This window comes from Anopheles ziemanni, chromosome 2, assembly GCF_943734765.1.
Source record: "Anopheles ziemanni chromosome 2, idAnoZiCoDA_A2_x.2, whole genome shotgun sequence".
Taxonomy (NCBI): Eukaryota; Metazoa; Arthropoda; class Insecta; order Diptera; family Culicidae; genus Anopheles; species Anopheles ziemanni.
In genome coordinates, this window is record NC_080705.1 from 50,998,447 (window position 1) to 51,070,535 (window position 72,089).

General features: G+C 43.7%; 1 protein-coding gene across 1 annotated transcript; it reads left to right on the top strand.

The window, feature by feature from the left end:
- The first annotated feature begins 38,153 nt into the window (after nucleotides 1-38,153).
- On the top strand, nucleotides 38,154-39,092 carry LOC131293798 (uncharacterized). Its single transcript, XM_058321856.1, has one exon. The coding sequence runs from the start codon at nucleotides 38,154-38,156 to the stop codon at nucleotides 39,090-39,092; it is 939 nt and encodes a 312-aa protein (XP_058177839.1).
- Nucleotides 39,093-72,089: the final 32,997 nt, after the last annotated feature.

A 72,089-nucleotide genomic window follows, 5' to 3' on the forward strand; every position in this document is an offset into this window, starting at 1 on the left:
ATCCACATAGAAGTAGCCTATTCGCTCTCCACCGACGCCTGTATTCTCGCGATCAGGAATTTCATTGTGCGCAAGGGCACTCCGATCGAAATATTTAGCGATCAGGGTACTAATTTCGTCGGAGCAAATAGGGAGCTGATCGAGGCTATGAAGAAAGTGGATAAGGAGAGGTTGATGGAAGAACTTGATATCCCGAACATGAAATGGTCGTTCAACCCGCCGTCGGCACCTCACTTCGGCGGGGCCTGGGAGAGGATGATACAAACAGTGAAGAAAACACTCGAGGGCATGCCCTTTCATCATCTACCTACCGACCCGATACTGAAGGGAATGCTGGTCGAAGCAGAGGGAATAATCAATGCCCGTCCCCTCACCCACGTACCCGTTGATCGCCAGGAAGAGGCACCACTCACACCAAATCACTTCCTTCTGGGTTCGTCGTCCGGGACAAAGCCCCTCCTTCCGCTGGATGACTCACCAATAGCCCTAAAAAACAATTGGAAGGCTACACAAATCTATGCGGATGTCCTGTGGAAACGATGGGTGAAGAGCTATCTACCGACGCTTACGCGAAGAACAAAGTGGTTTGAGCCAGTCGAGCCCATGAAGGTGGGCGACGCCGTTCTCATCGTGGACGAGAGCCTTCCGCGAAACTGCTGGCCACGCGGAATTGTAGAGAAGTTAACGATCTCACGAGACGGTGTGGTTAGAAAGGCAGTAGTGCTGACGGCGAAGGGAACGAGACTGGAGCGGCCGGCGGTCAAACTCGCCAAAATACAGATCGAACGAGAGGAGAGTACGTTGGAGGCAACGCACGGAGGGGAGTGTCAATAATTTGCTGACAGATTATCGGTCAGCAAATTAATGACGTTCGATCGAGTGCAGTCGATGCCCGACGATCTGCTGACAAACGAGCATCAACTAAATGTAGAGGGCGTTGGCATGTCGAAGGAGAATAAAGTAACGAAGGAGAATAAAGTAACGAAAATTAGTCATTCGCGAACCGACACTTGCGGCAAGCAGACTAAATTTTTAGCCTTCCTAAAGTGCTTAAAAAATATCGACCGTGTCGCCTATTCCTTGTGCGAAATCCGAAACGCGAATCGACAACAGCCTTGATGCTCCTCTCCTCCTATCGTCCTTACCCTTCTACATCCCTTCGCGTCATCTTCGCGATAGACCTTTTTTCCTACTTCCCACTCGTCGTACTACTTATGGCCAGAATGACCCGTTACTTCGCTCGCTATCGGCCTTCCATGCAATGAGTGGCCTATTTTGATATCAAAGCAATCTAGAAAGCTGTCTATAAAAGAAGCACACCCCGAACATATCAGTTAGTCTTTGAGCAACCAGTCAATCTGAAGGATATACACTGGGCCCAAAGTTAATCCGGACGCTCAAAAAATGAGCATGCGTCCGACTTTGTGGTCGATTTTAGAGTATTTAGAATTGATAACAATGATTTTTGTTCATTGCATCTTCTTGGTGCACCTTCCTACGAAGTACGTGCAAAAAGAACGGTGAAAAAAATCGTACCCAAGCGGCGCAATAAACAATAGAGTAGAAAAAGTCAGAATTTTGACGGCCAATCGCAAAGTCGGACAGTTATATTTCATCATATTTTTGTTAGCAAAAGTGGTGTGAAAGTTAGTTTCGACACTTGATATTTGTTATTATCGATGCAGACGACTCTTGGGCATCGTTAGAAGCACTCGGATGATTCGATTTATTATATTATTGAAGTTTTTATTGAAATATGCGTCACACTACTTTGTTGGAGCGAAACGTCATCATTTATCCATCATAACGATGGAAAAAGATTTCAAAACATATGAAATTAGACTTACATTAGCAAACTAACAGATTTAGACATGATTAAAAAGTATAACACTTCAAAAAGTATCGTAAAATCATCAAAGAACTGCTCTTTGCAGCACACAATTCGGGAAAGGGGAGGAAGAACCAATCGATTCGACCATTTTACTACTTTACTACTTAAAAGAAACTTTACTAAAAGTGTTTGTTAAGTGCTCTAACTATAAGGAACTATTTACACTGGAATGGGCTGCATGCCAGAACCCCGGGAAAGAAATCATTAATATCGGAGAAAAATTGAAAACTACGATTCTGTTGCTAGAAATGATATCGATCTATATAATGATTTTAGGAACAAATTATATCATTCTACGTCGAAAAGATAGTTAAAGTTAAACAATCATGATATTTTGTGCAAGTCCTGTTTACAGTTGACACAAAAATTCGCAATTTCTTCTCAGATAGAAGGCGATACATATGGTGCGTTCGAGGGAAAGGGTTTCACCAAAACTGTCCGAGTTGTTGAAGGTTCCTAAATAATATGAGAGTGCATGTAGGCTAAAGGAGTTGGAAAATTACATAATATTAGGGGAATGGATGAGAATTAGTAGACGAGCAATAGTAATTGGGTTACATCAAATGGTTTTTTGAATCATTCTACCTTCCCTCTCCTGAATTGTGTACTGCAAAGAGCAGTCCTTTGGTGATTTTAGGATACTTTTTGAAGTGTTATTCTTTTTAATCATGTCTGAATCTGTTAGTTTGCTAATGTAAGTCTAATTTCATATGTTTTGAAATCTTTTTCCATCGTTATGATGGATAAATGATGACGTTTCGCTCCAACAAAGTAGTGAGACGCATATTTCAATAAAAACTTCAATAATATAATAAATCGAATCATCCGAGTGCTTCTAACGATGCCCAAGAGTCGTCTGCATCGATAATAACAAATATCAAGTGTCGAAACTAACTTTCACACCACTTTTGCTAACAAAAATATGATGAAATATAACTGTCCGACTTTGCGATTGGCCGTCAAAATTCTGACTTTTTCTACTCTATTGTTTATTGCGCCGCTTGGGTACGATTTTTTCCACCGTTCTTTTTGCACGTACTTCGTAGGAAGGTGCACCAAGAAGATGCAATGAACAAAAATGATTGTTATCAATTCTAAGTACTCTAAAATCGACCACAAAGTCGGACGCATGCTCATTTTCTGAGCGTCCGGATTAACTTTGGGCCCAGTGTATATAATAAACCAGTTTCACTATTTGCAAGAGGTTATGGGAACCCCGAAAGACGCTGCGCACGGGATTCCACAATATTCCGGTGGTCCCGGGTTCGGAAACTGGAGTTTCCGTGTAGAGATATTCTTGGATGCGGCTGGTGTGTTGCAAACGCTCAACGAAGATGTGCCATCAGAGGCGGCTAGTGCAAAATTGTTCACGGAAGCGGATCGCAGAGCAAAAAATTATATCGTCGGATTCCTAGCAGATGAAGTCCTAGAAGTGGTCCAGGACCAGAGAACCGCCAAGGATATGTGGGCAAATTTAAGCGAAACCTTCGCTAGAAAATCTGTGGCCAATCAGACGCTCTTGCGGAAACAACTTGGGCGTCTGCGGATGAAAGAGGAATCGTCAATGAGGTGTCATTTATTGGCCTTTGACGACCTGGTAAGGCAACTGAAAATGACCGGTGGGAACATGGAAGAAAGCGATCTGGTGTCCCAGCTCTTTTTGAGTCTGCCGGACTCATATGATCCTCTGGTTACGGCTCTTGAAAACATTAAAGAAGAGGATCTAAACTTGTAAATTGTGAAGCAACGCCTGCTAGCCGAAGAAAATAAACGTTTGGATCGTCAGAACGGTATGGATGAGGTGAAACCTATGGCGTTTGCAGGGAACAAATCGTTTAGAAGCAAACGTGCTGGAAAATTTAACGGAAAATGCCACAACTGTGGTCAGGTAGGACACATGAAGAAGAACTGCCGAAAGAGAGAAAGTCATGCTGCTACTCGGTATAAAGGTTGCAGCTTCATGCTAGCAAAAGATTTGGCTACTAAGACGAACGGGAACAATTTCATCAAATTCAAATTGGACTCCGGAGCGAGTGACCATTTAGTAAATCGAAAGATATTTTTCGATTTGGTGAAGAAATTGTCGTCGCCAGTATCTTTGAGTGTGGCAAAAGATGATACTGATATAAAAGCACATGAAATTGGCGAAATTAACGGCATTAGCAACAAAGGTGTACCATTGAACTTTCGTGATGTTTTATATGTAAAAGACCTTCGCGACAATTTGATATCCGTAAAAAAGTTAACGGATGGGGGAGCAGAAGTTTTGTTCCGTAAGAAGCAAGCTGTGATAAAAATGAATAATGAAATTATCACTACAGCGCCAGTGAAAGGGAACATGTATGAACTTGAACTCGGAGTGGACAGACATACTGCCAACATGTGTAACTAACTAGAAAATAACATATGGCATCGTCGTCTAGGCCATCTAAGCCAAGATGCAATGAACGCAAGAATTTGGCAACGGGAGTAAAGTTCGAACCAGGAAGAAGCGAATTTTGCGACGCTTGTGCAAAGGGTAAGCAGTGCCGCGAAACTTTCCATGGAACATGACCGAGAGCAAATCGAATTCTGGAACGAATTCATTCAGATGTGTGTGGACCTATCAATCCACCAGCATGGGATGGGACTAGGTACTATGTGTCGTTCATTGATGACAAAACACACTTCGCGATGATCTATCCATTAAAGAACAAATCGATAGTATTTGAAAAGTTCAAGGAGTATGAAGCACTTGTTACCGCACAATTTGGATCAAAAATATCGAAGCTGATTGTAGATCAAGGTCGTGAATATGGCTCGATTGCGCAACGAGAATTGCATAGGCAAAAAGGTATACAAGTTGAGTCTACAGTTGGATACACACCTCAGCAGAATGGAGTGGCTGAGCGTTTTAACCGTACATTGATGGAAAAAGTAAGAACTATGTTGATAGATGCTTCGATGCCGAAGTCAATGTGGTATGAAGCAGCTACAACAGCGGTGTATTTAATGAACCGCAGTCCAACGGCAGCAATACCGGAAGAAAAAACGCCGGCGGAATGTTGGTTTGGAGAAAAACCAAACTTGTCAAAACTACGGATTTTTAGATGTAAGGCGTATGCGTGGATTCCAACTCAATTGCGAAAAAAGTTGGACGACAAGAATGAGGAAGTTATGATTGGTTACGCTCCTAATGGATACCGCCTTTGGAATCGTCGAAAAAGAAAAGTGGTCATCGCTCGAGATGTAAGGTTCGACGAATCCTGTTTTCCGTACAGTATAGACACAAACAAAAACAAGGCAGTTCATAGTTTCGACAAGCAAGAAAGAAAAATGTTTATCAATACAGATGATTTACTTGCGAAATGTTTGACGGAATCAAACCCAGAAATATCGAAGCAAGAGGGGGAAGTCGTTGCAGTTGTTGAACCAATACCGGATGAAGAAGTGATCAATGTAAATTTGAATGATGGCGAAGAATGTTGTTCATCGAAAGAACATGAGATGGAATTAGAAGACGGTAACCAGCTAAGGCGCAGTGACAGGAAGCGCCAAGTACCTGGTCATTTCTCAGATTTTAAGGTATATACTGCCAGAGACTCATCTATAATGAATGTTCCAGAAACTTACAAGGAGGCTTTGAATTGTGAAGATTCTGACAAGTGGTTGGCAGCTATACAAGATGAGTTGAAATCAATGGAGAAAAACAAAGTTTGGAAGTTAATACCGTGTCCTGCTAATGCAAAGCCATTAAAAACAAAATGGGTTTTTCGAATCAAAGAAGATGAAATAGGTCGAGCAGTGCGATACAAGGCGCGAATTGTGGCCAAAGGATTCGAAAAAAGACCCGGTTTGGACTATGAAGAAACATACGCTCCAGTAGCAAAGTTGGCTACGATCAGGATCGTGCTTGCAGTAGGTGTTCACGAAAGTTTCTTCTTTCATCAAATGGATGTGAACACAGCATTTCTTAATGGGGATTTGAAAGAGAATATCTACATAAATATCCCAGAAGGAATCAAGGCTCCTCAAGGAATGGTATGCAAGTTAGAAAAGTCGCTTTACGGGTTAAAGCAATCCCCACGATGTTGGAACCAGAAATTTACTTGCCAGATCGAGAAGCTTGGTTTTATCAGATCAAAGAGAGACTATTGTCTATATGTGCGTCATCAGCCTGGAGATGAAGTATACATCATCTTGTACGTGGACGATCTGTTGATAGCTGGAAGAAACCTTAACTCTGTGACAGAAATTAAAAGAAAATTGGCAACAGTTTTTGAAATGAAAGACTGTGGAGAGCTGAAACATTTTCTTGGAATGCGTATTGAATATAATCGGGACAAAGGAATTTTGAAGTTGTCACAAGAAGCGAATATTGAAAAACTTGTAAATCGCTTCAACATGAAAGAATGCAATCCGACAAAAACACCAATGGAAAAGGTTCTTCAATTGGAACGTGGTGGTTCTGGTGCTGGTGAACCTTGTAAAGAATTACTTGGAAGTTTAATGTATGTAATGCTATGCGATAGGCCAGACTTGTGTTATCCAGTTGGCTATCTCGGAAGGTTTCAGCAAGATGCATCCACGACACATTGGAACGTTCTAAAGCGAGTTGTACGATATTTGAACGGAACTAAATCTCTTGGCCTAGAGATTCACAAGAATAATAATGAAGAAACGCTTGTAGGCTATGCTGATACAGATTGGGCATCGGATACTCAGGATCGAAAGTCAGTAAGTGGATCAGTTTTCAAAGTATATGGAAATACTGTGTCGTGGAGTAGCAAGAAACAATCTACTGTATCGTTGTCTTCAAGTGAAGCTGAATACGTTGCTCTCAGTGCAGCAGCAGCAGAAGCCATATGGATAAGTGGTGTTTTGGAAGATCTTCATATTGTTACTGGACCAATTCGGATTTTTGAAAATAATCATGACTGTATAAGTATGGCCAAAAATCTAGAAAACAAACGAACTAAGCATATAGATGTGAAACACTACTTCATTAGAGATTTAATATAAAAAGGAAAATTAAGTGTTGAAGCTATCGGTACTCATGATCAGTTAGCAGACTTATTTACGAAATCTCTCGACTCTACCCAATTCAAATGTTTGGTGGAAAAAATAGGAATGTCGGATTGAGAGGGGGTGATATCAAAGCAATCTAGAAAGCTGTCTATAAAAGAAGCACACCCCGAACATATCAGTTAGTCTTTGAGCAACCAGTCAATCTGAAGGATATATATTATAAACCAGTTTCATTATTTACAAGATATTTGAATTCAACATCACCATCTCCCTATTCCGTACTCGTATCCTCTCCAGTGATGATGGTCAAGGGCTGCCGGGGTGCAAAATCTTAACTATTTAACATTATATAAAGCTACATAAACCATCCAAAGCATTAAAAACATGAAATCGTAAGATGTATTGTAATGTAAGAGACTCGCCGTACTCAACACATATTATGTCTCACTAACTGATCTTAAACAATCACAGAAACGCTTAACTTGATATAAATGTTAGAAACGTTAGTGTTAATTATCATGCAAGTGTTAGTACAACTTAAAAAATCCAACAAGCGAAACAATGAACACTCACCACAATTTATAAAGTTCTCACTCGTCTTCGTGGACGCTATTGATCACAATCACAAACTTCACGAGTATATACTGAAATGGCAAAATGGATACAAAACTAAATCAGAAAAACCCAATACAGGATTCACGCATACATGTGAAATGGTTAATGATCATTTTTTTACGTAATGTTGTATCATTTCTGCATAGATCGAAAATTCTATTTCAAGAATCTTGATTTACCCAAAACATGAATAATTACATACTTTTTAGTAAACTATCTTCTTCTTCTTCTTCTTTCGTTATGCGAGTCGGGATATATCCTCCTACGCTAAGTCGAACAATTTGTTCCCTTACTCGTAATCAGAGGCGTACCGACTCTGTCCGAAGTCCTATCAATGATCAATTTTTCAATTACGTAATGTTGTATCATTTCTGCATAGATCGAAAATTAGATTTCAAGAATCTTGATTGACCTAAAACATGAATAATTACATACTTTTTAGTAAACTATCTTCAACATCAAGTAGCAATATTTTTTGTCAACACCATTCGCTAGTAACAACTGTCATTGAAGTGATTGAAATATCGATCAAATCATCCAAAATATTACTCCAGAAAACTTATTAATCATCACATCGTTGACAGTCGTCGTCTGTCTCGTTCGGATGCTGAATCACCGTGTTTCAACATAGTTCATTAATTTTCACTGCATTTTGTGCTTGGATTGTTTTACTGTTCGACTTTATCGCTCGCTAAGCGTTTTCTTTTAGTCGTTTCGCTGAAGTTTCGTCCTTTCACCGCACTATTACCGTTCTATTACCGTTAATTTCCCCGGTCGAGTCGTTACGCCGCGTATCCCACCCAAATTCGCGATGGCCGCTATCTGTTTTTCGTGTGCTGAACTGATCGACGCTGCCGACTGCACTATGGTTTGTGCTTTTTGTGAAGCTTCGTTCCATCGCGGTTGCTGCAAGCTTCCTGCCACGCTGATTGACGCGGTTAAGGTTCATGTTGACCTTCATTGGAGCTGCAACGGCTGCACCACCATCCTGAAAAATCCGCGAAGCCGGGCAGTGAAAGAGATGGGCTTCCAAGTCGGCTTCCAGACCGCGCTCAGTTCGACCGTGGCTGCAATGGGAAAGCTTATGGATCCGTTGGTTGCTGAGATCCGAAGTGGCTTTGCACATTTGCATCCCACCAACGTGCCGCGAACGCGCAATTCTGGCTCGCAACCTTTCCCGGCTGGTAAACGCAGGCGTGTCATTATGGAGCCCGCGTTATCGGACGGCGTCATAACTGTAAGCAATGATGGCGTCGATTCGTCTGATGTTGTCAAACAAATCACGGACGATATCACTAATTCATCCAGAGGCCCGGCACCACCACCGTTAAAGGATGAGATTACAGGTACTGACACTATTCTCTCTCCGCTGCGTGCCGCTGTTCCCGAGCCTCGAACTGACCGAATCTGGATACGGCTTTCGAACATCTCCACGGCCGTCACCACCGATGATGTCGTTGCCTCGGTGAAGCGTCGTCTGGCCACCGAAGATGTCGCGGCCTTTTGCTTGCTGAAAAAAGGGACCAGAGCGGACAGTTTGAGCTGGCTGTCCTTCAAAGTGAGAGTCCCTGCGAGCCTCCGGGACAAGGCTCTCACTCCCTCGACCTGGCCCGCCGACGTTGGTGTCCGGGAATTCATCCCGTCGATGAGATCCCGTTATCGTGATAGCCAGCGAGCTCGATCTCATGATCATGAACTCCGCCACTCGTCGTCGCCGATTACCGCTGATCGTCGCCGTTCATCTCTAGTGCAACCATCCATCACAAACACTCCTACACACACTTCTGCTCACTTCAGCAACGGCACCATGAACGATACATCCGAGGCTCCTAATGTGACGCTTGTTGAAGGCCCATCACAGATCAAAAACACCGTGATGCGTAATGATGCGATGAGAAAGTTGCATCAGACTTCTCTGGACAACTTTTTTCTCTAGTAACGCACTACTTTCGGAGCGATCGTCCCGTCAGAGCTCCCGTCCTGCACCGCTTGACACTACGCGCCGGGCTTCCCGTTACATCAACCACAGCGACTCGACTACTCGGACTACTACACCCCGCCGCGCATCGAATTCCCGTTTGTCGATCTATTACCAAAACGTACGCGGTCTGCGCACGAAGGCTGACGAGCTCCGTTTAGCTGTGTCCGAGTCTGACTTCGATGTGGTGGTGCTGACCGAAACCTGGCTTGATCCCAGTCTGCCTTCTTCGCTATTTTTTGACGATAGCTTTCGGGTGTACCGTTGTGATCGTGACTCAGCCAACAGTACTTGCTCTCGCGGCGGTGGAGTTTTAATTGCGTGCTCCCGCTTGCTGACGTCACGGGAATTCCCTTCGAGGCAGCCGTCGTTAGAGCTCACATGTGTTATCATTCACCTGGGAAACACTCGCCTGCTCATTGTTGCGGGATACCTCCCGCCTAGGCTCTCCGCTAACGCTACCACGCTCCGTGCATACGAGGATTACATCAGCGCACTATGTGCGACTCTTCACCCTGGTGACGGGATCATTCTCCTTGGGGATTTTAACCAGCCAGCGATTTCTTGGATTATTGCTCAGCCTGATCCGGATGTGCCGTTTGTTTTTTATGAGCCGCGTACGCGTTCCGCACTATCTGCTCAGTTTGCCGATGGAATGCACCGTAGCGGACTATTCCAACTAAACTGCTGCTCCAACACTTCTGGGCGAGTGCTTGATTTGATTTTTGCAAATAGTGCCGTCGCTTCAGCCTGCTCGCCGGTAACCACCTGCAGTACCCCTCTCCTTCCAGTGGATGACTATCATCCTCCGCTTGAGGTGGTGTTCTCGGTTCCTCGCCCGGACTTGGTTGTTCCTGCGCCAACACCTTGTCTCAATTACGCGCGGACCGACGTGGGCAAGCTCTCTGCGCTCATCTCTTCGTTTGCGGCCGACTTCGAGTGCACGAACTATGCTTCCCTTGACCTCGCTGTCGATGGATTTGCTTCATTTATGGTGTCCGCGCTTAATGAATGCACGCCGTTAAAGCGCCCGAAACGTGGTCCTCCCTGGAGTGACCGGACTCTGCAAAGGTTGAAGACGGCCAGGGCTGCCGCCTATCGCATTTATCGATCCCGAGGTTGCCAAACGTCGCGAGGCAATTTCAACGTTGCTCACACTCTACATCGACGATACAATAAATTCCGCTACCAAGGTCACGTACGACGCCTAGGCACGCGTTCACGCCAAAACCCTCGTGCTCTCTGGAATTTCGTGAATGCCAGACGGAAATCCACCGGTTTTCCTGGATGTGTCAGCTACAACGGACGAAGCGGCAACACCCCGTCTGCTGTTTGTGACGTTTTCGCAGAGCGCTTCGCTGACACGTTCCTTCCGGACATTGACGACCATAGTCGGATACTTGATGCGCTCGTTAACGTACCACAGGACGCCATGGCCCCGAACCTGCCATCGGTAGATGTTGAGTCCGTGACTAAAGGGATCAAGCGATTGAAGCCATCCACTTCGCCTGGACCTGATGGGATTCCGTCGCTTATCCTGAAACGCTGCGCTGCTGCCGTGGCCCCAATCTTGGTCGCAATTTTCCGCGAGTCGTTTCGGTCGGGAATTTACCCTGCGACTTGGAAAGCTTCGTGGCTGGTCCCAGTGCACAAAAAAGGGGACAAAAGCAACGCTGCGAATTATCGTGGCATCACATCGCTAAGCGCCTGCGCCAAAGTGTTCGAGCTTCTCGCCTATGAGCCGCTTCTTGTCGCCGCTTCGAACTACGTCAGCTCGGCTCAGCATGGGTTCACCCCAAAACGCTCTACAATTACCAACCTTGTCGAGTTTGTCAGCAGCTGCCATAAAGTGATTGATGCCGGCTGCCAGGTCGATGCCATCTACACGGACATCAAAGCTGCTTTTGATAGCGTTCCGCACTCCTTGCTGCTCGCCAAGCTTCGTGTCCTGGGACTGCCCAACTGCCTGTTGGACTGGATGCGGTCCTACCTCAGCGACCGTTCATATTGCGTCAGATGTGCATCGCACACGTCGCGCAGCATCAGTGCCACCTCGGGGGTGCCGCAAGGAAGCAACCTGGGGCCGCTTCTTTTCGTGCTGTACATCAACGACGTCACGCTAGTACTACCCCCTGGCAGCCACCTCCTCTATGCTGACGACGCGAAGCTGTTCCTCCCGATACGAAGCCAAGCCGACCAGGTCCAACTCCAGGCCGTCCTGCTGACCTTCCAGTCGTGGTGTACCCTGAATGGTCTCGAGCTTTGCGCCAACAAATGCTCCATTATTTCGTTTTCTAGAAGCCGTAGACCATTAGTTCATGGGTACTCACTGAACGGCGCTGTTCTGGAGCGGAAAAGCTGTGTCCGGGACTTAGGAGTGCTCCTTGACGAAAAGTTGAGCTTCCACGACCACCTGGAACACGTCGTCGCGAAGGGCAACCAGCTGATTGGTCTGCTGAGGCAACTTACGCGCGAGCTCGACGATCCCGCCTCCATAAAGATGCTGTACTGCTCGTTAGTACGGTCTGTCGTGGAGTACGCTTCTGTGGTATGGTGGCCGTCGGGCTCACGTCCACAGGCGCGCCTCGAGTCGATCCAGCGAAAGGCTACGCGGCTGGCCTTACGCTCCTGGAGTGTCCCGGTCGACTATAATGGACGATGCGCGTTACTTGGCCTCGACTCGCTCAGTCAACGTAACTGTACCGCGCAGAGATTGTTTGTTGCAGGCCTACTTGACCACCATATTGACGCGCCGGAACTTCTCTCGGGGCTCTGTTTATACGTCCCTGCGAGAACACTCCGTGCTAGAACGCTACTTGACGTTGAGGTTCGTCGTACCCGCTTTGGATCCTCAGACCCGTTTCTTGTCATGTGCCGTGAATTTAATGCTGTCTGTGATCGTTTTGAACCTGACATGTCTAGATCCGCGTTTTTGTTTTCTATTCGTGGGGTGCAACCGGTCACCCGTTAGATGTAAATAGTATTAAGCTATGTATTGTACTAACTTAAACGCTTCAAGGGGGCCAAATATGGTCCGTTGAATTTCAATAAAAATTACAAATTACAAATTACATTACAGCAGGATTAGTAACAATACGTACCACCGCACGAATGATTTCGTTAACGTTGCTCCTCACTTTACATGATGTAATTAAATTTCAACGTCTTGGCAAAATACAGATTCTCGTACTAATCGTTGTATTGCCGACCGTTGATTTCGTTGTTTTTTGCACTGATAATGTCGCTTCTTCTTAAAATGTGCGCTCCAAAACCTCACTGCAATACGAAGGAAAAGAAAAACAAAGTTAAGAATAATAATCACAATATAGCATAAACTTTCATTGGAAAAAGCTATTTCGCCCCGTTCTTTCGTTTTTATTATTACTGCTACCTGAACAAGTGATCTTAACCCAATGCACACACATAAATTTGCTCTTACCATTGCCTGCCCTTCTATCGACGTGCCGGATTCACTACTTTCCATAACCTACTTTTTTGTCACATCACTTATTTCACCATCATAAAATAACAATCAGTTCGTCAACGGAAAACAAATAGAGAACAAACATCAAGGATTGCCATGGTCTGAACCGGAAACGTAACACATGACAGCTCGCAAGGCTATTTTGGTTTGTTTTCTGACTCAAATCTGACAAATGAAATGATTAGGATGCAGTTGGCAGAAATATGGATAAGTGGCAGGTGATTTCACCGCCGCAATAGAGCAGCAACAAGCCCGCATTTATATTTCTTAGAGAGCCAGAGAGTACTGTTAAGGAGATAATCATAGATCTAAAGTGAGAGAGATAGCGTGGAAAGCTCGTCTTCTTTGATCTTCCACAGGCGTTTGACCGTGTTGATAAATAACGGCTCCCTATTTTCTTCCTTTCCCATCCAACGTTCCGTGCGACAAGGGGATCCCTTATCAATGCACTTCTTTATCCTTTACCTTCATCCCCTCATCACTAGACCCCAAGGTATTTGCTGCGATCCGGATGACCTGGTCAATGACTATGCTGAGGATGTCTCAGTGGTGGATGAGGCATCCACCTCATTGTTCTTCGTCTGTTTGCAAATTACGTGCACTGTATACTGCCCATACTCGCATATGAGTCCCATTTACGTCACACGTTTTTAATATTAAAACGGTGAAAATAAACTAGATGGGACACGATATGCGGGTACTTTGGAAGGCGAAAGCAAAAGTACTCGCATATCAGTCCCATCTTATAGCATACTTTGTTTACCTTGCTCGTCAAAACGTCGATGTTCGGGTTTTAATTCCATACGGATATTTGCACTTTAACAGCGTATAATTCGTTATAAACACTTGAATTACAACCATTTGTTGATTATTTTAATTACTTTATATTAAAAAAATGGTTGAAGTTTCAATAACTAGGACTTTTCTTTAATTTAAGCAAAGTAATCATATATGGGACTGTTATGCGGGTACTTTCAATATGGGACGCAGTCAATTGGGTATTTTTTCACATTAGCATGCACTAAATGGCCACTATGAGATTTTTTTTGGAAAATATATTGAAAATGAACATTAGTCATGGGGCTAACTCAAAAGTGATGAAAAGTCAAATGGGACTGATATGCGAGTATGGGCAGTATATGTTATGCTAGAGTATAAAAGATTTGGCTTGTAAAACCTTCACTATTTATAAAATAAATAGTTTATGTAGTATTTAAAAAATGATTGTATTATGTATCAATTTGAAGTGTTTGTAATTATGCAATGATCATTAGCACTTACCTACCTTCTTCCTCTACTTACCAGTGAATAAAATATCCTTAGATCTTTTTATCAAACTTTTTAAAAAGAACACGCCAGTGCTCATCGTGGGCTCGAACGTGGAAACTGAAAAATAGTCAAGAGATAACAAAAAAAAATCAATTTAAAAACTGTGTTACCAGAATTCAAGCAATCTACATGTTGTACATAATTGTTATGAAAGCATGGGGGTATTCTATGATATTCGAGGTGGTATAATATACTGTAAGAAAAAATACAGTATATAGCTTTCCTTAAAAACTGATAGCTCCGTGCACATTTCCAGCCAGATATCTGCTATAAATTTTCTGTAAATTAGACTCCAATAAATTCGCGCTTTTTCGTTAAACTGAATGTATTATATTTTTTAAAAGAGAATTTTCAATCTAAAATCTATGAAACTATCAAGTTCAAACCAAAACAACCTAGGAAAAAAATTAAGCATTTACCTTGGATTGCAGTAGTGATGTTCTTTCCGTTGCACATAACGTAGAAATTATCCCTTACCGTTAGTAAACATTCACTATCCAACATCAACAACACGTCACATCACAAACCCAACCTCATCACGATGCCTAGTTATAATGCAGCATTTGGTAAGTACCAATAGTACGCCATGATATTCGGTTAAACTGAAAGAAGCCAAAAAGCAGAGTAATTAAAATTTCAATCGTACCTTTTCACAGGTTTCATAGTAATTATCAACTCACCACATTAGTTGGAAGGAAATTTGCCGTCATTGAAAATTCAAATCAAATTATTAACATCACATTGCACATATTTCTGACGAAACGAAACATTGCAACATACCAGCCAACCGCTGTTTACTATTTTTCCATCATTGTCAACATAGCAAAGTACCGTATTTTTCAGTGTATAACGATCCCCAAAAACAAATTTTTATGTTTATGAAAAAAATTTAAAAAATTGTTTTCTACATTTCATCAGTTGTAACAATGTTGTACGTGTTTTAACCTCCACTCTATGATCGAATAGAAAAGTTACTACCTGTGTATAACGACCCACTTAATCGGACTTTGATAATTTGTGAACTAAAAGGGGGTCGTTGTACACGGAATAATACGGTAAGAATTTTATCGCGCCTACGGAACACCAAAGCTATTCCGTGCGACTTATTACTTGTCGCCTAAAATCTACACATCAATCTTTTGCCATTTCTCCTAAAACGAATAATATTCAAGTTTCAATGCCAATAATTTCGGTGATCAAACTAATAATTAATCTGCTTACTCACCATTAAATTATGTATTCATCTTTTGTTCTGCCGCCAAACAATATGAATATTCTAGAACATTGTGTATTCAGTACATTTTCTGCACCTGTAAAGAAAAAAAGATGAAAATTATGTAAAGCTAGACTAAACTTGTGCAGCTTCTCATATAACGACCACTTAAGTCGTTCAATTGAAGGTAAAATATAGTTGGACAAAAGCTTCGACATTCTCAATTGCTTAATTGATACGGATGGAAAACAGGACTCAAGATTTATTAACGGCCAATAACAATTGACTACGATCATTGAAACATACAGTCTGCTGCAAGTAAAATCGGACGCTCGAAAAATGAGACGGTCTGCTGTCTTTCCGCAAGCCTACAGCATTCCCGGAACCGAATGTTGACCTTCAACGTATACATTTCTTTTCATTAACTCTTCCACTATGTTAGTAAATTGAAAACGAAATCAAAATCGATTGTTTCTCTGAGATACAGCCCAAAATGTGCGCGAAGACCCGAAAAGCGGACACGCAAGTAAAATCGGACAGGTAGGTTTCTTTGCCGTTTGATCCACTTTAAGTGGCCGCATGTCGTTCTAGCACCACATTTATGAGTTGGCCACTATTGTTTTTTATATTTATTTTATAGGTACCAACATTATCATCAAAAAACCACACAAAAAATAACAATAAGTTGTTGTGTATGCAAATAAAAAATGTTACTATTTGACTGTGGAGTATTTGCAATGTTTTTGTTAAAACTTAACTGACAATGATATTTTATCATAATTTACTGACACAATTTACTTTATGTAATGCAAATAATCAAAACAGGTGATTAAAATCCAGTATTTTCTTAAGTTTTCACTTGTAGCGATAAAAACTTGTAGCCATTTTGGCTCGCTTCCGACTTAATTTTTGTAATTTTTTTTACATAAACTCTGCAGTTCACGTCTTTAAATTTTCTCAAAAAGTTTTAAATTGGTTTGTAGTCATACAACCAACAGCACAAGTTCCTACAACTGCTTTGTTACCCACAAGAGTATTGTTATTAGATAGCGGTATTGAGCAGTTTGGCCAGTTGAATAATACCCATAATCTAGCATCCAGAAATGTGTGTTTTGAATTATAATCTTGATAGAATACAAAAAATTACCTCAAATGTTAGTTTTAGGTGCTAGGTTTTGACTTAATTTTGAGAATATTGATGTAATATACCTTATTCATGCTGCCGTGTATGACTGCAGCTTCCTAGGGACTTCGACGGAGCTACGATACCATATGATTGATCAATCATGTCCAAACTTCAAGATTTGTTTGTACTAAAATGAAAGCTAATGGGTAATACCTTTGACTATGTAAATATGTTTGATGATTTTTTTTCATTTAATCGTTGTTTTCTTCCTTTATTGACTCTTCTTTTCATGTTTCCAAGTGGGTTATTGGGTTATGCTTCATTGATTTGGTTAAACCCAGGGCTTCAGTAATGAAATTAACAAACATTCATTTCATAAGATTATCCGATTCTATTCTGCGTTCATCGCAGCTAGTTTACCTTCATGTTTGGCCCATCTTATTGATCATAATCTGGGCATAAGCTCATCTGATACTAATGAAGTTAAGTACGTTGCTTCTGATTAAAATTTAAGTATTTTTGTTTCATAATTTTGTTGTCTACCTTGCAACTACAAAGAACAATAGTGGCCAACTCATAAATGTGGTGATAGAACGACATGCGACCACTTAAAGTGCACCAAACGGCAAAGAAACCTACCTGTCCGATTTTACTTGCGTGTCCGCCTTTCGGGTCTTCGCGCACATTTTGGGCCGTATCTCAGTAAAACAATCGATTTTGGTTCCGTTTTCAACTTTCTTACATAGAGGAAGAGTTGACGAAAAGAAATGTATACGTTGAAGGTCAATATTCGGTTCCGGGAATGCTGTAGGCTTGCGGAAAGACAGCAGATCGTCTCTTTTTTCGAGCGTCCGATTTTACTTGCAGCAGACTGTAATAATAAAGCAAAAACTCAATTCTATACACACTTTGCCTTTGCTACACCTTAAGAAAGTTTCAAAACTGTAGAACGCTGCGCATTTGTATTTTGGGCCAGCACCCTGGCGTAATACACTGTCACTGGCGCCACTTTATAAAACTACGCCCAAATTGAAATGTACAAGTTGGCAAACGCACACCTAGCATACAAAGCCTACTTTTGAGTCAAATCAGCTCGGAACAACAAAATCACCTTTCTACACTTTTTTACATCACTAGTAGGAGCAAACACCCTGGCGTAATACACTATCACAAAATCTCTTTTCACTTTACAAAACTACGGCCGAACTTTAAAAACAATCAAATGTACAAGTTAACTAACGCCTCGCCTGCCTATGTGCAAAACCTACTTCAGAGTCATTGTATCAGACCGGAACTAGAAATGTATTGCTACCGTTTTCTACACTTTGACATTTGGTAAACGATCCAAACATACGAAATGATTTTTCAAGCAAAATTATGTCGACTCGCCATTGACAGTGAAACATTTCATGTGAGTCGGTAGTTTCACAAATGCAAAACGACCGTTTGCTTTACTACAAAATCATATTTTAAAATGTACCCAATCTTTATCAAAAATCATTCTTATGTATCCCGAAACGAACCTCGACTAATGAATATCATTCTACCACCGTGATTTTATTCGATAGATTATGTGAAATTTATTCACGCCTACGCAACACGAAATCGTAGAAAGTTATATAAATTTAATCTCAAATCAGTATTTTTCGAATCGAAGTCGAATCGGCCTGTAGTGGACCGGACATCATCGTAGAACGAAACCCGATTCCGTAAGGCTTGCGCTGAGAGTATCGCATCCGGAAGCGAAGATTCACGAGTTGTCCACCGTCCGAACCGTCAAGGCGCTTGCGTTACATGCACAGACGAAATTAACGGCAAGCATTGACCACCTCAAAAAATTGATAGCACCATCGTATTCTAAAGCAAGGCCCCGAATACTGATTGGCGTCGACAACTTTCGTTTGGGTCGAAAGACAAGTGGCCGAGAAGGCAAAGCGGGACAGCCAGTTGCAATTGCAACCCGGCGATCCGCTTTTAAGGAGGAATGACCGCGGACGGTTAGCGATCGTCGGTCGGACTCGTGAGCACATTTTATTGCAATGACTGTCATTTTTGGTAGTAACGTCAATTTTTTTTCATTGCATTGAAATATTGCATCCGTCAATTAGCAGCTTAAGTGGCCACACGGCACGTAATTTTCAATTGATAAAGAAACCGGCATGAGTCCCCGAAGCAGAAATGGAGTTACAGAAAGTAAAGAAGTTGCAACACAGGAAGACATGGGGCTTAGTTCGTTCACTTCTGGCCGAGCGATTGAATTGACAATATTTCAAGGTCAGCAGTACCATCGACGTACCCTTGCCTGCGGACTGTTATTCAACAGCTCGCCTATGCCGACGCTGACACCAGAAGGAAGATGTCTACCCGATCACTCCGTCGGATGATGATAAGTAGACTACCTGACCCCAAAGTAGTCCAAAGGGCGCCAGCAATCCGCTGGAAGCCTGTCTGGGCCAACATCGGCAGCAGGAGACTGTCTGCCACTCAGCGTACAACACTCTTCATGCTGGCTCATGGGAAAGTTGAACATGGAGAGCTTTCCTTGAAAATGGGGAAAACCACACACCCCAACTGTTCGTATTGTGCGTCTGTAGACACCCTGGAGCACAAATTTGCTTTGTGTCCACGAGTCGCTCCGGCCTGGGACTTGCTGCAGCAGCGACTGAGAGGAGAAGCAACAGGGTGTCCGTCCTCCTTCGCTGACCTTCGTTACCCACGACTAAGTGGACATAGCCCGACAAAACGAATATCTGTTTTACGTTTGTTCTCTAACTATGTAATCCACAACATTGAAAACAATGATGCTGTGATTGACATAAACGTCCTTGATTGTTGCATGTAAACAATTGTAAAAACTAGAAATGTAAGCATATTTAACACGCACAATAAACAATATTTTATAAAAAAATGGTCAATTTCTGCTGAAACTGTCCGAAAAAATATTAATTCCGAAGTATTGTTCACTGACGAAAAATAAATATTTTTTTTGTATCGATGGGCCAAACATTGTGTGGAGAACGAACAAAACGAAGCTTGACGCGAAGCATTTAAATACCAACCATCTAGCATAACGGTGGAAACGTTGGAATTCATTGAAACCACGATGGTCAAAATGATGTTTTAAACATCTTGAAAAACACCAAAGAAAGAGCGGCAGAACTGGAATTTTTCAGAAGTTTCAAATCCACCATCGAACAGATCGTCACACTACGGCAGATCCTCCAGAAGTGACTTCAAGGCGGCCTACGATCCCATAGATAGGAAGGAGCTATGGAAGACCATGCGGCAGCACAACTTTCCCGAGAAGCTGGTTCGGCTACTAGAAGCCACAATGGAGGGGGTGCTGAGGCAAGGTGATGGACTCTCCTGCCTTCTATGCAACATCGCTCTGGAAGGTGTCATGAGAAGCGCGGGCTTCGACATCCGTAGCACGATTTTCACCCGCTCTCTGCAATTTCTCATCTTCGCGGATGACATCGACATCACCGGTCGGAACACTAGGATGATGTGCGAGGCGCACACCCCACTGAAACGCGAGGCCGCAAGGATTGGACTAATGATCAATGCGACGAAAACAAAGTACCTGCTCGTCGGAGGCTCTGACAGTGACAGAGCCAGGCTGGGGAGCAGTGCATCAGTGTACGGCGACGAACTTGAGGTAGTAGAGGAGTTTTGCTACCTCGGCACTGTCGTAACTCCGGACAACAACGTAAGCTGCGAAATCCGGAGGTGCATTGTTCATGGGAATCGTGCCTACTATGGACTCCACAAACTCCTGGGGTCCAGATGGCTTCTACCACGCACTAGGTGTGCCATATACCGCACGCTGATTAGACCGGTCGTTCTCTATAGGCATGAATATTGGACTCTGCTCACGGAGGAAGCCAACGCTCTCGCAGTCTTCGAGCGGCGCGTGCTCCGGTCTATCTTCGGTGGTGAGCAGGGCGTGTGGAGGAGAAGGATGAACCACGAGGTAGATGAGCTCTATGGCGAGCCGGACATCCTGACGGTGGCAAACTCCAGCAGGATTCGTTGGTTGGGGCATGTCATCAGGATCCCGGACTCATGCCCCACCAAAAAGGTGCTCACCAGCGACCCGCCCCGCACGAGATGTCGAGGAGCTCAGCGAGCTCGGTGGATGGCCCAAGTGAACCAGAACCTGCGGGACATCGAATGCGACCGGGGATGGAGCTGCAGCCATGGACCGAGCTACCTGGAGAACATTTGAGGAAACAACTGTCATTGGCATTGGATGTGTTTCTGTTGGCTCCGTGGTTTTTTCCGTTTTTCATCGTGTTTGATTGTTGTTTGTTGATGGCTGTAGTTTTTGTGCGTCTCTGACTGTTTTCGCCTGCTACTTTGGGTCTTGATAGTGAAGTTTACGCGGCGTCCTGTGCTAAAACAAACATTTTAAAGTTCAGTGCTCGATCATACTCTTCGGTTGCCATAGCTACTTTTCTGTTTAGTGTGCGTGATATCCCGGATAATGGCATCTGTGTTCTCAGTGTGCTCCGCCTGCGGAGATGACGTTACGGATGGAGAGTGTGTGTGTACTGGCTTCTGTGGAAGGTCCTTCCACTACAAGTGCACCGGGCTTGCCACCGGTATCATTAAGGAACTAAAACGCCCGAGTTCACAGCTTTTCTGGTCCTGCAAGTCGTGCAGAGATATTCATCCAGGTGGTTTCTCTGTGCTCCTGGGCCAATTGGAGGCTCGATTCAACACCTTTAAGTCGGAGCTGATAGAGTCGCTACGGAAAGAAGTGTTCGATAAAAGTAGTAATCCTTCCAATCTCACCAATACTGCTCCAATGAGCTCCGTCGGAGGCGCCATTCGCGCTGCAACTCAACACTCACAAGCGTGGACCAGCCGAATTGAACCGATTCACTCTGGCACTCCGGTGAGTGCGCCTAAACGTAGACTAGCCGACCGCTCGCCACCGGCTCCACCTCAGCTCCTGACGGGAACTGCCACCACCTCCCCATCGCTATCGTTTAGAACGGTGCCAGCTGTGCCAAAACAGCCCAGATGTTGGCTCTTTCTAACACGTATCGCACCCGAGGTCACAAAGGAAAAGATTGCTGCTTTGATCCTGAAATGCTTAGATACTGACGATCACTTGATTTACCCACTGCTCCCCCGCGGTTTGGATCCAGGGACTTTGACCTTCCTATCCTACAAGGTCGGGCTACCCATGAGCCTCCGCAATAAGGCTTTGGACCCTTCCTCATGGCCACAGGGTTTAATGTTCCGGGAATTTATCGACAACCGCCAGCACGTGCCGTACTTTTGGCGTCCTTCAGATGACCCCGAACAGCTCCTTTCACAACCAAGTCTACCAGCACAACGACAAGATTCCTCTGGTCTGTCCGAGCACCAGATGGAGGCCACCACATCACATAATACTTCTCTCACTGGCTCGACTTTTTTAAACAAAAACTGATTAATTCGACCCGACTTGGCTGCTTCAATATTTTTTATCAAAACGTCAGAGGATTGCGCACCAAAACCACCGAATGCTATGCCTGCTCTACGATCACTGACTGGGATGTGATTGTTCTAACTGAAACTTGGCTGGATGATAGCATTCCATCCTCACTACTATTCGACACCAACCGATATATTGTATATCGTATGGACCGTTCTGCCACAAACAGTACAAAAAGCAGAGGTGGTGGGGTTCTCATTGCGGTCAAGTCAATATACACTTCAACTCAGTGCTCACCCAACTCATCAAGCATAGAGTGCCTTTGGGTTAGAGCAAAAGTTCAAGAAACATTTGTGATCATTGGTTCTTTCTACCTGCCTCCAGACCAAACAACCAATTCGATCATAATAAACCTGTTTTGCAATTCTCTTCATAACATCAGAGACAAATTCTTAAATGATCACCTCATCCTCTTTGGCGACTTCAATCAACCTTCCTTAAAATGGAACATGCCGAATAACCTCCCGATGCTTGACCTTCTTCATTCCCGTATTTCGTCAGCGTGCGAGGCTCTTCTCGACGGCATCTATTTCGCTGGTCTTCAACAGCTGAATACTATCCAGAATCGCAACAACACCATGTTAGACCTCGTTTTTGCCGATGAAGACTCCACCGAACTTCTGAGTCCAATTGACTTGTGCCAGGATAATTTGGTCGATCCTGACTTGCACCATCCTGCACTAACTACCAGCTTGTCGATCCCGTGCCGCAGCATTTCACAAGTTCGCGCTTCCACGCAACGTGACTTTAACTTCAGACGAACGAATTTCGCTGGTCTCACCGATGCGCTCTCTGTTGTAAACTGGGACTTGGTTACAACGGATGATGACATCGACGAAAATGTCAAGAGCTTTACTGGAGTGATCAACAGCTTCTTCGACCAGTTTGTCCCACGTTTCTCAAAACCCAAGAAACCACCATGGACAAATTCCTCGATTCAAAGTGCGAAACGCCAAAGAAATCGAGCTTTGAGAAAACTACGTACCATGCGTCATTTGCGAAACGAATTTCACCAGACAAACTTTGCTCGTGCTGCCAAAATTTACAAAGAGCTCAATCGGATTGCCTATGCTACACATATTAGAAAAATCGAGATCAACTTTAAGAAGAATCCCAAGGCATTTTGGAACTTCGTGAATACTAAGAAGTCTAGCAAACGGCTCCCTTCCTCCCTGGTCTATCAAGGGAAAACGATCACCGGAGATGCCGAGTTTTGCAAAGCTTTCGCGAAGCACTTTGCCTCTATTTACACCAGCAACTCCTCGACCAGTTACGACACCACACCAGCTACAACTGGCATTAACGAGGAAGTCGACCTAACATTGCCCATTCTTTCTGAAGCTGAGGTGTGTGCTGCACTCTCTCAATTGAAGCCATCGTTCGCGCCTGGGCCTGACTCCATCCCAAGCGCAATCCTACTAAACTGCAAGGCTGCTCTTATACCTGTCTTGACTGTTTTGTTCAACAAATCCTTGCAGTCGAAACGCTTCCCGCTTCTTTGGAAATCGTCCTGGATGTTTCCCGTTCCAAAAAAATCTGACAAAATAGATGTGTGTAACTATCGAGGAATTTCAATGTTATGTGCTTGCGGTAAGCTGTTCGAGAAAATCATGCACCTCCATGTCCATCGTGCTTTCAGTCAGTCTATTTCCGTTCTACAACATGGCTTTATGCCGAAGCGTTCTATTGAGACCAACTTGCTATCGTTCTTAAGCATTTGCTACGACACCATTGACAAGGGCGAGCAAGTTGACGCTATCTACACCGACTTCCGTGCTGCTTTCGACAAGGTCAATCACTGTATTCTGCTTGCTAAATTCCTTAAGTATGGTGTCCATATCAATGTCGTTAATTGGCTCGATAGTTACCTACAAGATCGTCAAATTTGTGTCAAAATAGGGTCATGTTTTTCCGAATCATTTTGTAACTCGTCCGGTGTCCCCCAAGGCAGCATTCTGGGCCCGTTACTGTTTTCAATATTTATTAATGATATCGCCTACACCGTACGTAATGTGAATGTTCTGCTGTTTGCCGATGATTTGAAAATGTTCCTTCCTGTGCAGGGCCTTGACGACTGCAAAAAATTACAAGACGCGCTTAACTCATTTTCTGTCTGGTGTACTAAAAACGACATGTATGTTAATGTGAGCAAATGTAACTGTATAACCTTTGCAAGGAAAAAGACACCTGTGATATTCGATTACAAAATTACTGACCTTGGCGTTCCTCGTTGCACTGTGATACGTGACTTAGGAGTAATTTTAGACAGTAAGCTTAACCTTTCATGCCACTACCAGACCATAATCACCAAAGCGACCAAAATGCTAGGTTTTGTTCTTCGTGTTGCGACAGATTTTAAGGATCCTTACTGTTTAAAATCGTTATATTGTGCCCTAGTTCGTCCAATTCTGGAGTTTGCAAGCATTGTCTGGTGTCCTAACCATGTTACGAAAATTGAACGTCTTGAAAAAATACAAAAAAAAGTAACACGTGTTATGTACTATCGTCTTCCATGGGCTAACCAAATGCCGCGTCCCCCGTACAACGTAAGATGTCTTTTGTTCGGCCTTGAAACCTTAGAAGCCAGAAGAAGTACTGTTCAATGTCTGTTTATCCATAAATTACTTAATGGTGAAGTGGATGCTCCCTTCATTCTTGAGAATATTGAACTTGTGGCACCAAGCAGAAATTTAAGAGGCAGAACATTAATTAGGATACCCTACAGAGTAAGTGAATTTGGCGCCAACGATCCATTGATCCAATGCTTGCGTGTATACAATAAGCTAGGGTTTTCCGTCGACTTCCATATGTCTGTATCTCAGTTACGTCAGGTCCTTCGTTTCAGTATAGCGTCTTAACTATGTATTATATGTGTAAGTTACCTCGTTATTTAGGCTCACAGCCCGATAACTGAACAACAATAATAAATAAATAAATAAATAAATAAATAAATAAATTTGGTGACCAGGCCATGTCGGCACAACGTGGTCAACTATAAGGGGGCCATTAAAGAAGAAGAAGAAAAATGGTACTGGCTTGAAACTAAGCCAATTTGGCCTATAAAAATCGTGTTAGAGGCTTACTTGGAGTGTTGCAAGTTCCTCTACTATATGGTTTCAGAATTCTACGGCTATGATGAGAATTCTCCAAGATAATTGGAGTTATACTGTACGAGACGAGATTGCATCTTCACTTTTGGGAGCAACTGTATATTAGACTTGCTCATGTATTTTAAGTCTTTTGAGCTTCATGTTAACTAAGCATATTCAAAAATTTGCTACATTAAAGTCAACCGCATTAACTCTGTTGTGGCAGAGCGAGCAGGGCACTTGGCCTAATAACGCGCATGTCAGCGGAACTCCGGGACCCCTTTTGTCTGAGGGCGCTGTACAGCTGCTGGGTCCGCCCAATATTGGAATATTCCTATGTTGTGTCGTCCCCTGCGGGGGTTACAGCAATGAACAGGCTGGAAGGTGTGCAGCGTAAGTTTACGCGCCTTGCTGTGCGACGTATCTTAAACGACCCCACAGCTCCTAGTCCCCCCTTCCCTTCGCGTAGTCATTTCCTTGGGCTTCATACCATTCAGCAACGACACGCGACCACCCAATCCTTGTTCATTGCAAACCATAGCCTTGATGCTCCTCTCCTCCTATCGTCCTTACCCTTCTACATCCCTTCGCGTCATCTTCGCGATAGACCTTTTTTCCTACTTCCCACTCGTCGTACTACTTATGGCCAGAATGACCCGTTACTTCGCTCGCTATCGGCCTTCCATGCAATGAGTGGCCTATTTTGATATCAAAGCAATCTAGAAAGCTGTCTATAAAAGAAGCACACCCCGAACATATCAGTTAGTCTTTGAGCAACCAGTCAATCTGAAGGATATACACTGGGCCCAAAGTTAATCCGGACGCTCAAAAAATGAGCATGCGTCCGACTTTGTGGTCGATTTTAGAGTATTTAGAATTGATAACAATGATTTTTGTTCATTGCATCTTCTTGGTGCACCTTCCTACGAAGTACGTGCAAAAAGAACGGTGAAAAAAATCGTACCCAAGCGGCGCAATAAACAATAGAGTAGAAAAAGTCAGAATTTTGACGGCCAATCGCAAAGTCGGACAGTTATATTTCATCATATTTTTGTTAGCAAAAGTGGTGTGAAAGTTAGTTTCGACACTTGATATTTGTTATTATCGATGCAGACGACTCTTGGGCATCGTTAGAAGCACTCGGATGATTCGATTTATTATATTATTGAAGTTTTTATTGAAATATGCGTCACACTACTTTGTTGGAGCGAAACGTCATCATTTATCCATCATAACGATGGAAAAAGATTTCAAAACATATGAAATTAGACTTACATTAGCAAACTAACAGATTCAGACATGATTAAAAAGTATAACACTTCAAAAAGTATCGTAAAATCATCAAAGAACTGCTCTTTGCAGCACACAATTCGGGAAAGGGGAGGAAGAACCAATCGATTCAACCATTTTACTACTTTACTACTTAAAAGAAACTTTACTAAAAGTGTTTGTTAAGTGCTCTAACTATAAGGAACTATTTACACTGGAATGGGCTGCATGCCAGAACCCCGGGAAAGAAATCATTAATATCGGAGAAAAATTGAAAACTACGATTCTGTTGCTAGAAATGATATCGATCTATATAATGATTTTAGGAACAAATTATATCATTCTACGTCGAAAAGATAGTTAAAGTTAAACAATCATGATATTTTGTGCAAGTCCTGTTTACAGTTGACACAAAAATTCGCAATTTCTTCTCAGATAGAAGGCGATACATATGGTGCGTTCGAGGGAAAGGGTTTCACCAAAACTGTCCGAGTTGTTGAAGGTTCCTAAATAATATGAGAGTGCATGTAGGCTAAAGGAGTTGGAAAATTACATAATATTAGGGGAATGGATGAGAATTAGTAGACGAGCAATAGTAATTGGGTTACATCAAATGGTTTTTTGAATCATTCTACCTTCCCTCTCCCGAATTGTGTACTGCAAAGAGCAGTCCTTTGGTGATTTTAGGATACTTTTTGAAGTGTTATTCTTTTTAATCATGTCTGAATCTGTTAGTTTGCTAATGTAAGTCTAATTTCATATGTTTTGAAATCTTTTTCCATCGTTATGATGGATAAATGATGACGTTTCGCTCCAACAAAGTAGTGTGACGCATATTTCAATAAAAACTTCAATAATATAATAAATCGAATCATCCGAGTGCTTCTAACGATGCCCAAGAGTCGTCTGCATCGATAATAACAAATATCAAGTGTCGAAACTAACTTTCACACCACTTTTGCTAACAAAAATATGATGAAATATAACTGTCCGACTTTGCGATTGGCCGTCAAAATTCTGACTTTTTCTACTCTATTGTTTATTGCGCCGCTTGGGTACGATTTTTTCCACCGTTCTTTTTGCACGTACTTCGTAGGAAGGTGCACCAAGAAGATGCAATGAACAAAAATGATTGTTATCAATTCTAAGTACTCTAAAATCGACCACAAAGTCGGACGCATGCTCATTTTCTGAGCGTCCGGATTAACTTTGGGCCCAGTGTATATAATAAACCAGTTTCACTATTTGCAAGAGGTTATGGGAACCCCGAAAGACGCTGCGCACGGGATTCCACAATATTCCGGTGGTCCCGGGTTCGGAAACTGGAGTTTCCGTGTAGAGATATTCTTGGATGCGGCTGGTGTGTTGCAAACGCTCAACGAAGATGTGCCATCAGAGGCGGCTAGTGCAAAATTGTTCACGGAAGCGGATCGCAGAGCAAAAAATTATATCGTCGGATTCCTAGCAGATGAAGTCCTAGAAGTGGTCCAGGACCAGAGAACCGCCAAGGATATGTGGGCAAATTTAAGCGAAACCTTCGCTAGAAAATCTGTGGCCAATCAGACGCTCTTGCGGAAACAACTTGGGCGTCTGCGGATGAAAGAGGAATCGTCAATGAGGTGTCATTTATTGGCCTTTGACGACCTGGTAAGGCAACTGAAAATGACCGGTGGGAACATGGAAGAAAGCGATCTGGTGTCCCAGCTCTTTTTGAGTCTGCCGGACTCATATGATCCTCTGGTTACGGCTCTTGAAAACATTAAAGAAGAGGATCTAAACTTGTAAATTGTGAAGCAACGCCTGCTAGCCGAAGAAAATAAACGTTTGGATCGTCAGAACGGTATGGATGAGGTGAAACCTATGGCGTTTGCAGGGAACAAATCGTTTAGAAGCAAACGTGCTGGAAAATTTAACGGAAAATGCCACAACTGTGGTCAGGTAGGACACATGAAGAAGAACTGCCGAAAGAGAGAAAGTCATGCTGCTACTCGGTATAAAGGTTGCAGCTTCATGCTAGCAAAAGATTTGGCTACTAAGACGAACGGGAACAATTTCATCAAATTCAAATTGGACTCCGGAGCGAGTGACCATTTAGTAAATCGAAAGATATTTTTCGATTTGGTGAAGAAATTGTCGTCGCCAGTATCTTTGAGTGTGGCAAAAGATGATACTGATATAAAAGCACATGAAATTGGCGAAATTAACGGCATTAGCAACAAAGGTGTACCATTGAACTTTCGTGATGTTTTATATGTAATAGACCTTCGCGACAATTTGATATCCGTAAAAAAGTTAACGGATGGGGGAGCAGAAGTTTTGTTCCGTAAGAAGCAAGCTGTGATAAAAATGAATAATGAAATTATCACTACAGCGCCAGTGAAAGGGAACATGTATGAACTTGAACTCGGAGTGGACAGACATACTGCCAACATGTGTAACTAACTAGAAAATAACATATGGCATCGTCGTCTAGGCCATCTAAGCCAAGATGCAATGAACGCAAGAATTTGGCAACGGGAGTAAAGTTCGAACCAGGAAGAAGCGAATTTTGCGACGCTTGTGCAAAGGGTAAGCAGTGCCGCGAAACTTTCCATGGAACATGACCGAGAGCAAATCGAATTCTGGAACGAATTCATTCAGATGTGTGTGGACCTATCAATCCACCAGCATGGGATGGGACTAGGTACTATGTGTCGTTCATTGATGACAAAACACACTTCGCGATGATCTATCCATTAAAGAACAAATCGATAGTATTTGAAAAGTTCAAGGAGTATGAAGCACTTGTTACCGCACAATTTGGATCAAAAATATCGAAGCTGATTGTAGATCAAGGTCGTGAATATGGCTCGATTGCGCAACGAGAATTGCATAGGCAAAAAGGTATACAAGTTGAGTCTACAGTTGGATACACACCTCAGCAGAATGGAGTGGCTGAGCGTTTTAACCGTACATTGATGGAAAAAGTAAGAACTATGTTGATAGATGCTTCGATGCCGAAGTCAATGTGGTATGAAGCAGCTACAACAGCGGTGTATTTAATGAACCGCAGTCCAACGGCAGCAATACCGGAAGAAAAAACGCCGGCGGAATGTTGGTTTGGAGAAAACCAAACTTGTCAAAACTACGGATTTTTGGATGTAAGGCGTATGCGTGGATTCCAACTCAATTGCGAAAAAAGTTGGACGACAAGAATGAGGAAGTTATGATTGGTTACGCTCCTAATGGATACCGCCTTTGGAATCGTCGAAAAAGAAAAGTGGTCATCGCTCGAGATGTAAGGTTCGACGAATCCTGTTTTCCGTACAGTATAGACACAAACAAAAACAAGGCAGTTCATAGTTTCGACAAGCAAGAAAGAAAAATGTTTATCAATACAGATGATTTACTTGCGAAATATTTGACGGAATCAAACCCAGAAATATCGAAGCAAGAGGGGGAAGTCGTTGCAGTTGTTGAACCAATACCGGATGAAGAAGTGATCAATGTAAATTTGAATGATGGCGAAGAATGTTGTTCATCGAAAGAACATGAGATGGAATTAGAAGACGGTAACCAGCTAAGGCGCAGTGACAGGAAGCGCCAAGTACCTGGTCATTTCTCAGATTTTAAGGTATATACTGCCAGAGACTCATCTATAATGAATGTTCCAGAAACTTACAAGGAGGCTTTGAATTGTGAAGATTCTGACAAGTGGTTGGCAGCTATACAAGATGAGTTGAAATCAATGGAGAAAAACAAAGTTTGGAAGTTAATACCGTGTCCTGCTAATGCAAAGCCATTAAAAACAAAATGGGTTTTTCGAATCAAAGAAGATGAAATAGGTCGAGCAGTGCGATACAAGGCGCGAATTGTGGCCAAAGGATTCGAAAAAAGACCCGGTTTGGACTATGAAGAAACATACGCTCCAGTAGCAAAGTTGGCTACGATCAGGATCGTGCTTGCAGTAGGTGTTCACGAAAGTTTCTTCTTTCATCAAATGGATGTGAACACAGCATTTCTTAATGGGGATTTGAAAGAGAATATCTACATAAATATCCCAGAAGGAATCAAGGCTCCTCAAGGAATGGTATGCAAGTTAGAAAAGTCGCTTTACGGGTTAAAGCAATCCCCACGATGTTGGAACCAGAAATTTACTTGCCAGATCGAGAAGCTTGGTTTTATCAGATCAAAGAGAGACTATTGTCTATATGTGCGTCATCAGCCTGGAGATGAAGTATACATCATCTTGTACGTGGACGATCTGTTGATAGCTGGAAGAAACCTTAACTCTGTGACAGAAATTAAAAGAAAATTGGCAACAGTTTTTGAAATGAAAGACTGTGGAGAGCTGAAACATTTTCTTGGAATGCGTATTGAATATAATCGGGACAAAGGAATTTTGAAGTTGTCACAAGAAGCGAATATTGAAAAACTTGTAAATCGCTTCAACATGAAAGAATGCAATCCGACAAAAACACCAATGGAAAAGGTTCTTCAATTGGAACGTGGTGGTTCTGGTGCTGGTGAACCTTGTAAAGAATTACTTGGAAGTTTAATGTATGTAATGCTATGCGATAGGCCAGACTTGTGTTATCCAGTTGGCTATCTCGGAAGGTTTCAGCAAGATGCATCCACGACACATTGGAACGTTCTAAAGCGAGTTGTACGATATTTGAACGGAACTAAATCTCTTGGCCTAGAGATTCACAAGAATAATAATGAAGAAACCCTTGTAGGCTATGCTGATACAGATTGGGCATCGGATACTCAGGATCGAAAGTCAGTAAGTGGATCAGTTTTCAAAGTATATGGAAATACTGTGTCGTGGAGTAGCAAGAAACAATCTACTGTATCGTTGTCTTCAAGTGAAGCTGAATACGTTGCTCTCAGTGCAGCAGCAGCAGAAGCCATATGGATAAGTGGTGTTTTGGAAGATCTTCATATTGTTACTGGACCAATTCGGATTTTTGAAAATAATCATGGCTGTATAAGTATGGCCAAAAATCTAGAAAACAAACGAACTAAGCATATAGATGTGAAACACTACTTCATTAGAGATTTAATATAAAAAGGAAAATTAAGTGTTGAAGCTATCGGTACTCATGATCAGTTAGCAGACTTATTTACGAAATCTCTCGACTCTACCCAATTCAAATGTTTGGTGGAAAAAATAGGAATGTCGGATTGAGAGGGGGTGATATCAAAGCAATCTAGAAAGCTGTCTATAAAAGAAGCACACCCCGAACATATCAGTTAGTCTTTGAGCAACCAGTCAATCTGAAGGATATATATTATAAACCAGTTTCATTATTTACAAGATATTTGAATTCAACATCACCATCTCCCTATTCCGTACTCGTATCCTCTCCAGTGATGATGGTCAAGGGCTGCCGGGGTGCAAAATCTTAACTATTTAACATTATATAAAGCTACATAAACCATCCAAAGCATTAAAAACATGAAATCGTAAGATGTATTGTAATGTAAGAGACTCGCCGTACTCAACACATATTATGTCTCACTAACTGATCTTAAACAATCACAGAAACGCTTAACTTGATATAAATGTTAGAAACGTTAGTGTTAATTATCATGCAAGTGTTAGTACAACTTAAAAAATCCAACAAGCGAAACAATGAACACTCACCACAATTTATAAAGTTCTCACTCGTCTTCGTGGACGCTATTGATCACAATCACAAACTTCACGAGTATATACTGAAATGGCAAAATGGATACAAAACTAAATCAGAAAAACCCAATACAGGATTCACGCATACATGTGAAATGGTTAATGATCATTTTTTTACGTAATGTTGTATCATTTCTGCATAGATCGAAAATTCTATTTCAAGAATCTTGATTTACCCAAAACATGAATAATTACATACTTTTTAGTAAACTATCTTCTTCTTCTTCTTCTTTCGTTATGCGAGTCGGGATATATCCTCCTACGCTAAGTCGAACAATTTGTTCCCTTACTCGTAATCAGAGGCGTACCGACTCTGTCCGAAGTCCTATCAATGATCAATTTTTCAATTACGTAATGTTGTATCATTTCTGCATAGATCGAAAATTAGATTTCAAGAATCTTGATTGACCTAAAACATGAATAATTACATACTTTTTAGTAAACTATCTTCAACATCAAGTAGCAATATTTTTTGTCAACACCATTCGCTAGTAACAACTGTCATTGAAGTGATTGAAATATCGATCAAATCATCCAAAATATTACTCCAGAAAACTTATTAATCATCACATTACAGCAGGATTAGTAACAATACGTACCACTACCGCACGAATGATTTCGTGAACGTTGCTCACCACTTTACATGATGTTATTAATTCAACATCTTGGCAAAATACAGGTTCTCGTACTAATCGTTGTTGCGCCGTAAACAACTTCGTATAAAAGATTTCGTTGATTTTTTGCACTGAAAATGTCGTTCTTGCTCACGTTCCTAAAAAGTGTGCTCCAAACCTCACTGCGATACGAAAGGAAAGAAAAACAAAGTTTAAAACAATAATCACAATATAGCATAAACTTTAATTGGAAAAAGCTATTTCGCCACGATCTTTCGTTTGTATTATTACTTGAGCCTGACCAAGTGATCTTAACCCAATGCACACACACACACATAAACTTGCTCTTACCATTGCCTGCCCTTCTATCGACGTGCCGGATTCACTACTTTCCATAACCGACCACTTATTTCACATCATAAAATAACAATCAGTTCGTCAACGGAAAACAAATAGAGATCAAACATCAAGGATTGCTGGGAAAGGAAACTGTAATCGAAGAACTGCATCTTTCAGCAGCACGAAAGTAGACCCCAGGAGAGGTCTGAACCGGAAACGTAACACATGACAGCTCGCAAGGCTATTTTGGCTTGTTTTCTGACACACATCTGACAAATGATATTATTGATATGCAGTTGTACAGCTCTGTACTAAACAAAACAAAATTAAGCCGCTAGCACCCGGTTAACGGAATTTTAATTTTTGCTGTTGTCATGTTGTTCCAGCAAGAGTCCTAGCAATCTGCCATGGAAAAACTTGCTGTAACTACATGACATATGATTCGAATTTACAATTGACCTTGTGGGCACAGCATTGCGCAAACGCATGCGGTTGCGTTTTTGAACTGTCAAACGAGCACAGTTTTCTGCACCAAAAAATACTTTAATTTTTGAATATACCTCTTGCCTGAGTATAATCTCATCAAAATGTAGGGGAAGGTAGGGCAAGACGCCCTGGTGGGGTAAGATGCCTCGGCCTGTTTTAAGCTGAATTAAGCCATTTAAAAATAATTCAAATAATAGAATATGTTCATCAACGTATCTAATACAACCTATTTAGATTCCACTGCACGAATCAACCATTTCAAAAAGAAAACGAGAAAAAACCAAATTGATTCTAAATGATCTAATATTTTGCCACTTTTATGTAAGGTATGGCATGCTTTGATATTATATTTTTTAAACACACAGGCCTTTTTATACTACCTGATAATGGTATTTAACGACTACCGAAGAGAAACTGTTTTAAAATTCTCAAAATTTTAAATAAATTACATAAAACGGACGATCCTTAGAGTGGGGCAAGATGTACCGGCCGAGGTGGGGTAAGACGCCCTAGCTTTCCAAATGTAAACAATGGGGCAGAACGCACCATTAAAAAAAGAGTAAATCAAAATTCGGTGAACGGATCCACGCATTCTTGACTTAAATATGTCTTACATTGAACATTTGATGTAAGGTTCATACCCGGTTGACAAAAATTCAAATTTTTTGCAGCTGTCATGTAGTACCAGCAAGTTTTTCCATGGCAGATTGCTGGGACTCTTGCTGGAACTGATTTGTGCGGGCTCATTTTTGGTCGTTCAATTTCCATTATTCGGCATTTCGCGAAAAAAATAGTACAGGTCTGAAACTTTCACAACTTCATTGTTATTGTTTACTAATACTACTAAAAATATTATTTTCCGGCTGACGCCACTAGAGGCGCCACAGTAGCGCGCTTTCTTTGGTTCAATTTAGTTATGGTCATAATTTACTTAGAAGTTGCTTGGAAGATTAAGTTCTGCAATGGAGCTTGAAATATTAATTGTGTTCGGTATGCGGCCGAACGAACTTAGACTTGCACCGACCTTCCTCGTGGCGTGAGGAAGGATCCAGGGAGTGACTTCAGCGGATGGAAGGCACCACTGCCTGGATGGAAAGAGCTCGGAAGTAACCTCCGCGGATTGAGGTTACTCGCTCTGGAAATATCAGTAAAGTCGATGGACAGGCCAACAGACTAGTACTCTAGCTTTCCAACTTATGGAGACTTAGACAGCAAAAAGGTGTCCAAAGTGAACTACCGTGGGTCGGATTCAAGTTCGGATCTAATTGCCTCGATAGATAGTGCATGCGCTTCTCTATTCCAAGTGTCCATGTATTTCATCAGTTTCGTAACCTCAAGGCATCCCACGATACGATGCTATAATAGTTGTTGTTGTTTTTACGGTTTTTAGAAACTTATGCTATAATAGTGATACCTAAATACTAACTACTGCTTTGTATACTAGTTCCATACAATGCTGGGCTAGCGATGAACAGTTCTTATCGCTGTAATTTGGTTACTGATCGTTTATGCTACGTCTTTCATATCGTTTCGCGTTTTACAGTTCTATTCTGTACTCTGTTCTAAAGGTTTGGTTCTAAACTATATTGCCTACCTGTAGGCGTTCCGTAACTTCCGATCTAGACGGAACAAATTGTTTTAAGCTTATGTTAATCTGTACTTTTGGTAATTGCGCCTGCGTGTATGCTTGGTACAGCACATCCGCAGTGGTAGTCTTTTGTTTCAGTTACGTGAAGTTTAGCAAATAATTCATCTAATTCAGCTAGATATATTACCAAACGTAAGTAACACACATAAGGTATAATCAAAACACATTTTTACTTTGGTTTCATTTTATGTATATCCTGTGCTCACAAGGCCGGGAGTTTGGCTTTGCTACTAGATTGGTGGATACATTGCTTTACTTACAAATTTAACTTTAGTAACTTTTTCCAGTCATTGCAGCACAATCTTACACACAGGGACCAATAGGAAATTACACAGGGAACAAAGGTACTTTTGACCGAAAGATGCTATTTGGCTATGATATCCTCTTCATGGGTAGGTACCTGTTTTAGTAAATAGTGAAACTAATTTTAATTTTTCTTTTGCAGACAAAATGCCGGGTCGAAAATGTATTTCGTTGGAAGAGAAAAGAAATATTGTTAAATTGTACAATGACCAGTACAGGGTTACCGAAATAGCTAAAATTACGTCGCTTGCTACACAAACCGTATCTAGAATAGTTCAACAATATTTAAAAGAAGGAGAAGTGATAGATAATACCAAGAAAAGAGGAGTGGACCATAAGAAAAATCTAAACGAGAACCAGCTAGGAAAGATAAAGGAATGGGTGGACGAGGACTGCTCAATAAGTTTGAAAAAAATTAGTGAGAGATGCGAGCGTGAATTCGGAATTAAGCTGTGTACTTCAACTATAAATAATTATTTGTCGGATTTTAATTACACTGTGAAGAGAGAGAAATTGATTCCGGAGCGCCGGAATAACCAAACAAATATCGAGGAACGTAAGCAATACTTAGATGAAGTAGGATTTAACATTTCAATAAGAAGCAAACGAGGGCGTGCCGTAGCTGGCAAACCGGCTACCCAGGTAGTGGCTTCAATTAGAAGCCGTAACGTATCGATTTGCTACGCAATGACCCGAAACGGCATAATAGCATATGGGGCGACTGATGGCGCTTTTAATGAAGCCATATTTTTGGAGTTCCTGGATAGGCTTAGGTCCGGATTTGCACTGAACAGCATTACGGCACCGATTATAATTATGGACAACGTAGCCTTCCATAAGACGGCTGCTGTTAGACAATTTGCTCGGGATAATAATGTAAGATTAGAGTATCTCCCTCCATATTCCCCGTTCTTAAATCCAATTGAGAACATGTTCTCAAAATGGAAGCAAATTGTGGGGCGAGCTCGGCCGCAAAATGAGACAGAATTAATGGAGTATATAAAAAATGGCGCAGATTTAATAACCCGCCAAGATTGTGATTATAGGTTATTATAGGAACATGTTAAAATATATCAGAAAGTGTATAAATGGGGAGGAGATAGTCGATTAGGATTAGAGTAAGGTACCCTTAAGAATAAAAAAATATTTTGTACGCTTAGATAGGCTATTTCATTTTGTTTGAATAAGCCTAAATTACTGAACTAAAAGCAATCGAACTTATCTCTCAATCTCAATATAAAATCATTTTCCACTTTTCATTTCATTTAGTTAGATAGGATGTTCCTTTGTTATGTATGATATATACATATCTTTAATGATAGTATGTATTATTTGCATAGTTCCTATAGATTAATAGATGAATTTTGTTTTATTAAACAAATTAAAAAAAAGGCAAAGCGCTCATCCTACGTGGACGTAGGCAGAGAAAATCATGAACTCATTATCCATTTTATATTGTTATCCATTTCACGTAACTTATTGTTATCAATCCATTTGAAGTATGTGAAATAAAGCTAAGAAACATGTTTTAATTAAAAAAAATATTTATTTTTGTTCTATTGTGTGTTGTCAGCAAGAGGATAGCTTGAATGTACCTACAAAATGGGTAAAACAGTTATTTTACAAAATATTTCTTCTTTTTCTGAACTTGAAGGAACAGCATGTCAATCAACGTGAACCAACTTTTAGTACACGTTGTAATTAGTTTCAAGATTTTGGCGGGATTCAACCTCCAGATAGACTTTAGATATCAGATGTGTTCGGTTAATTGCCTGTTGGTCTCGATCGTGTTGATCTCGATCTGATCAATGAAAATTGAATACGATGGTCAAATCGAGACTAAAATACGTAACGCTGTGCTGTCCAAGGAAGTTCGGGTTACCATGACCTTAGGAATTGTAATGTTACCCCTGCTCTTCTACTGAGTTTTTAGGTCGGAAAGACGCAAATAAGCTGAACCACCAACATACGTGTAGCGGCTGCGGACATCGGAGACAACGGACAGCGGCAAGTCCACACAATACAGCCGCGAACTTACCGTGCGTTCGTCTCCGTTAAAAACTTATCGTGCACGATGGCAAGAACGGCTTGCCGCGCAACCCACGCGGGTTGCTCAGTGAACGATATAAAAAGCGCATGCAACGAGCACGCGTTCTTCTCTTCTCTTCTCTTGTGGCTTTTCTACGCGCTAACATTACGTGGTGAATTCAGAAACAAAGTGATAGATTCTTTTGGGTGATCATTAAAATAAAAAAGGTGGTAAAAAACACAGAAAACGATTCGTCGTGTTACAGTACCCACAAATTGGTGACCCCGACGTGATCGCCTGCGCTATCACACATTTCCCTACCAGCGAACAACGCGTTCTGCGCCGGTAAGTGACCGGAGAAATTGACCCACGCGGCACTCTGCATCGAGCAGCCATTACGAAAAGTGACCAACCGCGAGGAATCCCTGCACCGCGCAGCCGTTCCACGAAGCGACCACCCGTGCGAAGGTCTACACCGAGTAGCCATTCTTCCGGGAAACGACCACGCGCAAGAATCACCACGCAGAACCACATTTTCTTCGCCCGCTTGCTTTGACAACGCCGTCCGAGAATGATTCATCACAGCCCTGAACGAGCCACACGCGTGGCCAACGATGGATCGGAAGGTACATCGGCTAGCAATGAGGATGCAAATGCAATACCCGACAAAAACGTGACGACGATCTCTGGTGCGCCGAAAATCCCTCCACCGCTTATGGACACCAGCAACCTGGAAGGTTTTTTCTTGTCGGTGGAATACTGGTTCGCTGCCGCCGGTATTCTTGACACCCAGGATGCGAAACGATTCAATTTCGTGATGGCCCAGGTACCGCAGAAAACACTGGTTGAATTAAAATCGAAGTTCGAAATGCTGCCAGCGAAAAACAAGTACGATTTCGCGAAAAGAACGCTGACGGAACACTTTAGCGAATCGCAACAAAGGCGTATGCAACGCGTGCTGTCAGAGATGGCGCTTGGTGACGCCAAGCCTTCCCAGCTGTACTACGACATGCGGCGGGTGGCTAATGGGTCCATCTCTGATGAGTTGTTGCTCGATCTTTGGGCTGCCCGGCTCCCTGCTAACATACAACAGCTGGTAGTAGCAAATCAGGGCCCAGCTAGTGAAAAATTGGCCATCGCCGACGCGGTAATGGAATCGCAACGCTGGCGTCCTATTAACGCGATCGAAACTGCGCCCAAGCGTGGGCAACTAGCTGAGCCAGGCAGTCAACGCAACGAAGGGCACATGCACGCGCCGTGCCTGGAGGCGTGGAATGAGATAAAGTCCGAACTAAGTAACATAAAAGCACTGATCAGTAACGGTAGCCACTGTGCCAAACGATCGTCAACTCCCGCCAGACATTCACGTGAATCCTCTCCTCGACGAACGCGTAGCACCAGCCGCACAGGATCAAACACCGGACTGTGTTGGTATCACGAGCATCATGGTGCTCGCGCAACGAAGTGCCGACATCCGTGTACCTTTAAGGTTACTTCCAACCAACCTTAGGTATGCATGTCGGGATCCGGAGACGTAGTGCACGCGCTCACTACCTCCAACGCCGCGCCTCGACTGTGCATTTCTGACAACGCGACAGGAACGCGCTTCCTGATCGACAGCGGCGCCGAAATATCAGTAATTCCACGCGACCGACGCGTTAGTGGTGTGCGACCTACAAGCGCCGTGCTTGTAGCTGCGAATGGAACAAACATCCCCGTCTACGGAGAGGCAACTCTAAACGTCAGCCTTGGCCTCCGCAGGGACTTCTTGTGGACCTTTGTCATCGCGGATGTCACCATCGCCATCATCGGAGCGGATTTCCTTGCACACCACGACCTCCTGATCGACCTGAAGCGACGACGGCTTATTGATAACACCACGAACATCCAGATGGCCGGCATCCTGATCGACGACACAGCCAGCGACATCCGAGCGTTCTCACGAGAGGCGCCTTTAGCTGATATTCTAAGCGATTTTCCGGCATTAACAACAACATCGCCACCGGGACTGACATGCAACTCTACCGTCATGCACTACATCGATACGACTGGCCCGCCAACGAGTGCGCGTCCTCGCAGACTGCCTCCGGAGAAACTTGCTGCAGCACGAGCTGAGTTCGACATCCTGCTCCGGTTGGGAATTTGCCGCCCATCGCGATCCAACTGGGCGAGTCCCTTGCATATGGTGCAGAAACCAGACGGAACGTGGAGACCATGTGGCGATTACAGGGCACTGAACGCTCAAACAGTCCCTGATCGATATCCCGTACCCTATCTACAGGATTTCACCGCCACCCTCGCTGGAAAACACGTGTTCTCCAAAATCGACTTGAAGAAGGCTTTCCACCAAGTGCCAATCAATCCCGACGACGTACCGAAGACGGCAATCATAACACCATTTGGCCTTTTCGAGTTTTCGTACATGACCTTCGGCCTGCGGAACGCCGCGCAGACCTTCCAACGCCTTATAAATGAAGTCGTACGTGGATTGGACTTTGTGTTCGTATATATCGACGACATATTCATAGCATCCACGACTATGGCAGAACATCGTGAGCACCTCACCCAGCTCTTCAAACGACTGGAAGAGCACCATTTACACATCAACTGTGCGAAGACCGAACTCGGGAAATCAGAAATTAGATTCCTGGGCCATCAGGTAAACGAAAACGGTATCCTGCCTCTTCCGGAACGGGTAGAAGCTATCCGCGATTTTAAAACTCCAGCGACCGTAAAGGAGCTAAAAAAGTTTATCGCGATGATAAACTTCTACCGCCGATTCATACCGAATGCCATCGTTGCACAAGCCCCGCTGCTCGCTATGATTCCCGGAAATCGAAAAAACGACAAAACTCCTCTCGAATGGACTCCTGAGACGACATCAGCCTTCATCGAGTGCAAGGAGCAGCTAGCGAACACCACGCTCCTTGCACACCCCATAGCCAACGCGGAACTCTCACTATGGGTCGATGCCTCGGACATCGCTGCTGGCGCAGCACTACATCAAGTAGTAGATGGACAACTCCAACCACTTGGATTCTTCTCCAAGAAGTTTGACAAAACGCAGCGACGATACAGCACCTACGACCGCGAGCTGACAGCGATATACCTGGCAGTACGACACTTCCGGCACTGGTTGGATGGACGAACAAGCCACATCTATACCGACCACAAGCCGATAACATACGCCTTCAAGCAAAGCTCCGACAAAGCTTCACCACGACAGGCTCGACAATTGGACTACATTGGTCAGCACACAACTGATATCCGGCACGTGCAAGGAAAGGACAACGTTACAGCTGATCTTCTCTCTCGAATCAACGCGATCGACGATAGCAGGGTGATCGACTTCGGAGCATTGGCCGACGACCAGGCCAAAGACGAGGAACTACAACGCATCCTTCAAAACGACGTGAGTACTAGCCTACACCTCAAGCGAGTAACCATTCCAGGTACCGAACATCAACTTTACTGTGACGACACAACCGACAACCTGCGACCGTTCATCACGAGGGCCTTCAGAGAACGCTTCCTGAAGGTTACTCATGGACTACATCATCCCGGCACCCGAGCGACGGCTAAACTGATGACTTCCCGATTCGTTTGGCCCAACATTCGCCAGGATAGCATACGTTTTGCCCGCAACTGCCTGGAATGTCAGCGAGCGAAAGTCACGAGACACACGAAAACGCCCCTCGAACGATACCCGGCGACGACAAATCGATTCTCACATATCAACGTTGATATCGTGGGACCGTTTCCTCCAAGTAACGGACAGCGTTACTGCTTAACGATCATAGATCGTCGAACTCGATGGCCAGAGGCTATTCCACTGCCGGACATGACAGCACCGGTTGTCGCCCACGCACTGGTTGCTAACTGGATTGCACGCTTTGGAATTCCTCAATACATCACAACCGACCAAGGACGTCAGTTCGAGTCGAACCTCTTCGCCGAACTCCTCAAAACCTTGGGCACCAAACACCTGCGGACTACAGCATATCATCCGCAGAGCAATGGATTGATTGAACGATGGCACCGTACACTTAAAGCTGCCATCCTATGCCACGACACAATCCACTGGACGCAACACCTGCCAATGATCCTCCTGGGAATGCGTACGTCTTACAAGGATGACTTGGAAGCTGCTCCTGCCGAACTCGTATATGGAACGACCCTTCGCATACCCTCCGACTTCGTATGCGAACCGAAGATAACATCATCTGATACCGACCCCGATCTACTGATGAACCTGCGACAAGCGATGAGACGCATCAGAACCGACGAGACCGCTTGGCACGGGCAACAACATGTGTTTGTTCACAGCGATCTTGCAAAAGCTACGCATGTTTTTGTGAGAAACGACTCCATCCGACCATCGCTCTCGACCCCGTACGACGGGCCGTTTAAAGTCCATCAGCGTAGCGCCAAGTACTACGCGGTCGACATTAACGGCAAAATAATCAATGTCTCAATCGACCGATTAAAACCGTACTACCGAGCTGACATCGAGGAACCACCATCGACGACCCAAACGCAAACGACAACATCGACGCCAACAACCACAACGGTACCATCAACGCTGATGACGACGCCGAACGAGCCGCAACCAGATCCGGTATCGCCGAAAGTCACCAGGTCTGGACGACATGTACGGTTCCCTCAACGCTTCCGATAGCCCCGGTGATTCGGCTAGCAAGGGGGTACTGTAGCGGCTGCGGACATCGGAGACAACGGACAGCGGCAAGTCCACACAATACAGCCGCGAACTTACCGTGCGTTCGTCTCCGTTAAAAACTTATCGTGCACGATGGCAAGAACGGCTTGCCGCGCAACCCACGCGGGTTGCTCAGTGAACGATATAAAAAGCGCATGCAACGAGCACGCGTTCTTCTCTTCTCTTCTCTTGTGGCTTTTCTACGCGCTAACATTACGTGGTGAATTCAGAAACAAAGTGATAGATTCTTTTGGGTGATCATTAAAATAAAAAAGGTGGTAAAAAACACAGAAAACGATTCGTCGTGTTACAGTACCCACATACGCATTAGCCGAATACATCTGATATCTAATGTATCTAGAGGTTGAAACTCGCCAAAATCGCCGAACTTACATATTATCTTTACTAAACACAATATTTACACTTCGGAATATTTGGTAAACAATGCAATTAGAAGGTTGCCAAACAACCGCAAGTTTGCAACCGGTTGGCAGCCGCCACAATTCGCTTCGATGATTCCCCTCAGCGATTGGATCTCGCCACTGTATGCTTGCAAGCCGCAATTGAGCAGGTGTATGAATCACCGCAGCGTTTGGATGGTTCAATTAACCGGTTGGAACTAGCAATTGTATGACTGAAAATACTGTAAGTTTTTCTAGGCAGTCAAAACAAAATTCTAAAAACTACTCGGGTAGATGGTTGAACGGTTAAGTTGACGACGCGCGCTCAAAATGGCGGGTGGTCACCTAGGCGATGCGCGTCCCACGCGGTTAAATGACAATTCGTTAAACGTCAATTAGACCCCATTTTGACCCCATTCGGGACGCGGACGCGTCGGACGCGCGCCGCCTATTAAGCAACCCGTAGACGTTGCGAACTTGTACGCGCGAACAATTTGACAACCTGGCATTGCCTATGTAAAGGAAAGGAAAGGAAGATTTCCTCTTATATCTTCCTTTCCTTTCCTTTACATAGGCAATGCCTGGTTGTCAAATTGTTCGCGCGTACAAGTTCGCAACGTCTACGGGTTGCTTTAGCGGGCTAACTCGGAGTCCACACTACAGCGCGACGTCGCCTGACAGGAGCTGAACTCCATATAAAAAAAAACCTTGCGCGATGTCGCACGAATCGCGATAGGTTTTTTTTTACATGGACTTCAATCCCTTTCGGTCCAAAAAACTAAAATCAGTGGTGTCCCAGAATGATAGCCTCACTTAGGATTTTGATCGAATTATCAACAAAACTAGCATAAATGGATTAAAAAGTCATGATTTAGTTATCAGTTGGTTCTCCATTACGATTTATTGCTTGGAAAATGCTTGATGGTATGCTCTCCGATAATTTTTCTAACGTATTTACTGATAAGGAACGCCAAGCATTTCGGATAGCAAGTTTAAGGTCCTTTAGGGTCTCGTAATGTCTCCCATCTTCATAAATCTCTTGAACTAGCGTTCCACAAACATTCTCTATTGGATTAAGGTCTGGGGAAACGGCTGGCTAAGACATTGTTTCGATACTAGATCGTGCATGGTGAGTTCTTGTTGTCTTGCTTGCGTGCACGGCAGCATTTTCTTACTCAAAAATGAGCTGTTGAGTGTTGTGATTTTCCAGATAAGGCTTTAAATGATTGTCCAGGATGTCGATAAACATATCGCTGTTCATACGTGTTGGTATAATGGCCAATTCACTTCTACTAAGACCGCTGAACGCAGCCCAAATCATGACTGATTCACCTTCAAAATTGCGACGGTAGAAAAATCGTGCTTTCGTCTAAAATCTCGCCGGTAATGGATGTAACCATCCGATCCATCAATATTTAAATTTTTTTCATCAATATAATCCACCTAACATGAATTAATAATTTAAAATTTGAACAAGACTACAAAGTGACAACTTACTAATTCTTCCATGTCATATGTTCTGTGGCAAACTCCAATCTAGCGACTTTTTGGTGAAGTTTGAGGGCAGAAACTTTCTTCATGGACTCTCTCATATTGTATATCAGAACATGAATTCAAAGCACGCAACACAGCATTTTTGTGCACATTCAACCAGAAATCGTTTTTTGTCCTACGGCAACCTTTGGTTGCATTGAAAGCAACTTAAAAAATCCTCCGATTATCACACGAGGAAAGATTTTGAAGACGACCAGGAGACTTCTGAAGCCCATATTAACTGGAATCTTTTACATAATCGTTAATGACGTTTATGAATCTATTTATTAGCACAACAATCTCATGATATGCCTTGCCATTAAAGCGATAAGCATCAATTTGACTTTTTTCTCGTTCCTATAGTTGTTTTCTGCTTCCAATGTTCAAATTAAATTACAAATTAAAGTAAGAGAACTTAAAAATTACTTTTGGCAACTGATAACGTAGCTAGGAACTGGGTTGCTTTGTTAATTTGAATGATTTTTGAAGTGAGGCTATCATTATGGGACACTCCATTTTTTAAATTTTTGACCAAAATGTTATAATTAATTTTTTTTTCTGATAAATTAGAAGTGAAACACATTTCTTTTAGATTAAGGAATATGTTTCTGTCGTTTATTTTACTTTGCGATCATTTAAAATAGCATATGAGCGAAAAAACTGGGTGAGGCTATCATTTTGGGACGCAGTGTATTCATTATGAATCTCACATCACATGTTCAATGTAAGACATATTTAAATCAAGAATGCGTGGATCCGTTCACCGAACTTTGATTTACTCTTTTTTTAATGGTGCGTTCTGCCCCATTGTTTACATTTGGAAAGCTAGGGCGTCTTATCCCACCTCGGCCGGTACATCTTGCCCCACTCTAAGGATCGTCCGTTTTATGTAATTTATTTAAAATTTTGAGAATTTTAAAACAGTTTCTCTTCGGTAGTCGTTAAATACCATTATCAGGTAGTATAAAAAGGCCTGTGTGTTTAAAAAATATAATATCAAAGCATGCCATACCTTACATAAAAGTGGCAAAATATTAGATCATTTAGAATCAATTTGGTTTTTTCTCGTTTTCTTTTTGAAATGGTTGATTCGTGCAGTGGAATCTAAATAGGTTGTATTAGATACGTTGATGAACATATTCTATTATTTGAATTATTTTTAAATGGCTTAATTCAGCTTAAAACAGGCCGAGGCATCTTACCCCACCAGGGCGTCTTGCCCTACCTTCCCCTACATTTTGATGAGATTATACTCAGGCAAGAGGTATATTCAAAAATTAAAGTATTTTTTGGTGCAGAAAACTGTGCTCGTTTGACAGTTCAAAAACGCAACCGCATGCGTTTGCGCAATGCTGTGCCCACAAGGTCAATTGTAAATTCGAATCATATGTCATGTAGTTACAGCAAGTTTTTCCATGGCAGATTGCTAGGACTCTTGCTGGAACAACATGACAACAGCAAAAATTAAAATTCCGTTAACCGGGTGCTAGCGGCTTAATTTTGTTTTGTTTAGTACAGAGCTGTACAACTGCATATCAATAATATCATTTGTCAGATGTGTGTCAGAAAACAAGCCAAAATAGCCTTGCGAGCTGTCATGTGTTACGTTTCCGGTTCAGACCTCTCCTGGGGTCTACTTTCGTGCTGCTGAAAGATGCAGTTCTTCGATTACAGTTTCCTTTCCCAGCAATCCTTGATGTTTGATCTCTATTTGTTTTCCGTTGACGAACTGATTGTTATTTTATGATGTGAAATAAGTGGTCGGTTATGGAAAGTAGTGAATCCGGCACGTCGATAGAAGGGCAGGCAATGGTAAGAGCAAGTTTATGTGTGTGTGTGTGCATTGGGTTAAGATCACTTGGTCAGGCTCAAGTAATAATACAAACGAAAGATCGTGGCGAAATAGCTTTTTCCAATTAAAGTTTATGCTATATTGTGATTATTGTTTTAAACTTTGTTTTTCTTTCCTTTCGTATCGCAGTGAGGTTTGGAGCACACTTTTTAGGAACGTGAGCAAGAACGACATTTTCAGTGCAAAAAATCAACGAAATCTTTTATACGAAGTTGTTTACGGCGCAACAACGATTAGTACGAGAACCTGTATTTTGCCAAGATGTTGAATTAATAACATCATGTAAAGTGGTGAGCAACGTTCACGAAATCATTCGTGCGGTAGTGGTACGTATTGTTACTAATCCTGCTGTAATGTGATGATTAATAAGTTTTCTGGAGTAATATTTTGGATGATTTGATCGATATTTCAATCACTTCAATGACAGTTGTTACTAGCGAATGGTGTTGACAAAAAATATTGCTACTTGATGTTGAAGATAGTTTACTAAAAAGTATGTAATTATTCATGTTTTAGGTCAATCAAGATTCTTGAAATCTAATTTTCGATCTATGCAGAAATGATACAACATTACGTAATTGAAAAATTGATCATTGATAGGACTTCGGTCAGAGTCGGTACGCCTCTGATTACGAGTAAGGGAACAAATTGTTCGACTTAGCGTAGGAGGATATATCCCGACTCGCATAACGAAAGAAGAAGAAGAAGAAGATAGTTTACTAAAAAGTATGTAATTATTCATGTTTTGGGTAAATCAAGATTCTTGATATAGAATTTTCGATCTATGCAGAAATGATACAACATTACGTAAAAAAATGATCATTAACCATTTCACATGTATGCGTGAATCCTGTATTGGGTTTTTCTGATTTGGTTTTGTATCCATTTTGCCATTTCAGTATATACTCGTGAAGTTTGTGATTGTGATCAATAGCGTCCACGAAGACGAGTGAGAGCTTTATAAATTGTGGTGAGTGTTCATTGTTTCGCTTGTTGGATTTTTTAAGTTGTACTAACACTTGCATGATAATTAACACTAACGTTTCTAACATTTATATCAAGTTAAGCGTTTCTGTGATTGTTTAAGATCAGTTAGTGAGACATAATATGTGTTGAGTACGGCGAGTCTCTTACATTACAATACATCTTACGATTTCATGTTTTTAATGTTTTGGATGGTTTATGTAGCTTTATATAATGTTAAATAGTTAAGATTTTGCACCCCGGCAGCCCTTGACCATCATCACTGGAGAGGATACGAGTACGGAATAGGGAGATGGTGATGTTGAATTCAAATAGGCCACTCATTGCATTGAAGGCCGATAGCGAGCGAAGTAACGGGTCATTCTGGCCATAAGTAGTACGACGAGTGGGAAGTAGGAAAAAAGGTCTATCGCGAAGATGACGCGAAGGGATGTAGAAGGGTAAGGACGATAGGAGGAGAGGAGCATCAAGGCTATGGTTTGCAATGAACAAGGATTGGGTGGTCGCGTGTCGTTGCTGAATGGTATGAAGCCCAAGGAAATGACTACGCGAAGGGTAGGGGGGACTAGGAGCTGTGGAGTCGTTTACGAAACGTCTCGCAGCGAGGCGAGTTAACTTACGCTGCACACCTTCCAGCATGTTCATTGCTGTAACCCCCGCAGGGGACCACACAACATAGGAATATTCCAATATTGGGCGGACCCAGCAGCTGTACAGCGCCCTCAGACAAAAGGGGTCCCGGAGTTCCGCTGACATGCGCGTTATTAGGCCAAGTGCCCTGCTCGCTCTGCCACAACAGAGTTAATGTGGTTGACTTTAATGTATCAAATTTTTGAATATGCTTAGTTAAAATGAAGCTCAAAAGACTTAAAATACATGAGCAAGTCTAATATACAGTTGCTCCCAAAAGTGAAGATGCAGTCTCGTACAGTATAACCCCAATTATCTTGGAGAATTCTCATCATAGCCGTAGAATTCTGAAACCATATAGTAGAGGAACTTGCAACACTCCAAGTAAGCCTCTAACACGATTTTTATAGGCCAAATTGGCTTAGTTTCAAGCCTTTACCATTACCATTACCTTTGCCATTACATTCTTCTTCTTCTTTAATGGCCCCCTTATAGTTGACCACGTTGTGCCGACATGGCCTGGTCACCAATCGTTCTCCAGGTAGCTCGGTCCATGGCTGCAGCTCCATCCCCGGTCGCATTCGATGTCCCGCAGGTTCTGGTTCACTTGGGCCATCCATCGAGCTCGCTGAGCTCCTCGACATCTCGTGCGGGGCGGGTCGCTGGTGAGCACCTTTTTGGTGGGGCATGAGTCCGGGATCCTGATGACATGCCCCAACCAACGAATCCTGCTGGAGACCGCCACCGTCAGGATGTCCGGCTCGCCAAAGAGCTCATCTACCTCGTGGTTCATCCTTCTCCTCCACACGCCCTGCTCACCACCGAAGATAGACCGGAGCACGCGCCGCTCGAAGACTGCGAGAGCGTTGGCTTCCTCCGTGAGCAGAGTCCAATATTCATGCCTATAGAGAACGACCGGTCTAATCAGCGTGCGGTATATGGCACACCTAGTGCGTGGGAGAAGCCATCTGGACCTCAGGAGTTTGTGGAGTCCGTAGTAGGCACGATTCCCATGAACAATGCACCTCCGGATTTCGCAGTTTACGTTGTTGTCCGGATTTACGACAGTGCCGAGGTAGCAAAACTCCTCTACTACCTCAAGTTCGTCGCCGTACACTGATGCACTGCTCCCCAGCCTGGCTCTGTCACTGTCAGAGCCTCCGACGAGCAGGTACTTTGTTTTCGTCGCATTGATCATTAGTCCAATCCTTGCGGCCTCGCGTTTCAGTGGGGTGTGCGCCTCGCACATCATCCTAGTGTTCCGACCGGTGATGTCGATGTCATCCGCGAAGATGAGAAATTGCAGAGAGCGGGTGAAAATCGTGCTACGGATGTCGAAGCCCGCGCTTCTCATGACACCTTCCAGAGCGATGTTGCATAGAAGGCAGGAGAGTCCATCACCTTGCCTCAGCGCCCCCTCCACTGTGGCTTCTAGTAGCCGAACCAGCTTCTCGGGAAAGTTGTGCTGCCGCATGGTCTTCCATAGCTCCTTCCTATCTATGGCATCGTAGGCCGCCTTGAAGTCACTTCTGGAGGATCTGCCGTAGTGTGACGATCTGTTCGATGGTGGATTTGAAACTTCTGAAAAATTCCAGTTCTGCCGCTCTTTCTTTGGTGTTTTTCAAGATGTTTAAAACATCATTTTGACCATCGTGGTTTCAATGAATTCCAACGTTTCCACCGTTATGCTAGATGGTTGGTATTTAAATGCTTCGCGTCAAGCTTCGTTTTGTTCGTTCTCCACACAATGTTTGGCCCATCGATACAAAAAAAATATTTATTTTTCGTCAGTGAACAATACTTCGGAATTAATATTTTTTCGGACAGTTTCAGCAGAAATTGACCATTTTTTTTATAAAATATTGTTTATTGTGCGTGTTAAATATGCTTACATTTCTAGTTTTTACAATTGTTTACATGCAACAATCAAGGACGTTTATGTCAATCACAGCATCATTGTTTTCAATGTTGTGGATTACATAGTTAGAGAACAAACGTAAAACAGATATTCGTTTTGTCGGTCCACTTAGTCGTGGGTAACGAAGGTCAGCGAAGGAGGACGGACACCCTGTTGCTTCTCCTCTCAGTCGCTGCTGCAGCAAGTCCCAGGCCGGAGCGACTCGTGGACACAAAGCAAATTTGTGCTCCAGGGTGTCTACAGACGCACAATACGAACAGTTGGGGTGTGTGGTTTTCCCCATTTTCAAGGAAAGCTCTCCATGTTCAACTTTCCCATGAGCCAGCATGAAGAGTGTTGTACGCTGAGTGGCAGACAGTCTCCTGCTGCCGATGTTGGCCCAGACAGGCTTCCAGCGGATTGCTGGCGCCCTTTGGACTACTTTGGGGTCAGGTAGTCTACTTATCATCATCCGACGGAGTGATCGGGTAGACATCTTCCTTCTGGTGTCAGCGTCGGCATAGGCGAGCTGTTGAATAACAGTCCGCAGGCAAGGGTACGTCGATGGTACTGCTGACCTTGAAATATTGTCAATTCAATCGCTCGGCCAGAAGTGAACGAACTAAGCCCCATGTCTTCCTGTGTTGCAACTTCTTTACTTTCTGTAACTCCATTTCTGCTTCGGGGACTCATGCCGGTTTCTTTATCAATTGAAAATTACGTGCCGTGTGGCCACTTAAGCTGCTAATTGACGGATGCAATATTTCAATGCAATGAAAAAAAATTGACGTTACTACCAAAAATGACAGTCATTGCAATAAAATGTGCTCACGAGTCCGACCGACGATCGCTAACCGTCCGCGGTCATTCCTCCTTAAAAGCGGATCGCCGGGTTGCAATTGCAACTGGTTGTCCCGCTTTGCCTTCTCGGCCACTTGTCATTAGACCCAAACGACAGTTGTCGACGCCGGGGGATCAGTATTCGGGGCCTTGCTTTAGAATACGATGGTGCTATCAATTTTTTAAGGTCCCAAGGAGCGCCAAATTGACGTTTCGACCCGAACCCATGAAAGTTCCATACAAAAAAACCCCTCCACGACGGGAGAGCTACCCCGCAACCACTCCGTCACCATTTGACATACCCCTCACTTCCTAATGACAATCCAAATGCTGTCTGCTCTATCGTTCCGTCCTTTTCTCTCGCGTTATATTGCCAACAGCATAGACTTGTGTGTGTGTGAGCAACAGCCCGTTGAGGAATTGTTTACATTTTAAAATAACCGCTCGTCCAGTATGTTGTAAAAACTTGGTGTCTATTTTGTACAAGAAATCCCTTGAAAATGTGCTTAAAACCGAATTAAAACATTTGCGAAAGAATGCTGTTTTCTATCGTCGATCTGACAATGTCTGAAAAATGTTCAAAACGCAGCAATCTACAGCAAATATTGAAGCTGTAGCTGACAATATACCCGTGGAAGCAGAAATTCTAGTTGAAGATCGAGATGGAGCTTATGTGGATGAAATGGGGTTTCAACGCTATTTATTAATGGAATGTGGAGTAAACATCAACGGGAATCTAAGGGCTATTATTGCAGACGCTCCAGCAAGAGCATTCATAACAGGTTGACTACAAAACTTATCAGCAGACAATTTCACATGTATTTAATTGTTCTTTCATTTAATTTTCACAGGTGTAGTAGGACATGTTGATTATAGGAGTTGCCAGAAATGTACTGTCGTAGGTCACTACGGCAGCGTTGCTCGCACCATTGTATTTTCTGGGACACAACGAACTGATGGAGGATTCAGGCAAGGCGCCTATCCAGGACACCAAAGAACGATTACACCTCTTTAAGATTTATTTTTTTTACATAGTCTAGGATGTCGTGGTAGCGGATCGTTTGCATCTTATCGATCTTAGCATCATGAAGCGACTGCTGGTGGGCTGGCGAAACGAAACACTGGGAAAGAGAAAATGGGACCAAAGTCAATGTAAAGTAATACCGCAAGCCTTGCAGACGACAAAACTCATGCAACTAATGAAAGAAGAGTTGTTCTCTGATTCACTTGCCAGAAATCGATGGCTTAGATGCTGGTATGATATTAATGGTTGTGAAGGTTGCGTTTGAAAGCTCCTTCTAAAAATAAATGATACACAGTATTTGTCTTATAAATGGCACAAATATAAAGTTATATCTTTGTAACATGATTTCAATAATTACCGTGATTTGTCAATGCTGGTGGAATTTGAAAAGATACACAGTGACGATGGAATGTCCTGAGCCGGTTTTCAGTTGTTTCGGTGGGTTTCACATTGATTGTCCCAGTGGATGTCGTAGCATGAATACTTCCACACTTAACACTTTATTGGCGTGTGCTTTCTGACCAAAACATGCTGCAGTCACCGTCAATTGAGTGTTAAAATCTAAAAAAACAGCACAATAGAAAAATCAAACACATTATTAAACTGCACAAACTTCGTCGAATTTTTCAACTCCAACCTCTAGTTTCATGTTCGACGTGTTTTCGACGCGAAAACGGGTCGGACTACCCAAGGAGCGCCAAATTGACGTTTCGACCCGAACCCATGAAAGTTCCATACAAAAAAACCCCTCCACAACGGGAGAGCTACCCCGCAACCACTCCGCCACCGTTTGACATACCCCTTACTTCCTGATGACAATCCCAATGCTGTCTGCTCTGTCGTTCCGTCCTTTTCTCTCGCGTTATTTTGCCAACAGCATAGACTTGTGTGTGTGAGCAACAGTCCGTTGAGCAATTGTTTATGTTTTGAAACAAACGGTCGTGTAGTATGTTGTAAAAACTTGGTGTCGATTTTGTACAAGAAATCCCTTGAAAATGCGGCTGAAAACCGAATTAAAACGTTTTCTTAAAACGTAAACCGAAGAGTGCTGTTTTCTTTCGTCGATCCGATAATGTCCAAAAAAATGTTCAAAACGCAGCAGTCTACAGCAGATATTGAAGCTGTAGCTGACAATATACCTGCGGAATCAAAAATGCTATTTGAAGATCGAGTTGGAGCTTATGTGGATGAAATGGGGTTTCAACGCTATTTATTAATGGAATATAGAGTAAACATCAACGGGAATCTAAGGGCTATTATTGCAGACACTCCAGCAAGAGCATTCATAACAGGTTGACTACAAAACTTATCAGCAGACAATTGCACCTGTATTTAACTGTTCTTTCATTTAATTTTCATAGGTGTAGTAGGACATGCTCGTTATAACAGTTGCCAGAAATGTACCGTCGTAGGTCAATACGGCAGCGTTGCTCGCACCATTGTATTTTCTGGGACGCAAGCAACACTACGAACTGATGGACGATTCAGGCAAGGCGCCTATCCTGAACACCAAAGAACGATGACACCTCTTTAAGATTTAATTTTTTTTACATAACCCAGGATGTCGTGGTAGCGTATCGTTTGCATCTTATCGATCTTAGCATCATAAAGCGACTGCTGGTGGGCTGGCGAAACGAAACACTGGGAAAGATAAAATGGGACCAAACTTAATGTAAAGCAAGCCTTGCAGACGACAAAACTCATGCAACTAATGCAAGAAGAGTTGTTCTCTGATTCACTTGCCAGAAATCGATGGCTGAGATGCTGGTATGATATGTAATCGTTGTGAAAAATAAATTGTTGCGGACGGATGCTGCATCCCGTGGAATGCCACTCTAAGGTGCTCGCACTGAGCGACGCTCGCAGATGTGTGCGAGCCGGGTATCAGCATAGCGGTCGGAGTACGAACGGAGGTCAACGGTTCGGTTGACCTCGGTCGGGCCTCTGGTCATCAAGTCGGCTGTCGATCGATCGAGGACGATCGACCACTTCGATTCCATCATCACAAGTGGCCGGACATAAGCGGCGTAAGCGGGCCGGGTCATTTTATATTTTGTACTTGTAATTAGAATATACTAAGTTTTAAACTACAGACATTTGTATACGCGTGCTAAGTACACATATCCGAAAGCACAGACGCAACATAAATGATACACAGTATTTGTCTTATAAATGGCACATATGAAAAGTTATATCTTTGTAACGTGATTTCAATAATTACCGTTATTTGGCGATGCTGGGGAAATTTGAAAATGTACACAGTGATGATGAAATGTCCTGAGCCCGTTTTCAGTTGTTTCGGTGGGTTTCTCATGGATTGTCCCGGTGGATGTCGTAGCATGAATACTTATTCTCTTAACACTTTATTGGCGGGTGATTTCTGACCAAAACATGCTGCAGTCACCGTCAATTAAGTGTTAAAACCTAAAACACAGCACAATGAAAAAATCAAGCACATTATTAAACTGCATAAACTTCGTCACATTTTTCAACTACCAACCTCTGGATTCATGATTTTGTACTGCCTACTTTATTCCACGCGTATAATTTTGAGAAAATTTATCCATCGTTACGTAAAATAAAACAGACAATCAACAAGACCCTTTCCAACATCGCCGATGGATCAACCGGTCTGCGCATCGTATGGTATGTATAACGATAAGTGTTCAATCCTCACTAACCAAACAATAAAAATTTCTCTTCAACAGCTACCACCAATGTAATCACTACCACTGTTAACCACGACCGCGACAATAAAAAAAAAGAAAGAATATCGAATCAAGTGTGCATTACAGGAAGAGGCTGAGAGGAGAGTGAAGAGGGAAAGATAGAGGAATGAGGAGAGAAAAACAGACCTAGAGAGGATATTATTTTTGAACCTAGACGGATATTTTTTTCGAACCCACCATTTTGAATTTGAACCCACCATAAAATTTGAATCTGACAGCTCGTCAACATCGCCGTCAAATCGGGTCGAAATTTACTGCGCATCGTGCCCTGGACCGACCCGTTTTCGACGCGAAAACGGGTCGGACCATGCGCCGGAAATATTTCAAAAATCCCCTTGGGGTGGTCAATGCTTGCCGTTAATTTCGTTAAATCCATCGTCTGTGCAGGTAACGCAAGCGCCTTGACGGTTCGGACGGCGGACAACTCGTGAATCTTCGCTTCCGGATGCGATACTCTCAGCGCAAGCCTTACGGAATCGGGTTTCGTTCTACGATGATGTCCGGTCCACTACAGGCCGATTCGACTTCGATTCGAAAAATACTGATTTGAGATTAAATTTATATAACTTTCTACGATTTCGTGTTGCGTAGGCGTGAATAAATTTCACATAATCTATCGAATAAAATCACGGTGGTAGAATGATATTCATTAGTCGAGGTTTGTTTCGGGATACATAAGAATGATTTTTGATAAAGATTGGGTACATTTTAAAATATGATTTTGTAGTAAAGCAAACGGCCGTTTTGCATTTGTTTGTGAAACTACCGACTCACATGAAATGTTTCACTGTCAATGGCGAGTCGACATAATTTTGCTTGAAAAATCATTTCGTATGTTTGGATCGTTTACCAAATGTCAAAGTGTAGAAAACGGTAGCAATACATTTCTAGTTCCGGTCTGATACAATGACTCTGAAGTAGGTTTTGCACGTAGGCAGGCGAGGCGTTAGTTAACTTGTACATTTGATTGTTTTTAAAGTTCGGCCGTAGTTTTGTGAAGTGAAAAGAGATTTTGTGATAGTGTATTACGCCAGGGTGCTTATGTAAAAAAGTGTAGAAAGGTGATTTTGTTGTTCCGATCTGATTTGACTCAAAAGTAGGCTTTGTATAGCATACATGTGTGCGTTTGCCAACTTGTACATCTCAATTTGGGCGTAGTTTTAGAAAGTGGCGCCAGTGACGGTATATTACGCCAGGGTGCTGGCCCAAAATACAAATACGCAGCGTTCTACAGTTTTGAAACTTTCCTAAGGTGTAGCAAAAGCAAAGTGTGTATAGAATTGAGTTTTTGCTTTATTATTATGTTTCAATGATCGTAGTCAATTGTTATTGGCCGTTAATAAATCTTGAGTCCTGTTTTCCATCCGTATCAATTAAGCAATTGAGAATGTCGAAGCTTTTGTCTAACTATATTTTAACTTCAATTGAACGACTTAAGTGGTCGTTATATGAGAAGCTGCACAAGTTTAGTCTAGCTTTACATAATTCTCATCTTTTTTTCTTTACAGGTGCAGAAAATGTACTGAATACACAATGTTCTAGAATATTCATATTGTTTGGCGGGAGAACAAAAAATGAATACATAATTTAATGGTGAGTAAGCAGATTAATTATTAGTTTGATCACCGAAATTATTGGCATTGAAACTTGAATATTATTCGTTTTAGGAGAAATGGCAAAAGATTGATGTGAAGATTTTAGGCGACAAGTAACAAGTCGCACGGAATAGCTTTGGTGTTCCGTAGGCGCGATAAAATTCTTACCGTATTATTCCGTGTATAACGACCCCCTTTTAGTTCACAAATTATCAAAGTCCGATTAAGTGGGTCGTTATACACATGTAGTAACTTTTCTATTCGATCATAGAGTGGAGGTTAAAACACGTACAACATTGTTACAACTGATGAAATGTAGAAAACAATTTTTTAAATTTTTTTCATAAACATAAAAAATTTGTTTTTGGGGGTCGTATACACTGAAAAATACGGTACTTTGCTATGTCGACAATGAAGGAAAAATAGTAAACAGCGGTTGGCTGGTATGTTGCAATGTTTCGTTTCGTCAGAAATATGTGCAATGTGATGAAGCCCGCGCTTCTCATGACACCTTCCAGAGCGATGTTGCATAGAAGGCAGGAGAGTCCATCACCTTGCCTCCACTGTGGCTTCTAGTAGCCGAACCAGCTTCTCGGGAAAGTTGTGCTGCCGCATGGTCTTCCATAGCTCCTTCCTATATATGGCATCGTAGGCCGCCTTGAAGTCACTTCTGGAGGATCTGCCGTAGTGTGACGATCTGTTCGATGGTGGATTTCAAACTTCTTGAGTTTGCCTCCAGTTACAGTTTTGCCGCTCTTTCTTTGGTGTTTTTTCAAGATGTTTAAAACATCATTTTGACCTTCGTGGTTTCAATGAATTCCAACGTTTCCACCGTTATGCTTGATGGTTGGTATTTAAATGCTTCGCGTCAAGCTTCGTTTTGTTCGTTCTCCACACAATTTTTGGCCCATCGATACAAAAAAAATTATTTATTTTTCGTCAGTGAACAATACTTCGGAATTAATATTTTTTCGGATAGTTTCAGCAGAAATTGACCTTGAAATATTGTCAATTCAATCGCTCGACCAGAAGTGAACGAACTAAGCCCCATGTTGTGTCTTATGATACACTTAAAAAGTACTTTATTATCTATAAATTAACGTTTAGACAAGTACACTTTAAAATGGTTTGCGCGTGAAGGATGGACGAATACGGTACGGACGAGGCAGCTCCCGGGAGACGATGCGCGTCCTCTCGCTAGGACGGTCGGGAAGCGAAGCGGCCATCCTGTTGTTCACCTCGTCCGCTATCGGATACCGATAGCGGCGAGTGGAAGGAGGATGGCTGCGTGCGTTGCAGCTTCCAGTGGATGATGAAGCTGCGTCTCCACAACATCTCCCCCTTTTATTTCCGATAATCGTTAAGCCAACGAGGAACTCTTCTTTGCCTAGAAGACTTTTGTGGCAGCATTAGCGGCTGAGTCGAGGCACTCGGAGCTGCTTCCGTAGGTCCGCATGACGGCTGACGTAGTGGCGCTTGCGAGACAGCTGTGGATGGTGCAGGCGGCGGAATCGGATCCACCGGGTTAGGAGCTGCCGGGCCGATGAAAGAACTGCTCGGTCTCTGTTCCGTAGGCGCTCCCCAGTCGCCCATCACTATGTCGCAGGGCAGATGAAGGGACGTAGGGCAGATGAACTGCGACGGGCTACGAAGGTTTCGCTTTCGCAGCTGATTTATGTGCCGCCTAATTGTACGCCCATCTTCCGTTGCTACCTCGTTCAGCACACGTCCACATCTTCGAATAATGGTCCCCGGAATCCATGTTGCGTTTCCTGAGAAATATTTTGCCAGAACCTTATCACCTTCGTGGAAACTTCTACGACTCTCGCTCTGTTGTGACTGATGAGCCGTCGGCTGCCGCAGTAAATCGAGCGCAACCCTCGGCTGTCGACCTAACATAACTTCGGCGGGCGCCTTCCTTTGGTCCAGGAGCGGGTGAGGAGTCGTTCTGTAGTTCTGTAGAAAATTGTCCAGCGCCTCGTCTGATGAGGATCCATCCATTTGACCCTTCTTCAAAGCCCTTTTGAAGGTGTCGACGAATCGCTCAACCTGACCATTCGACTGAGGATGGAAAGGTGGCGATGTGACATGCTGGATGCCGTTTCGGCTGCAGAATTCCTGAAACGATTCACTGGTGAATTGCGGTCCGTTATCACTCACCAACGTTGATGGCATCCCAAAACGAGCGAAAAGACTACGCAGTATTGCTATCGTTGCTGAAGACGTCGTGCTCGAGGTTTTGATGATCTCCGGCCATTTGGACAGCGCGTCCACTACCACCAGATACCAAAAACCTTCTATTGGACCGGCATAGTCCACGTGCACTCTGGACCAGGGACTCGATGGTTGTGGCCATGGAATGGGGTCCACCCGTGGAGGAGCCTTGGATGCCGCTGCACATGGCTCACAGGATGCAACGTAATCCGCGATGTCGTCGTCTATAGATGGCCAGTAAAGGAAGCTCCGTGCGATCGCCTTCATGCGTTGAATGCCGGGATGGCCATGATGAAGTTGCTCCAAGCATCGCTTGCGCAGGATTTCAGGGATGACCAATCTCTCGCCTTATTTCTGCACCAAACGATACTTTTGCAGGCCATCCATCTCGAACGTACGAGTACACTTGCTGTAGTACTGGATCTCTTTTGGTGCTACGCTCAACATCACTGAAAGCAAGTGGAAATGAGCTGACGGGATTTACGGCTACAGACTTTAAATCGTTTTGTAAGTCGATGCTTGCTATAATGTTTTCTGCTTCTGGCTTTGCGTGATCCTCCGGTCGTTTTTGCCGGAAAACAGGTAGACTGTTTTCTTTGATCCGCAGCGCAATGCGTGCTTTAGTGCACTTTCCTGGCCCGCGAAATACCTCCGGAAACTTGGGCTCTACATTCCCATCGATTTGCGGAATCGTGGCTAGCTGCCCACAAAATGCATCTAAAGGCATCGAACCCAATTCGAATGCGTCTATCAAATCGGCTCCGAAAAGTTCAAGTTCAGCTTCTGAAACGCGAATTGTAGCCTTTTTTGTATTTTCGCCGATTCTAACCGTTGCTTCGAATGCGCCTGTTAGTTTTAGGGTCGACCCGGATGCTGTTTTCGCCTTTACGCTCGCGTTTGTTAGAGGCGGGCTGCCGACGCGTTCCCAGAGGCTATGGCCAATTAATGTTATGTCTGAACCCGTGTCCAGCTGTAGCTTTAGGTTGGTTCCGTTTATAATAACATTTATGTACTTACGGCATGAGGCCACGGTATATATGCTGACCGTTACGGCTCTCGTCACTGGCCGGTTTTCTCGATATCTTGTTCGCCGGGTGCCGCTGCTTTTGCGGGAACAGAAACCTTCCCGATGCCCGATCTTTACGCACGATCTGCATTTGTGTGTCTTGTACGGGCAGTCTCTGGTCCAATGTAGTTCGCCGCATAACCAACATGGCCTGCTTGGTTGAGCACTTCGCAGTGGAGAACGGTGATGCTGAAAGCTTTTCGATTCTGTAGTATCATTTGCTTCATGCAACATTTGTACTTGCCGTTCGTGTCCCTGAATAAAGGCACTGTCTCCTTTTAGGTTGGTCGGCACTCTGCGGTAAGCTGGTCCAAGGTTACTTCAGGGTGATCCTCTATGCGCGCGAGTAACCTTGTCCGGATCTCGGCGTCTCTCTCGTCCTTTAGTCCACACACGAGGATGAGGCATTTGAACTGCTCTTCATTCATTGCCGGTAACTCGAAATCAACACACGCTCTGTTGACCCGGCAAGCGTAAGCCACTAGGTCCTCTGTTCGCCTTTTTTCCGTCTGGAGGCACCTATATCGCTTGCTGAGGGTCGATTCCGCCTTCCCGAACAGGGCTTTCAGTTTTGCCGTCGTCTGCTCGAAGGGGAGTTCCCGTGGGGCAAGTGGCAGAATAAAACTCATGTAACCAGTATGCTCGGTGGTGCCCAGCTTGCGCACCAGTAACCGCACTTTTGCCGAATCGTCCAACCTGGACGCATCAAGACTGGAGAGATCGTCGTAGCGGGAAAACCTCGCTTCGAACGTGATGCCATTTTCGACGTCGAAGCGGAACTCGCTGATGTTTCCCGCCAGAGAATCTACGATTAACTCTGGGTTACTCACGGGTTGCTGCTGGGGCGGTATGTGTTGCTTTAGAGCTTGCATCATAAATTGCTGCTGCTGCTGCATTTGCTGAGACATGGTTTGCAGCATCTGGTAGAGGAATGCGTTTTCAGCTGCTCCCGGGAGACGATGCACGTCCTCTCGCTAGGACGGTCGGGAAGCGAAGCGGCCATCCTGTTGATCACCTCGTCCGCTATCGGATACCGATAGCGGCGAGTGGAAGGATGGCTGCGTGCGTTGCAGCTTCCAGTGGATGATGAAGCTGCGTCTCCACAACACATGTCTTCCTGTGTTGCAACTTCTTTACTTTCTGTAACTCCATTTCCGATTCGGGGACTCATGCCGGTTTCTTTATCAATTGAAAATTACGTGCCGTGTGGCCACTTAAGCTGCTAATTGATGGATGCAATATTTCAATGCAATGAAAAAAAATTGACGTTACTACCAAAAATGACCGTCATTGCAATAAAATGTGCTCACGAGTCCGACCGACGATCGCTAACCGTCCGCGGTCATTCCTCCTTAAAAGCGGATCGCCGGGTTGCAATTGCAACTGGTTGTCCCGCTTTGCCTTCTCGGCCACTTGTCATTAGACCCAAACGACAGTTGTCGACGCCGGGGGATCAGTATTCGGGGCCTTGCTTTAGAATACGATGGTGCTATCAATTTTTTAAGGTGGTCAATACTTGCCGTTAATTTCGTTAAATCCATCGTCTGTGCAGGTAACGCAAGCGCCTTGACGGTTCGGACGGCGGACAACTCGTGAATCTTCGCTTCCGGATGCGATACTCTCAGCGCAAGCCTTACGGAATCGGGTTTCGTTCTACGATGATGTCCGGTCCACTACAGGCCGATTCGACTTCGATTCGAAAAATACTGATTTGAGATTAAATTTATATAACTTTCTACGATTTCGTCTTGCGTAGGCGTGAATAAATTTCACATAATCTATCGAATAAAATCACGGTGGTAGAATGATATTCATTAGTCGAGGTTTGTTTCGGGATACATAAGAATGATTTTTGATAAAGATTGGGTACATTTTAAAATATGATTTTGTAGTAAAGCAAACGGCCGTTTTGCATTTGTTTGTGAAACTACCGACTCACATGAAATGTTTCACTGTCAATGGCGAGTCGACATAATTTTGCTTGAAAAATCATTTCGTATGTTTGGATCGTTTACCAAATGTCAAAGTGTAGAAAACGGTAGCAATACATTTCTAGTTCCGGTCTGATACAATGACTCTGAAGTAGGTTTTGCACGTAGGCAGGCGAGGCGTTAGTTAACTTGTACATTTGATTGTTTTTAAAGTTCGGCCGTAGTTTTGTGAAGTGAAAAGAAATTTTGTGATAGTGTATTACGCCAGGGTGCTTATGTAAAAAAGTGTAGAAAGGTGATTTTGTTGTTCCGATCTGATTTGACTCAAAAGTAGGCTTTGTATAGCATACATGTGTGCGTTTGCCAACTTGTACATCTCAATTTGGGCGTAGTTTTAGAAAGTGGCGCCAGTGACGGTATATTACGCCAGGGTGCTGGCCCAAAATACAAATACGCAGCGTTCTACAGTTTTGAAACTTTCCTAAGGTGTAGCAAAAGCAAAGTGTGTATAGAATTGAGTTTTTGCTTTATTATTATGTTTCAATGATCGTAGTCAATTGTTATTGGCCGTTAATAAATCTTGAGTCCTGTTTTCCATCCGTATCAATTAAGCAATTGAGAATGTCGAAGCTTTTGTCTAACTATATTTTAACTTCAATTGAACGACTTAAGTGGTCGTTATATGAGAAGCTGCACAAGTTTAGTCTAGCTTTACATAATTCTCATCTTTTTTTCTTTACAGGTGCAGAAAATGTACTGAATACACAATGTTCTAGAATATTCATATTGTTTGGCGGCAGAACAAAAAATGAATACATAATTTAATGGTGAGTAAGCAGATTAATTATTAGTTTGATCACCGAAATTATTGGCATTGAAACTTGAATATTATTCGTTTTAGGAGAAATGGCAAAAGATTGATGTGAAGATTTTAGGCGACAAGTAACAAGTCGCACGGAATAGCTTTGGTGTTCCGTAGGCGCGATAAAATTCTTACCGTATTATTCCGTGTATAACGACCCCCTTTTAGTTCACAAATTATCAAAGTCCGATTAAGTGGGTCGTTATACACATGTAGTAACTTTTCTATTCGATCATAGAGTGGAGGTTAAAACACGTACAACATTGTTACAACTGATGAAATGTAGAAAACAATTTTTTAAATTTTTTTCATAAACATAAAAAATTTGTTTTTGGGGGTCGTTATACACTGAAAAATACGGTACTTTGCTATGTCGACAATGAAGGAAAAATAGTAAACAGCGGTTGGCTGGTATGTTGCAATGTTTCGTTTCGTCAGAAATATGTGCAATGTGATGAAGCCCGCGCTTCTCATGACACCTTCCAGAGCGATGTTGCATAGAAGGCAGGAGAGTCCATCACCTTGCCTCCACTGTGGCTTCTAGTAGCCGAACCAGCTTCTCGGGAAAGTTGTGCTGCCGCATGGTCTTCCATAGCTCCTTCCTATATATGGCATCGTAGGCCGCCTTGAAGTCACTTCTGGAGGATCTGCCGTAGTGTGACGATCTGTTCGATGGTGGATTTCAAACTTCTTGAGTTTGCCTCCAGTTACAGTTTTGCCGCTCTTTCTTTGGTGTTTTTTCAAGATGTTTAAAACATCATTTTGACCTTCGTGGTTTCAATGAATTCCAACGTTTCCACCGTTATGCTTGATGGTTGGTATTTAAATGCTTCGCGTCAAGCTTCGTTTTGTTCGTTCTCCACACAATTTTTGGCCCATCGATACAAAAAAAATTATTTATTTTTCGTCAGTGAACAATACTTCGGAATTAATATTTTTTCGGATAGTTTCAGCAGAAATTGACCTTGAAATATTGTCAATTCAATCGCTCGACCAGAAGTGAACGAACTAAGCCCCATGTTGTGTCTTATGATACACTTAAAAAGTACTTTATTATCTATAAATTAACGTTTAGACAAGTACACTTTAAAATGGTTTGCGCGTGAAGGATGGACGAATACGGTACGGACGAGGCAGCTCCCGGGAGACGATGCGCGTCCTCTCGCTAGGACGGTCGGGAAGCGAAGCGGCCATCCTGTTGTTCACCTCGTCCGCTATCGGATACCGATAGCGGCGAGTGGAAGGAGGATGGCTGCGTGCGTTGCAGCTTCCAGTGGATGATGAAGCTGCGTCTCCACAACATCTCCCCCTTTTATTTCCGATAATCGTTAAGCCAACGAGGAACTCTTCTTTGCCTAGAAGACTTTTGTGGCAGCATTAGCGGCTGAGTCGAGGCACTCGGAGCTGCTTCCGTAGGTCCGCATGACGGCTGACGTAGTGGCGCTTGCGAGACAGCTGTGGATGGTGCAGGCGGCGGAATCGGATCCACCGGGTTAGGAGCTGCCGGGCCGATGAAAGAACTGCTCGGTCTCTGTTCCGTAGGCGCTCCCCAGTCGCCCATCACTATGTCGCAGGGCAGATGAAGGGACGTAGGGCAGATGAACTGCGACGGGCTACGAAGGTTTCGCTTTCGCAGCTGATTTATGTGCCGCCTAATTGTACGCCCATCTTCCGTTGCTACCTCGTTCAGCACACGTCCACATCTTCGAATAATGGTCCCCGGAATCCATGTTGCGTTTCCTGAGAAATATTTTGCCAGAACCTTATCACCTTCGTGGAAACTTCTACGACTCTCGCTCTGTTGTGACTGATGAGCCGTCGGCTGCCGCAGTAAATCGAGCGCAACCCTCGGCTGTCGACCTAACATAACTTCGGCGGGCGCCTTCCTTTGGTCCAGGAGCGGGTGAGGAGTCGTTCTGTAGTTCTGTAGAAAATTGTCCAGCGCCTCGTCTGATGAGGATCCATCCATTTGACCCTTCTTCAAAGCCCTTTTGAAGGTGTCGACGAATCGCTCAACCTGACCATTCGACTGAGGATGGAAAGGTGGCGATGTGACATGCTGGATGCCGTTTCGGCTGCAGAATTCCTGAAACGATTCACTGGTGAATTGCGGTCCGTTATCACTCACCAACGTTGATGGCATCCCAAAACGAGCGAAAAGACTACGCAGTATTGCTATCGTTGCTGAAGACGTCGTGCTCGAGGTTTTGATGATCTCCGGCCATTTGGACAGCGCGTCCACTACCACCAGATACCAAAAACCTTCTATTGGACCGGCATAGTCCACGTGCACTCTGGACCAGGGACTCGATGGTTGTGGCCATGGAATGGGGTCCACCCGTGGAGGAGCCTTGGATGCCGCTGCACATGGCTCACAGGATGCAACGTAATCCGCGATGTCGTCGTCTATAGATGGCCAGTAAAGGAAGCTCCGTGCGATCGCCTTCATGCGTTGAATGCCGGGATGGCCATGATGAAGTTGCTCCAAGCATCGCTTGCGCAGGATTTCAGGGATGACCAATCTCTCCCCGAACAAAAGGCAACCTCCCACCGTTGATAATGCGTCCTTCCTGTAACTGTATCGCCTTATTTCTGCACCAAACGATACTTTTGCAGGCCATCCATCTCGAACGTACGAGTACACTTGCTGTAGTACTGGATCTCTTTTGGTGCTACGCTCAACATCACTGAAAGCAAGTGGAAATGAGCTGACGGGATTTACGGCTACAGACTTTAAATCGTTTTGTAAGTCGATGCTTGCTATAATGTTTTCTGCTTCTGGCTTTGCGTGATCCTCCGGTCGTTTTTGCCGGAAAACAGGTAGACTGTTTTCTTTGATCCGCAGCGCAATGCGTGCTTTAGTGCACTTTCCTGGCCCGCGAAATACCTCCGGAAACTTGGGCTCTACATTCCCATCGATTTGCGGAATCGTGGCTAGCTGCCCACAAAATGCATCTAAAGGCATCGAACCCAATTCGAATGCGTCTATCAAATCGGCTCCGAAAAGTTCAAGTTCAGCTTCTGAAACGCGAATTGTAGCCTTTTTTGTATTTTCGCCGATTCTAACCGTTGCTTCGAATGCGCCTGTTAGTTTTAGGTTCGACCCGGATGCTGTTTTCGCCTTTACGCTCGCGTTTGTTAGAGGCGGGCTGCCGACGCGTTCCCAGAGGCTATGGCCAATTAATGTTATGTCTGAACCCGTGTCCAGCTGTAGCTTTAGGTTGGTTCCGTTTATAATAACATTTATGTACTTACGGCATGAGGCCACGGTATATATGCTGACCGTTACGGCTCTCGTCACTGGCCGGTTTTCTCGATATCTTGTTCGCCGGGTGCCGCTGCTTTTGCGGGAACAGAAACCTTCCCGATGCCCGATCTTTACGCATGATCTGCATTTGTGTGTCTTGTACGGGCAGTCTCTGGTCCAATGTAGTTCGCCGCATAACCAACATGGCCTGCTTGGTTGAGCACTTCGCAGTGGAGAACGGTGATGCTGAAAGCTTTTCGATTCTGTAGTATCATTTGCTTCATGCAACATTTGTACTTGCCGTTCGTGTCCCTGAATAAAGGCACTGTCTCCTTTTAGGTTGGTCGGCACTCTGCGGTAAGCTGGTCCAAGGTTACTTCAGGGTGATCCTCTATGCGCGCGAGTAACCTTGTCCGGATCTCGGCGTCTCTCTCGTCCTTTAGTCCACACACGAGGATGAGGCATTTGAACTGCTCTTCATTCATTGCCGGTAACTCGAAATCAACACACGCTCTGTTGACCCGGCAAGCGTAAGCCACTAGGTCCTCTGTTCGCCTTTTTTCCGTCTGGAGGCACCTATATCGCTTGCTGAGGGTCGATTCCGCCTTCCCGAACAGGGCTTTCAGTTTTGCCGTCGTCTGCTCGAAGGGGAGTTCCCGTGGGGCAAGTGGCAGAATAAAACTCATGTAACCAGTATGCTCGGTGGTGCCCAGCTTGCGCACCAGTAACCGCACTTTTGCCGAATCGTCCAACCTGGACGCATCAAGACTGGAGAGATCGTCGTAGCGGGAAAACCTCGCTTCGAACGTGATGCCATTTTCGACGTCGAAGCGGAACTCGCTGATGTTTCCCGCCAGAGAATCTACGATTAACTCTGGGTTACTCACGGGTTGCTGCTGGGGCGGTATGTGTTGCTTTAGAGCTTGCATCATAAATTGCTGCTGCTGCTGCATTTGCTGAGACATGGTTTGCAGCATCTGGTAGAGGAATGCGTTTTCAGCTGCTCCCGGGAGACGATGCGCGTCCTCTCGCTAGGACGGTCGGGAAGCGAAGCGGCCATCCTGTTGATCACCTCGTCCGCTATCGGATACCGATAGCGGCGAGTGGAAGGATGGCTGCGTGCGTTGCAGCTTCCAGTGGATGATGAAGCTGCGTCTCCACAACACATGTCTTCCTGTGTTGCAACTTCTTTACTTTCTGTAACTCCATTTCCGATTCGGGGACTCATGCCGGTTTCTTTATCAATTGAAAATTACGTGCCGTGTGACCACTTAAGCTGCTAATTGATGGATGCAATATTTCAATGCAATGAAAAAAAATTGACGTTACTACCAAAAATGACCGTCATTGCAATAAAATGTGCTCACGAGTCCGACCGACGATCGCTAACCGTCCGCGGTCATTCCTCCTTAAAAGCGGATCGCCGGGTTGCAATTGCAACTGGTTGTCCCGCTTTGCCTTCTCGGCCACTTGTCATTAGACCCAAACGACAGTTGTCGACGCCGGGGGATCAGTATTCGGGGCCTTGCTTTAGAATACGATGGTGCTATCAATTTTTTAAGGTGGTCAATGCTTGCCGTTAATTTCGTTAAATCCATCGTCTGTGCAGGTAACGCAAGCGCCTTGACGGTTCGGACGGCGGACAACTCGTGAATCTTCGCTTCCGGATGCGATACTCTCAGCGCAAGCCTTACGGAATCGGGTTTCGTTCTACGATGATGTCCGGTCCACTACAGGCCGATTCGACTTCGATTCGAAAAATACTGATTTGAGATTAAATTTATATAACTTTCTACGATTTGGTGTTGCGTAGGCGTGAATAAATTTCACATAATCTATCGAATAAAATCACGGTGGTAGAATGATATTCATTAGTCGAGGTTTGTTTCGGGATACATAAGAATGATTTTTGATAAAGATTGGGTACATTTTAAAATATGATTTTGTAGTAAAGCAAACGGCCGTTTTGCATTTGTGAAACTACCGACTCACATGAAATGTTTCACTGTCAATGGCGAGTCGACATAATTTTGCTTGAAAAATCATTTCGTATGTTTGGATCGTTTATCAAATGTCAAAGTGTAGAAAACGGTAGCAATACATTTCTAGTTCCGGTCTGATACAATGACTCTGAAGTAGGTTTTGCACGTAGGCAGGCGAGGCGTTAAGCTGGCTGTAGACGTCACATATTAATCTGTGCAGATCTTTGACGTCTACAGATTTCCTTTGTTCTCTCGTACCCATCGTCTGTCAAACATCCCTCCAGATATCCCGAATATCTCGAGGGATGTTGGAAATAGCCAAGGAAAGGCTGTAGACGTCAAACATCTGTGCAGATTAATATGTAACGTCTACGGCTTGCTTTAGTTAACTTGTACATTTGATTGTTTTTAAAGTTCGGCCGTAGTTTTGTGAAGTGAAAAGAGATTTTGTGATAGTGTATTACGCCAGGGTGCTTATGTAAAAAAGTGTAGAAAGGTGATTTTGTTGTTCCGATCTGATTTGACTCAAAAGTAGGCTTTGTATAGCATACATGTGTGCGTTTGCCAACTTGTACATCTCAATTTGGGCGTAGTTTTAGAAAGTGGCGCCAGTGACGGTATATTACGCCAGGGTGCTGGCCCAAAATACAAATACGCAGCGTTCTACAGTTTTGAAACTTTCCTAAGGTGTAGCAAAAGCAAAGTGTGTATAGAATTGAGTTTTTGCTTTATTATTATGTTTCAATGATCGTAGTCAATTGTTATTGGCCGTTAATAAATCTTGAGTCCTGTTTTCCATCCGTATCAATTAAGCAATTGAGAATGTCGAAGCTTTTGTCTAACTATATTTTAACTTCAATTGAACGACTTAAGTGGTCGTTATATGAGAAGCTGCACAAGTTTAGTCTAGCTTTACATAATTCTCATCTTTTTTTCTTTACAGGTGCAGAAAATGTACTGAATACACAATGTTCTAGAATATTCATATTGTTTGGCGGCAGAACAAAAAATGAATACATAATTTAATGGTGAGTAAGCAGATTAATTATTAGTTTGATCACCGAAATTATTGGCATTGAAACTTGAATATTATTCGTTTTAGGAGAAATGGCAAAAGATTGATGTGAAGATTTTAGGCGACAAGTAACAAGTCGCACGGAATAGCTTTGGTGTTCCGTAGGCGCGATAAAATTCTTACCGTATTATTCCGTGTATAACGACCCCCTTTTAGTTCACAAATTATCAAAGTCCGATTAAGTGGGTCGTTATACACATGTAGTAACTTTTCTATTCGATCATAGAGTGGAGGTTAAAACACGTACAACATTGTTACAACTGATGAAATGTAGAAAACAATTTTTTAAATTTTTTTCATAAACATAAAAAATTTGTTTTTGGGGGTCGTTATACACTGAAAAATACGGTACTTTGCTATGTCGACAATGAAGGAAAAATAGTAAACAGCGGTTGGCTGGTATGTTGCAATGTTTCGTTTCGTCAGAAATATGTGCAATGTGATGAAGCCCGCGCTTCTCATGACACCTTCCAGAGCGATGTTGCATAGAAGGCAGGAGAGTCCATCACCTTGCCTCCACTGTGGCTTCTAGTAGCCGAACCAGCTTCTCGGGAAAGTTGTGCTGCCGCATGGTCTTCCATAGCTCCTTCCTATATATGGCATCGTAGGCCGCCTTGAAGTCACTTCTGGAGGATCTGCCGTAGTGTGACGATCTGTTCGATGGTGGATTTCAAACTTCTTGAGTTTGCCTCCAGTTACAGTTTTGCCGCTCTTTCTTTGGTGTTTTTTCAAGATGTTTAAAACATCATTTTGACCTTCGTGGTTTCAATGAATTCCAACGTTTCCACCGTTATGCTTGATGGTTGGTATTTAAATGCTTCGCGTCAAGCTTCGTTTTGTTCGTTCTCCACACAATTTTTGGCCCATCGATACAAAAAAAATTATTTATTTTTCGTCAGTGAACAATACTTCGGAATTAATATTTTTTCGGATAGTTTCAGCAGAAATTGACCTTGAAATATTGTCAATTCAATCGCTCGACCAGAAGTGAACGAACTAAGCCCCATGTTGTGTCTTATGATACACTTAAAAAGTACTTTATTATCTATAAATTAACGTTTAGACAAGTACACTTTAAAATGGTTTGCGCGTGAAGGATGGACGAATACGGTACGGACGAGGCAGCTCCCGGGAGACGATGCGCGTCCTCTCGCTAGGACGGTCGGGAAGCGAAGCGGCCATCCTGTTGTTCACCTCGTCCGCTATCGGATACCGATAGCGGCGAGTGGAAGGAGGATGGCTGCGTGCGTTGCAGCTTCCAGTGGATGATGAAGCTGCGTCTCCACAACATCTCCCCCTTTTATTTCCGATAATCGTTAAGCCAACGAGGAACTCTTCTTTGCCTAGAAGACTTTTGTGGCAGCATTAGCGGCTGAGTCGAGGCACTCGGAGCTGCTTCCGTAGGTCCGCATGACGGCTGACGTAGTGGCGCTTGCGAGACAGCTGTGGATGGTGCAGGCGGCGGAATCGGATCCACCGGGTTAGGAGCTGCCGGGCCGATGAAAGAACTGCTCGGTCTCTGTTCCGTAGGCGCTCCCCAGTCGCCCATCACTATGTCGCAGGGCAGATGAAGGGACGTAGGGCAGATGAACTGCGACGGGCTACGAAGGTTTCGCTTTCGCAGCTGATTTATGTGCCGCCTAATTGTACGCCCATCTTCCGTTGCTACCTCGTTCAGCACACGTCCACATCTTCGAATAATGGTCCCCGGAATCCATGTTGCGTTTCCTGAGAAATATTTTGCCAGAACCTTATCACCTTCGTGGAAACTTCTACGACTCTCGCTCTGTTGTGACTGATGAGCCGTCGGCTGCCGCAGTAAATCGAGCGCAACCCTCGGCTGTCGACCTAACATAACTTCGGCGGGCGCCTTCCTTTGGTCCAGGAGCGGGTGAGGAGTCGTTCTGTAGTTCTGTAGAAAATTGTCCAGCGCCTCGTCTGATGAGGATCCATCCATTTGACCCTTCTTCAAAGCCCTTTTGAAGGTGTCGACGAATCGCTCAACCTGACCATTCGACTGAGGATGGAAAGGTGGCGATGTGACATGCTGGATGCCGTTTCGGCTGCAGAATTCCTGAAACGATTCACTGGTGAATTGCGGTCCGTTATCACTCACCAACGTTGATGGCATCCCAAAACGAGCGAAAAGACTACGCAGTATTGCTATCGTTGCTGAAGACGTCGTGCTCGAGGTTTTGATGATCTCCGGCCATTTGGACAGCGCGTCCACTACCACCAGATACCAAAAACCTTCTATTGGACCGGCATAGTCCACGTGCACTCTGGACCAGGGACTCGATGGTTGTGGCCATGGAATGGGGTCCACCCGTGGAGGAGCCTTGGATGCCGCTGCACATGGCTCACAGGATGCAACGTAATCCGCGATGTCGTCGTCTATAGATGGCCAGTAAAGGAAGCTCCGTGCGATCGCCTTCATGCGTTGAATGCCGGGATGGCCATGATGAAGTTGCTCCAAGCATCGCTTGCGCAGGATTTCAGGGATGACCAATCTCTCCCCGAACAAAAGGCAACCTCCCACCGTTGATAATGCGTCCTTCCTGTAACTGTATCGCCTTATTTCTGCACCAAACGATACTTTTGCAGGCCATCCATCTCGAACGTACGAGTACACTTGCTGTAGTACTGGATCTCTTTTGGTGCTACGCTCAACATCACTGAAAGCAAGTGGAAATGAGCTGACGGGATTTACGGCTACAGACTTTAAATCGTTTTGTAAGTCGATGCTTGCTATAATGTTTTCTGCTTCTGGCTTTGCGTGATCCTCCGGTCGTTTTTGCCGGAAAACAGGTAGACTGTTTTCTTTGATCCGCAGCGCAATGCGTGCTTTAGTGCACTTTCCTGGCCCGCGAAATACCTCCGGAAACTTGGGCTCTACATTCCCATCGATTTGCGGAATCGTGGCTAGCTGCCCACAAAATGCATCTAAAGGCATCGAACCCAATTCGAATGCGTCTATCAAATCGGCTCCGAAAAGTTCAAGTTCAGCTTCTGAAACGCGAATTGTAGCCTTTTTTGTATTTTCGCCGATTCTAACCGTTGCTTCGAATGCGCCTGTTAGTTTTAGGTTCGACCCGGATGCTGTTTTCGCCTTTACGCTCGCGTTTGTTAGAGGCGGGCTGCCGACGCGTTCCCAGAGGCTATGGCCAATTAATGTTATGTCTGAACCCGTGTCCAGCTGTAGCTTTAGGTTGGTTCCGTTTATAATAACATTTATGTACTTACGGCATGAGGCCACGGTATATATGCTGACCGTTACGGCTCTCGTCACTGGCCGGTTTTCTCGATATCTTGTTCGCCGGGTGCCGCTGCTTTTGCGGGAACAGAAACCTTCCCGATGCCCGATCTTTACGCATGATCTGCATTTGTGTGTCTTGTACGGGCAGTCTCTGGTCCAATGTAGTTCGCCGCATAACCAACATGGCCTGCTTGGTTGAGCACTTCGCAGTGGAGAACGGTGATGCTGAAAGCTTTTCGATTCTGTAGTATCATTTGCTTCATGCAACATTTGTACTTGCCGTTCGTGTCCCTGAATAAAGGCACTGTCTCCTTTTAGGTTGGTCGGCACTCTGCGGTAAGCTGGTCCAAGGTTACTTCAGGGTGATCCTCTATGCGCGCGAGTAACCTTGTCCGGATCTCGGCGTCTCTCTCGTCCTTTAGTCCACACACGAGGATGAGGCATTTGAACTGCTCTTCATTCATTGCCGGTAACTCGAAATCAACACACGCTCTGTTGACCCGGCAAGCGTAAGCCACTAGGTCCTCTGTTCGCCTTTTTTCCGTCTGGAGGCACCTATATCGCTTGCTGAGGGTCGATTCCGCCTTCCCGAACAGGGCTTTCAGTTTTGCCGTCGTCTGCTCGAAGGGGAGTTCCCGTGGGGCAAGTGGCAGAATAAAACTCATGTAACCA

What these genes read in the sequence shown, in the direction of transcription:
- LOC131293798 (XM_058321856.1), top strand. Translation starts at nt 38,154, where the DNA reads ATGATTCATCACAGCCCTGAACGAGCCACACGCGTGGCCAACGATGGA.